The 72089-nt window shown below is 39.8% G+C and overlaps 1 protein-coding gene across 1 annotated transcript; it reads right to left on the bottom strand.

The window, feature by feature from the left end:
- Positions 1-48264: 48264 nt before the first annotated feature.
- Positions 48265-48705, bottom strand: LOC142168989 (uncharacterized). Its single transcript, XM_075230177.1, has one exon. It carries the CDS (start codon positions 48703-48705, stop codon positions 48265-48267), a length of 441 nt encoding a protein of 146 aa, XP_075086278.1.
- Positions 48706-72089: the final 23384 nt, after the last annotated feature.

Here is a 72089-nt window from a genome sequence, read left to right as displayed (position 1 = left end):
AAGCCTAACAAATTGCAAAAATATAACATAAACGAAAGTAAAACATGGGAACTAACAGCAGTGGATAACTAAATAACTAATAACAATGTCACTCGGCATGTGCGATAACCAATACTCTATAATACACAGTCTTCCCAAAACCCGGAACATCGTAAGTCACAAGCTACCGAAGGAAACTAGTATATCTATACACCAGAGTCTAAGAAAAGAAGTACGGAAGGTAAATGACATAGGAGAGAATAGAGGGGGACTCCGAGGTCTGTGGACGCGGCAGATGAACCTTAAAGTCTCTGTACATTAGCAAGCACTCTTAGCTAGTAGCGAGGCTGGTAAGGAGCACCTGGATCTGCACACAAAAACATGTGCAGAAGAGTAGCATGAGTACACCACAACGGTACCCAGTAAGTGCCAAGCCTAACCTCGGTAAAGTAGTGACGCGGTCAGGTCAGGACCACTGGTATATAAAAAATAAAGTAGGAAAATATATAAATATAATAAGAGACTGGAATTTAACAAAAAGAAAACACATAGATATAACAATGAAGCACACATGGATAAACATCAGGGGATCTCCCGAGATACCGTCTTGTAGTATCAAAAAATTTATGCAGGGAGAACTCTCGAGGTACTGCCTCGTAGTCTCAAAAGTAAATATACAGGGAGAACTCCCAAGGAACCGCCTCGTAGTCTCAAAAGTAAATGTGTAGGGAGAACTCCCAAGGAACCGTCTCGTAGTCTCAAAAGTAGACACACAGCTCAACCGATAAATACCATAGTTAACAACAAGAATTCTATAGTTAAGACTGATAAAGAACAAGGAAAAACATGAAATCAACTAGGCATGCTTCATAGAGTTCAAATAAGCAGTTAAAGCACGTAGACATGCGATATTAGGCTAATCAGGATAACTACGCATGTTGGAATAACTCAATTAAGAATGAAAACAGACTAATACTCATTTAAACGGTATAACTCAAATTAAAGGAAAAACATATTACTACTCAGTAAAATAAATCGTATTTTTCAACAAATAGCCCGTGTACGTACTCGTCACCTCACATACACGGTGCTCACATATCACGACAGTACCAAATCCTAAGGGGATTTACCCCACACAAGGTTAGGCAAGCCACTTACCTCGAACCAAGCTCAATCAATTGGTAACAATGCCTTTTCCACGAATATCCGACTCCGAATGGCCCAAATCTAGCCAAAAATAATTACATATAATAAATACAACTATAATAGACTAATCTAATTAATGAAATAAAGACTTTAACAAAAATTTTGAAATCCGTCCTAAAATGTCGACTCGGGCCCACGTCTCAGAATCGGGAAAAAATCATAAAATCCGAAAGCCCATTCACTCACGATTCCGACCATACTAGATTTATCAAAATCCGACCTTGAATGACCACTCAAAACCCAAAATCAAACTCTTCAAATCCCTAGCCTCAAACTCCTAAATTCAACCTTAAATACACACTAACTAGGTAGAAAAATAAATGGGGAAGCAAGATTATTGATCAAAAATAAGCACAAGGTACTTACCTCAAGATATCCCTCAAAAATGCTCTTAAGAATAAGCACCTTTGCATTTAAGTGTTATGTCCAGAAATTTTGCACCTGCGGACTTCTAGTCGCACCTGCGGCACCACACTTGCGAAATTTCCATCGCAGGTGCGGAAATGACTTAAAGGGACTGGGTCCGCATCTGCAGGCAATGGGCCGCACCTGCGCCCGCTCATGCGGAATGTTTCCGCTTCTGTGATCCCTCACGCAATGGCCCCTTCCACTTCTGCACTCCATCTTCCGCACCTGCGGATGCACAGATGTGGTTATACCTCTGCACCTGTGACCCCTGGCCTCTTCCTTCAAAACCGCACCTACATCCATTGGCTCGCTTCTGCGGGCTCACACCTGTGGTCAATGTTGCGCAGGTGCGATCACACCAGGTGCAGCAGTTTCAGCTATTCTTTCAAAACCAAATTTGATCTGTTAACCATCTAAAATCGACCCGAGGCACCCGAGACCTCAACCAAACATACAAACAACTCCTAAATCACCATACGTACTTAGTCGATCCCTCAAATAACATCAAATAACGTTAAAACATGAATCACTATCCAATTCAAACTTAATGAACTTTGAAACTTCAAACTTCTACAACCGACGCTGAAACCTATCAAATCATGTCCGATTGACTCCAAATTTTGTACACAAGTCATATTCGACATTACGGACCTACTCCAACTTCCAGAATTGGATTCCATCCCCGATTTCAAAAAGTCCACTATCGGTCAAAATCTCCAAAAATTCAACTTTCGCCATTTCAAGCCTAAATCAGGTACCGACCTCCAAAAGACAATCCGGACACACCCCTAAGTCCAAAATCACCCAATGGAACTAACAGAACCGACGGAACTCCATTCCGGAGTCGTCTTCACATGGTTTCGATTATGGTCAAAATCCTAAGATTTAAGCTTCCGTTTTAGGGACTAAGTGTCCCAACTTACTCCGAAACCAAAAACAAGACCTCCCGGCAAGTCACATAAGCAGAAATGATACGGGGAAAGCGGTTAATAGAGGATCAGGGCTATTACTTTCAAAATGACTGACCGGGTCATTACAGAGCTGTTGTTCCACTTGGCAGCTTATGGATTCACCTTTTTATCTAATTGTAATGACCAAATTGATCATTTTGAGTTATAGAACCTTGTTTTTCCATTGGAGATTTCTGTAGGTGCATGTTGAAAGTTGGCAATTTGAAAAACTTAAGAGTTCAAAGTTTGACAAAGAGTTTGACTTTGATGTTATTGGACTCCAATTGGTGTTCAAAGACTTTGAATGAGTCCATATAGTTGAAATGAACTTTTGTGCAAATTTTATTTGCTATCCAAAGTGTCTAAGTATGACTCGGATGCGATTGATGGAAGTTGGAAGTTTCAAAGTTAAGAAAGTTAAAGAAATTTGGTTTGATATTTAGTTCTTGGTTTCGATGTCGTAATTATTGTTCCAAACCTTTAGACAAGTTTGTTAGGGTATATGAACTTGTTAGATTGATTGAACGGGGTCCCTCGGACATTGATTGAGTTTTGAGGTGCTTTCGGACAACATTTAGGCCTTTCTGAGATGCTGACAACTGACTACATGATTGTACATCGCAGTCGTGAAGATATGGCCCGCGTTCCCAAAAAGCAAAGTGTATTTTGGGGCTTGTGAATCGCGATCGCGTGTCACAAACCAAAATCTCACCTTAGGTCGTGATGGCACCTAGCCGTACTTGCTAAGCAAGCCAACTCACATTCAACAATATGTAGCAAGATTTCCTTTAATTAACATAGTCATATTATAAATAAAGACAGAAATAGCTCCAAAACAGTAAAAATATCTGATTTAGACATAATACGACATAAACGTGGCCAATACAGTACAACCCCCAAGACTAGGTGGCACAAGTACACGAGCAACTACCGAATAAATACAAGTCTAAATACATGAACTATGCTGTCTAAAATAATAAAATAGATGGGAACTGCAAAATAAACCCATGGAGTCTAGCTTACCCTAAGTCTTCGTGCAAATGCCTAGGCTCAATTAATAGGCTCTTCTAGGACCCTCATGAGGATCTGCACAAAAGATGTGCAAAGACATAGTATTAGTACACTATAATCGGTACCCAATAAGTATCAAGTCTAAGCCCGAAAAAGTAGTGGCGAGGCTATACGCAATCATGATACTTACAACAAGGATATAAATAATAGAGCTTAGAACTAAAACAATAAAGAATCTCATGAAGAACAAGTAACAAAGATATCAACAATCGAAAAGTATAAGGCATGATTTTTCAAATCAAAAGGACCCCACGTCCGGGGAAGGGTCGGACATGTAACGTAGCATATATAGATAACATGTAACAATTAGCATCTAAATGAATGCTTCCAAATCAGTCAAGAATATCTTTGCATGCTTAAAGTCAATCTCATACCAAAACCAGTACAAGACCACGTACCAAGACAGAAAATTCATGTATCACCATAACACAATATAAAATTAATGTATCAACCCGATCCAAAATCCATGTATCGACCATGCTACAGGGCCCAAAGTAACATGGGTAATCACCTGACTCTAGAGGGATAGATCCTTATCCAAACGAAAAAAAGGAGCTTGATAGATCACATATAATCAAATATCCGCTCATCATATCACGTGTGCCATAAATGTATTTCATCTGCCTGCCTTACCCTTTGTGCTGAAATCTATAGTACAAATCAAGTATCCATATATAAAATGTATGCATATGCTTGTGATGACCTGATAGGTCATTTTGAGTTCTAACCTTTATTTTGTGTTTCGAGACCTCGATTAGCTCCGTTTAGTATTTCTCAATTTACATGCACAGTTCGTGTCTTTTTCTGGACAGATTTTCTGTGAATAAATTGAAGAAAACATGAATTTTAGTTTTAAAAATGACTTGAGTTGACTACGGTCAATATTTTATATAAACAACCCCGGATCGGTATTTTGACGATTTCGGTGGGTCCGTATCGTGATTTTAGACTTGGGCGTATTCACAGAATCTAATTCAGAAGTCCCTAACTTAAGTTGGCGCGATTTCTTGAAAACTAGTAATTTGAAGGTTTAAAGATTTCCTTGGTTTGACCGTAGGTTGACTTTATTGCTACCGGGTTCGGATTTTAGTTTTAGAACTTGGTATAGGTTGAACATTTCATGCATTTTAAAGTCCGATTCATAGTTCTAGGTGTTATTTTGGTATTTTGACTGAGCGAGCGAGTTCGTGTAATATTATTACACGTGTGTGCATATTTTGTTTAGAGCACGAGGGGCTCGGGCGAGTTTCAGACGTATTTCAGATGAGTTTGCATGATTTGAGTTGCTGGTTTATGGTGTTCAGTGCAGGTCTCGCATTTGTGAGGTTTGGATCGCTTTTACAAAGAATTTTTCGCATTTACGAGCATGGGCTGGGGTGGGTGAATCTCGCATTTGCGTGGATTTTGTTCACTTTTACGAACTTTGGCCATTTGCTTTTGTGAAGGAAGTGGTCACATTTGTGATCACATGACACTTGAGTCTGCTTCGCATATGTGAAGCTTCTGGCACATTTGCAAAGGTGGAGTTTTTGCATTTGCGATCTAAATGTCACATTTGCAATATCTGGGGTTCTGAGATAGGGTTCGCATTTGCGACCTTTGTCTCGCATTTGCAAACATTTATTCGCAACTGCGACACCTGCAGTTGGGTAAAAGAGGAGAAAATCGGGACATAGCTCATTTAACACTATTTCTCAACCCTAAACACCCTAAAGGCAATTTTTCAAGTGACATTTCTTTCCAAAATCATTGGTAAGCAACTTTAATCCACTTCATTTCATGTGTTTTCAACATCAAATCTAGGATTTCTATAGTAGAAATTAAAGATTTTGTAAAATTGAGTTTTAGACCTCAAATTGAAGTCGAAGTTCGAAACAAATAACATAACCAGGCTCAGGGTGAATGGGTACTTGGGGTTTTGTCCGAACCTCGGGTTTTGACCAAGCGGGTCCGGGGTTGACTTTTGTTGACTTTCTTAAAAAGGATTAAAACTGAACCTCTTTTATTGATGGGTAGTTTCTAAAGCATATTTTTAACTGTTTTATCGATAATTTGCTTGATTTGGTTGGTTTGGAGGCATGTTCAAAAGGCAAAGCCACGGTTGATTGATTTCTTTTATTGAAGAGCGAGGTAAGTGTCGTGGTTAACCTTGACTTGAGGGATTAGGACTTGTTGGTCTATTTGCTACATGTTTTATGTGCGGGGACAACATATATGTGAGGTGACGAGTATCTATGCGTTGTCATTGGGTTAAGTCATGCAGTTGGAAATTGTTTCTTTGCATTAAATTATTTTGTTAATAATGTTATCCATGCTTAGTTTAGTTTATTATTTCTTTAAATAATTTGTTTCGTATTTATTGTTTATTTCAAAGATGTTGTATATTTTGAAAGTTAAGTTTGATATCGTGGAATCATATTTGAAGTGAAATTGTTTCCCGACTTGATTTCTATTATTCTGATTTGTATTGTTCCTTGGTGAGGAATATGGAGAAGCACGAAGGGTGTTGTCGTGACTTATTTGCAATTATTATCATATATTGAGAGATATGAGAGTAAAAGCACGAAGGGTGATGGCGTGCTGGCGAGTAAAATAATTCAGGGTGATGTCGTGCCATTATAGTCATGATATTACATGGTAAGAATGAGAGTAAAAGCATGAAGGGTGATACCGTGCCATTCATTTTCATATCATTGCTTTATCTGATTTTCGGTTTTGGTGATTACTTGGTTATATTGTTGCTTAATTCGGAAGATGTTATTTAGGGATATCATACTTGCCATTTTTTATGATATTCTCCCCTTTCGCATGTCCCCTCCCAGTTAATATTGTATCATATTTTTTGTTATTTTGCTTCTTTATATATATTTGTACATGGTTTTTATGTAGGTGTCATGTCGAAGCCTCGTCACTATCTTGTTGAGGTTGGCCTCGATAGTTATGGAGTATATTGGGTCGGTTTTACTCATACTATACTATTGTACTTCTTGTACAGATACTGGTATCGGTTCCAGTGGTATATAGAGGTGCGTCAGCTTAGATCACTTTCATACGGAGACACGAGGTAGATCTGCTGGCGTTCACAGACCTTGAAGTCCCCTTCCATTTCCTACCTTTACTGTTTATCTCTTCCGAAGGTAGAGGTCGAGGTCGATGTCGAGCTAGAGGTCGAGGCCGAGGTAGATCTTAGCCTAGAGCTCGAGCAGCAGCACATACAGTGGAGCCTCAAATTGATCATGAGGAGGAGATCCTAACTCAGACTGTACCACTTGGACCCCCTCAGGTCCCGAATGATTTATAGCCACTCCCATGCTTCAGAACGCTCTAGTCCATTTTGTTGGCCTGATGGAGAGTGTGGCACAGACCGGCACATTTCCGGTGGCACCAACCATCTCTCAGTCTAGGGGAGGACCACAAACTTCTGCTACTCACTCTTCGGAGTAGATGGCTCCCGTATATCAGACACCAGTAGTCCAGCCAGTTGGGGTAGTTTAACTTGTTGTTGCTGCACAGACCAGGGAGAGGCCTGCGATGTCTTTTAAGGGATTGATGAGACTGTATAAGTTCAAAAATCTCTTCCTATTCACTTCAGTGGTGCACCTTCAAAGAACCCACATGATTACTTGGACTGTTTCCACGAGGTGTTGCGCAATATGGGTATTGTCGAGACCAATGGGGTCAATTTTGCAGTGTTCTAGATGACCGGTTCTGCCAAGAGATGGTGAAAGGATTATGTGCTGACCAGACCAGCTGGTTCACCTTCACTTACCTAGTATCTGTTTTTGCAACTATTTTTGGAAAATCTTATTCCTTTCACTCTGAGAGAGGAGTACCGAGGGCAGTTTGAGTACCTTCAGCATGGTAACATGAATTGTAAGACCCCGTAAAATTTTGCAAAAGAAAATAATGTTTCGTGGTGCCGAATTGGTTTTACGTGTACCGGCTCAGACTTTTTTTGAGTTGAACAATGCACCGAAAAGTAAAGGAAAATTTTTGGCGGAAAAGTACGTTTATATGGTCCATTATGCGACCGCATAATCACTCTGTGGGCCGCATAATGGCCGTAGAAGTGATACAGGAGAGGGCCAGATTGAAGGCAATACTGCGGTCGATATGAATTCTGCATATCAGTTATGGGATCACAGACCTTGTTCTGGAGCTCCAGTTTTGGGTTTTAAAACCCGACCCTATTTCGTTAAATACACTCTTTGGGCCATTTTTGAGCTATAATCTGATATTTTAGAGTGAGAGAGAGTGCCCTAGAGTGAGAAGGTGTTCTTCAATAATTGTTTTTCAATTCTTGCCCATGTTTTGGAAGATTAAGAAGGGAAACTCCCTAGGTCTTCATCCTATAGGTAAGATTCTACGCCCTAACCCCTAATTTTGAAATTATCTAAAAATGGGTAATTAGCAAAATAATTGTTGGGCACGAGAGTTGTTTATTTTACATGTATGTGATATCAAGGGGTGTAGGAAGATTGTTGAACTAAGCTTGGTAATGATTGGGTTGTGGGATGATGCAATTCTCCATAAAAGGACCTTGAAACCTTATGCATACCTAGTGTTTGATAAAATGCTCAAATGAGCTAGAACTATGATCATCTTCCTAATTTTGATTCAATTTATTATATTTCTACAATAGATTGAAGTTGCTAAGAATTATGGAACATTTAGAGTGTAAGGAAGCTCAAGTGAGGTATGTTGGCTAAACTCTTCTCTTAGAATTGGATCCCACGATAGTCATGTGAATTATGTAAGTCCCGAGTGGATCATTATAAAATTGGTTGTTCCGAGTAAGATTGGGTTGAAAGATATATGTTCAACAAATATTCCAAATGCTTTATTTATGTTATGTTATCAATTGAGGATGTGTTAAAAATATGGGTTGTGCATTAGAAATGGTCGACTTCAAATTAAATTCAAACGAAGGCTATTATGCCAAATTTTGTGTAATATCTCTATGTGCCTTAGACTCTTAATTGCTCACATGTTTACTACATGCCTTGATTTGAACTGTTGTTGTTGATGATGTTGGTGTTAGAAATTAAAAAGGTTGATGTCTCGAATAAGACAGCCTAGCCGGTCGGGTCGTGATTGGACACCATGTCGCACACAAGGTGGTGATTGTGCTGGAAATTGTAATTTGTGATTGTGGTCGATGTCCCTAATGGATAGCCTGGCCGATCGGGTCCTGATCAGACTCCGTGTTAAATATAGTGGTATTGATATTGAGAGTAATTGTGGTTGATGTCTCTAATGAGACAACCCAGCCGATCGGGTCGTGAACCTATTCCGGAGCTCATTTTGGAGTTTTTAAAACCCGACCCTATTTCATTAAATACACTCTTTGGTCTATTTTTGAGACATAATATGATATTTTAGAGTGAAAGAGAGTGCCCTAGAGTGAGAAGGTGTTCTTCAATAGATTTTCTTCAATTCTTGCTCAAGTTTTGGAAGATTAAGAAGGGAAGCTCACTAGGTCTTCATCCTAGAGGTAAGATTCTACACCCTAAACCCTAATTTCGAAATCATCTGAAACATGGGTAATTAGCAAGATAATGTTTGGTCATGAGAGTTGATTATTTTACATGCATATGATATCAAGGCGTGTAGGAAGATTGTTGAAATAAGCATGGTAAAGACTGGGTTGTGGGATGATGGAATCCTCCATAAAAAGGACCGTTAAACCCTATGCACACCTTGTGTTTGATAAAATGGTCAAATGAGCTAGAAACATGATCATCTTCCTAATTATGTCTCAATTTGTTATATTTCTAAAATAGATTGAAGTTGCTAAGAATTCCGGAACGTTTTAAAGTTTAAGAAAGCTCAATTGAGGTATATTGGCTAAACTCTTCTCTTAGAATTGAATCCCACGATATTCATGTAAATTATGTAAGTCTCGAGTGATTCATTATGAAATTGGCTATTCCGAGTAAGATCGGGTTGAAAGATATATGTTCAACAAGCATCCCAAATGCTCTATTCATGTTATGTTACCAATTGAGGATGTGTTAAAACATGGGATGTGCATTAATAATGTTTCGACTTTAAGTCAAGTTCAAATGAAGGCTATTATGCCAAATTTTGTGAAATATCTATATGTGCATTAGACTCTAAATTGCTCACATGTGTACTACACACTTTGATTTGAATTGTGTTTGTTGTTGATGATGAGGATGATATTTGAAATTGATAATGTGAGCATAAAATACTTAATATGACCAACGTGCAAAGAATGAACTTATAATTATGGCCACTAGTGCCAATGAAATGAAGAGATGTGAAAGTATTATGAAATGCGATGATTGATATAAAAAGGTTGATGTCTCAAATAAGACAGCCTAGCTGGTCGGGTCGTGATCGGACACCAGGCCGCACACATGGTGGTGATTGTGATGGAAATTGTAATTGAAATTGTGATTGTGGTCGATGTCCCTAATGGATAACCTAGCCGATCGGGTCGTGATCGGACTCCGTGTTAAAGATGGTAGTATTGATATTAAGAGAAATTGTGGTTGATGTCTCTACTGAGATAGCCTAGCCGATCGGGTCGTGATCATACTCTGTGCTAAGAGTGCGATGATGCTGGTTATGTGAATAATGGTATTGTGAATAGTGGTATTGGTATGGTGAATAATGGTACTGGTATTGTGGACAATGGTATATCGATACTAAAAATCTCCCAATGTGAGATATGGAAATTAATTTGAACACTGTCTTGATCCTAAATTGAGGTTTGATGTTAATTAAGGCTTTCATTGATATTATGATAATCTTATTTGTATTATTTGTCAATCTATTGAGAGGGTGTTTAGTTATACATACTAGTGCTATTCGACAGTACTAATGTCTCTTTTGCCGAGGGCGCTGCATCTTTCAATGGATGCAGGTGGTTCTACAGCAGAAGATATTGGTCAGTGATAGCATCGCACCTTCTTTCCAGCTGACTTGGTGAGCCCCACTTCATTCCGGGGTCATGAATCTTTTGTACTTTGTGTATTCTGTTTCAGGTATAGCCGGAGCCTTGTTGCCGGCATTATCATTGTACTCTTCTTTATCTATAGAGGCTCTGTAGACATAGTGTGGGTTGTGTATTATTGCTGGGAAAGACAAACTATGCTATGTTGTGGTTGTATTACTTGTCCATTTGAGACTTTAAAAATGGTGAAACTTATGGAAAGAAATTGGTAACGGTAGACATGACCATTTTATTATTTAATTAAGGATAACATATATTCTCTTTATTCATAAATGAGTTTGGGTTGAAGTAATCTAACAGGCTTGCTCAGTCGGGTTCACTTGGTTGAGCGCCAGTCATGCTCTTTGGTTTTGGGGCATGACAATATCGATTATGCGATCGCATATGCAATCGCAGACCTTGTTCCGAAGCTCCATTTTTGGGTTTTAAAACTCGACCTTGTTTTGTTAAATACACTCTTTGGGCAATTTTCTAGCTATAATCTGACATTTTAAGAAGGGAAATTCTTGCCCATGTTTTGGAAGATTAAGAAGGGAAACTCACTAGGTCTTCATCCTAGAGGTAAGATTCTACGCCCTAACCCCTAATTTTGAAATTATCTAAAAATGGGTAATTAGCAAAATAATTATTGGGCCCGAGAGTTGTTTATTTTACATGTATGTGATATCAAGGGGTGTAGGAAGATTGTTGAACTAAGCTTGGTAAAGATTGGGTTATGGGATGATGGAATTCTCCATAAAAGGACCTTGAAACATTATGCACACCTAGTGTTTGATAAAATACTCAAATGAACTAGAACTATGATCATCTTCCTAATTTTGATTAAATTTGTTATATTTCTACACTAGATTGAAGTTGCTAAGAATTCCAAAACATTTGGCAAAACGCTTCTCTTAGAATTGGATCCCACGATATTCATGTGAATTATGTAAGTCCCGAGTGGATCATTATAAAATTGGTTGTTCCGAGTAAGATTGGGTTGAAAGATATATGTTCAACAAGTATTCCAAGTGCTTTATTTATGTTATATTATCAATTGAGGATGTGTTAAAAATATGGGCTATGCATTAGAAATGTTCGACTTCAATTTAAATTCAAACAAAGGCTATTATGCCAAATTTTATGAAATATCTCTATGTGTCGTAGACTCTTAATTGCTCACATGTGTACTACATGGCTTCATTTGAATTGTTGTTGTTGTTATTGTTGTTGATGATGTTGATGTTAGAAAGTGAAAAGGTGAGCATGAAATACAAAATATGGCCAAAGGTGCCAAGAATAATCTTATAATAATGGCCATTAGTACCAAGGAATGAAAAGATGTGAAAGTAATATGAAATGCGATGATTGATATTAAAAGGTTAATGTCTAGAATAAGAAAGCCTAGACGGTCAGGTCGTGATCGGACACCATGCCGCACACATGGTGGTGACTGTGCTGGAAATTGTAATTTAAATTGTGATTGTGGTCGATGTCCCTAATGGACAGCCTAGCTGATCGGGTCATGATCGGACTCTGTGTTAAAGGCGGTGGTATTGATATTGAGAGTAATTGTGGTTGATGTCTCTAATGAGATAGCCTAGCCGATCAGGTCGTGATCGGACTTCGTATTAAGAATACGGTGGTACTGGTATTGTGAATAATGCTATTGTGGACAATGGTATATCGATACTAAAAGTCTCCCAATGTGAGATATGGAAATTAATTTGAACACTGTCTTGATCCTAAATTGAGGTTTATGTTAATTAAGGCTTTCATTGATATTATGATAATCTTATTTGTATTATTTGTCAATCTATTGAGAGGGTGTTTAGTTATACATACTAGTGCTATTCGACAGTACTAATGTCTCTTTTGCCGGGGGCGCTGCATCTTTCAATGGATGCAGGTGGTTCCACAGTAGGAGATATTGGTCAGTGATAGCAGTGCACCTTCTTCCCAGCTGACTTGGTGAGCCCCACTTCATTCCGGGGTCATGAATCTTTTGTACTTTGTGTATTCTGTTTGAGGTATAGCTGGGGCCTTGTTGCCGGCATTATCATTGTACACTTCCTTATCTATAGAGGCTCCGTAGACATAGTGTGGGTTGTGTATTGGTGCTGGGAAAGACAAACTCGTTATGTTGTATTTGAATTAATATTTCCATTTCTGATTATGAAAAATGCGTGGAATGGAGACTTTAAAAAAAATAAAGTAACTATTTGTTATGAATTAGTATTGTAGACATGATCATGTTTGTGTCTAATTAATGAAATTATGTATTACCTTTATTCGTGGATGAGTTTGGGTTGAATGAAATCTAACAAGGTTGCTCGATCAGATTCACTCGGTTGAGCGTCGGTCGCGCTCCTCGGTTTTGGGGTGTGACATGAATGTTACCCAGTAAGAGACCCGATTTGGGAACATATCTCGCCATGCAGTTATCTTACTCCCTACTGAGGGAAAGAGAGTGAGGAAATTCAAAGATGGACTTCTTTTTTTGGGCATGTTATATATGCTGGGGGCCTTAAAGTGGATCCTAAGAAGATTGAGGCAGTTCAAAACTAGTCTAGACCTACTTCAGCTACAGAGATTCGGAGCTTCCTAGGTTTGGTGGGTTATTATCATCGGTTGGTGGAGGGGTTTTCATCAATTGCGTCCCCATTGACTAGATTGACTAGAAGGGTACCCCATTCAGGTGGTACGATGAGTGTGAGTTGAGCTTTCAGAAGCTCATGACTGCTTGGACTACAGCCCCGCTGATGGTATTACCTACAGGTTCAGGATCCTACATTGTGTATTGTGATGGGTCGCGTGTTGGCCTTGGTACGGTATTGATGCAGAATGGCAGGGTGATTGCTTATGCGTCTCGGCAGTTGAAGGTTCATGAGAATAATTACCTTGTTCATGACTTAAATTTGGCAGCTATTGTTCATGCATTGAACATTTGGAGGAATTACCTCTATGATGTGTCGTGTGAGGTGTTCACAAATCACCAGAGTCTATAGTATTTGTTTAAGCAAAAGGATCTCAATTTGAGGAAGCGGAGGTTGTTAGAGCTGTTAAAAGACTATGATATCACCATTTTGTGCCATCCCCGGAAGGCCAATATGGTGGCCAATTCCTTGAGTAGAAAGGCTATGAGTATGGGTAGACTTGCATATATTCAACTTCATGAGAGACTACTCGCATCAGATGTTCAGGACTTGGCCAACCATTTCGTGAGGTTAGATGTTTCGTAGCCTAGTCGGGTTCTTTCTTGCACGGTCTCTCCATCTTCTTTGTATGAGCACATCAGATTGTGTTAGTATGACGTCCCCAATTTTCTTGTCCTCAAGGACACGCTCTTGCACGGTAATGCCAAAAATATTTATATTGGAGATGATGGGATGTTGCGGATGTAGGGTCAGATTTGTGTGACCAGTGTGGATGGGCTTCATGAGTTGATTCTTGAGGAGGACCACAATTCACACTGTTCAATTCAACCAGGTGCCATCAAGATGCATCCGGATTTGAGTATGTGGCTATGTGTTTGAATTGCCAGCAGGTGAAATACGAGCATCAGAGACCTGGCGGTTTGCTTCAAAGGCTTGAGATTCCCTAGTGGAAGTGGGAGCGTATTAGAATTGAATCCCACGATATTCATGTAAATTATGTAAGTGTCGAGTGATTCATTATGAAATTGGTTATTCCGAGTAAGATTGGGTTGAAAGATATATGTTCAACAAGCATCCCAAATGCTCTATTCATGTTATGTTACCAATTGAGGATGTGTTAAAACATGGGCTGTGCATTAATAATATTTTGACTTTAAGTCAAGTTCAAATGAAGGCTATTATGCCAAATTTTGTGAAATATCTCTATGTGCATTAGACTCTAAATTGCTCACATATGTACTACACACTTTGATTTGAATTGTGTTTTTTGTTGATGATGAGGATGATATTTGAAACTGATAATGTGAGCATGAAATATTGAATATGGCCAACGTGCAAAGAATGATCTTATAATTATGGCCACTAGTGCCAATGAAATGAAGAGATGTGAAAGTATTATGAAATGCGATGATTGATATAAAAAGGTTGATGTCTCAAATAAGACAGCCTAGCCGGTCGGGTCATGATCGGACACCATGCCCCACACATGGTGGTGATTGAGCTGGAAATTGTGATTGTGGTCGATGTCCTAATGGATAGCCTAGCCGATCGGGTCGTGATCGGACTCCGTGTTAAAGATGGTGGTATTGATATTGTGAGAAATTGTGGTTGCTGTCTCTACTGAGATAGCCTAGCCGATCGGGTCGTGATCGGACTCCGTGCTAAGAGTGTGGTGATGCTGGTTTTGTGAATAATGGTATTGTGAATAGTGGTATTGGTATGGTGAATAATGGTACTGGTATTATGGACAATGGTATATCGATACTAAAAATCTCCCAATGTGAGATATGAAAATTAATTTGAACACTGTCTTGATCCTAAATTTAGGTTTGATGTTAATTAAGGCTTTCATTGATATTATGATAATCTTATTTGTATTATTTGTCAATCTATTGAGAGAGTGTTTAGTTATACATACTAGTGCTATTCGACAGTACTAACGTCCCTTTTGCCGGGGGCGCTGCATCTTTCAATGGATGCAGGTGGTTCCACAGCAGGTGATATTGGTTAGTGATAGCAGTGCACCTTCTTCCCAGCTAACTTGGTAAGCCCCACTTCATTCCGGGGTCATGAATCTTTTGTACTTTGTGTATTCTGTTTGAGGTATAGTCGGGGCCTTGTTGCAGACATTATCATTGTACTCTTCTTTATCTATAGAGGCTCTGTAGACATAGTGTGGGTTGTGTATTGGTGTTGGGAAAGACAAACTATGCTATATTGTGGTTGTATTACTTGTCCATTTGAGACTTTAAAAATGGTGGAACTTATGGTAAGAAATTGGTAATTGCAGACATGACCACTTTATTATTTAATTAAGGAAAACATATATTCTCTTTATTCATGAATGAGTTTGGGTTGAAGGAATCTAACAGGATTGCTCAGTCGGGTTCACTCGGTTGAGCGTCGGTCGCGCTCCTCGGTTTTGGAGTGTGACAATATCGATTATGCGATCGCATATGCAATCGCAGACCTTATTCCGGTGCTCCATCGTTGGGTTTTAAAACCTGACCCTATTTCGTTAAATACACACTTTTGGCAATTTTTTAGCTATAATCTGACATTTTAAAGTGAGAGAGAGTGCCCTAGAGTGAGAAGGTGTTCTTCAATAATTGGTCTTCAATTCTTGCCCATCTTTGGGAAGATTAAGAAGGGAAACTCACTAGGTATTCATCCTAGAGGTCAGATTCTACACCCTAACCCCTAATTGCGAAATTATCTTAAAATGGGTAATTAGCAAGATAATTGTTGGGCATGAGAGTTTTTTATTTTACATGCACGTGATATCAAAGGGTGTAGGAAGATTGTTGAACTAAGCTTGGTAAAGAATGGGTTGTGGGATGATGGAATTCTCCATAAAAGGACCTTGAAACATTATGCACACCTAGTGTTTGACAAAATGCTCAAATGAACTAGAACTATGATCATCTTCCTAATTTTGATTAAATTTGTTATATTTCTACAATAGATTGAAGTTGCTAAGAATTCCAGAACATTTGGCAAAATGCTTCTCTTATAATTGGATCCCACGATATTCATGTGAATTATGTAAGTCCCGAGTGGATCATTATAAAATTCGTTGTTCCGAGTAAGATTGGGTTGAAAGATATATGTTCAACAAGTATTCCAAGTGCTTTATTTATGTTGTATTATCAATTAAGGATGTGTTAAAAATAAGGGCAGTGCATTAGAAATGTTCGACTTCAAGTTAAATTCAAACAAAGGCTATTATGCCAAATTTTATGAAATATTTCTATGTGCCTTAGACTCATAATTGCACACATGTGTACTACATGCCTTGATTTGAATTGTTGTTGTTGTTATTGTTGTTGAGGATGTTGATGTTAGAAAGTGAAAAGGTGAGCATGAAATACTAAATATGGCCAACGTGCCAAGAATGATCTTATAATAATGGCCATTAGTGCCTAGGAAATGAAAAGATGTGAAAGTAATATGAAATGCGATGATTGATATAAAAAGGTTAATGTCTCAAATAAGAAAGCCTAGCCGGTCAGGTCGTGATCGGACACCATGCCGCACACATGGTGGTGACTGTGCTAGAAATTTTAATTTAAATTGTGATTGTGGTCGATGTCCCTAATGGATAGCCTAGCTGATTGGGTCATGATCAGACTCCATGTTAAAGACGGTGGTATTGTTATTGAGAGTAATTGTGGTTGATGTCTCTAATGAGAAAGCCTAGCCGATCGGGTCGTGATCGGACTTCGTACTGAGAATACGGTGGTACTGGTATTGTGAATAATGTTATTATGGACAATGGTATATCGATACTAAAAGTCTCCCAATGTGAGATATGGAAATTAATTTGAACACTGTCTTGATCCTAAATTGAGGTTTTATGTTGATTAAGGCTTTCATTGATATTATGATAATCTTGTTTCTATTATTTGTCATTCTATTGAGAGGGTGTTTAGTTATACATACTAGTGCTTTTCAACGGTACTAACGTCCTTTTGCCGGGGGCGCTGCATCTTTAAATGGATGTAGGTGGTTCCACAGCAGGAGATATTGATCAGTGATAGCAGTACACCTTCTTTCCAACTGACTTGGTGAGCCCCACTTTATCCCGGGGTCATGAATCTTTTGTACGTTGTGTATTCTGTTTGAGGTATAGCCAGGGCCTTGTTACCGGCTTTATCATTGTACTCTTCCTTATCTATAGAGGTTCCGTAGACATAGTGTGGGTTGTGTATTGGTGCTAGGAAAGACAAACTCGTTTTGTTGTATTTGAATTAATATTTCCATTTCTGATTATGAAAAATGTGTGGAACGGAGACTTTAAAAAAAATGAAGTAACTTTTTATAATGAATTGGTATTGTAGACATGATCACGTTTGTGCCTAATTAATGAAATTATGTATTACCTTTATTCGTGGATGAGTTTGGGTAGAATAAAATCTAACAGGGTTGCTCGGTCGGATTCACTCGGTTGAGCGTCGGTCGCGCTCCTCAGTTTTGGGGCGTGACAAGAATGTTACCCAGTATGAGACCCGATTTGGGAACATATCTCGCCATGCAGTTATCTTAGTCACTACTGAGGGGAATAGAGTGAGGAAATTCAAAGATGGACTTCCTTTTTTGGGCATGTTATATTTGCTGAGGGCCTTAAAGTGGATCCTAAGAAGATTGAGGTAGTTCAGAACTGGCCTAGACCTACTTCAGCTATAGAGATCTGGAGTTTTTCTAGGTTTGGTGGGTTATTATCGTCGGTTCGTGGAGGGGTTTTCATCTATAGCAGGCTCATTGAGCAGTATGACCAAGAAGGGTGCCCCATTCAAGTGGTACGATGAGTGTGAGTTGAGATTTCAGAAGCTCATGACTTCTTTGACTACAGCCCCACTGTTGGTGTTGCCTACAGGTTCAGGATCCTACATTGTGTATTGTGATGGGTCGCGTGTTGGGCTTGGTACAGTATTGATGCAGAATGGCAGGGTGATTGCATATGCGTCTCGGCAGTTGAAGGTTAATGAGAAGAATTACCCTGTTCATGACTTAAATTTGGCAGCTATTGTTCATGCGTTGAACATTTGGAGGCATTACCTCTACAATGTGTCGTGTGAGGTGTTAACAAATCACCAGAGTCTATAGTATTTTTTTAAGCAAAAAGGATCTCAATTTGAGGCAGCGGGGGTGGTTAGAGCTGTTAAAAGACTATGATATCACCATTTTGTACCATCCCCGGAAGGCCAATATGGTGGCTGATTCCTTGAGTAGAAAGGTTGTGAGTATGGGTAGCCTTGCATATATTCAACTTCATGAGAGACTACTCGCATCAGATGTTCAGGCCTTGGCCAACCATTTCTTGAGGTTAGATGTTTCGGAGCCTAGTCGGGTTCTTACTTGCACGGTCTCTCCATATTCTTTGTATGAGCACATCATAGAGTGTTAGTATGACGTCCCCCATTTGTTTGTCCTCAAGGACACGCTCTTTAACGGTAATGGCAAAAATATTTATATTGGAGATGATGGGATATTGCGGATGTAGGGTCAGATTTATGTGCCTAATGTGGATGGGCTTCGTGAGTTGATTCTTTTGGAGGACCACAATTCGCGCTATTCAATTCATCCAGGTGCCATCAAGATGCATCAGGATTTGAGGCAGCATTATTAGTAGAGAAGAATGAAGAATGAAGAATGATATAGTTGAGTATGTGGCTATGTGTTTGAATTGCCAGCAGGTAAAATATGAGCATCAGAGACCTGGTGGTTTGCTTCAGAGGCTTGAGATTCCCTAGTGGAAATGGGAGTTCATTAGCATGGATTTTGTTGTTAGGCTCCCACGGACTTTGATGAAATTTGGTGCAGTATGGGTCATTATGGATAGGTTGACCAAGTCGACGCATTTCATTCCTGTGGAAGTTACTTTTTCTTCAGAGTTATTGGTTGAGATCTATATTTGCGAGATTGTTCATTTCCACGGTGTGCCGGTGTTCATTATTTTTTATCGGGGCACGCAGTTCACATCGCACTTCTGTAGGGCCTTACAGCTTAAGTTAGGCACACGAGTTGAGTTGAGTACAGCATTTCACCCCCAAACGGATGGGCAGTCTGAGCGCACCATTCAGATATTGGAGGATATGCTTCGCGCTTGTGTCATGGATTTCGGGGGTTCTTGGGATCAGTTCTTGCCTCTTGCAGAGTTTGCCTAGAACAACAACTACCAATCGAGTATAGAGATGGCTCCTTATGATGACTTATATGGGAGGCGGTGTCGTTCTCCAGTAGGTTGGTTTGAGCCTGGAGAGGCTCGGTTGTTGGGTACTAATTTGGTTCAGGATGCCTTGGAAAAGGTCAAGATGATTCAGGATCGTCTTCGCACAGCACAACCTAAGAATAAAAGTTATGCCGATCGGAGAGTTCATGATGTTGCATTCATGGTTAGAGAGAGGGCTTTGCTCCGGGTTTCACCCATGAAGGGTGTAATGAGGTTCGGGAAGAAGGGAAAGTTGAGCCCTAGATATATCGGACCCTTTGAGAACCTTGAGAGAGTTGGTGAGGTAGCCTACAAGCTTGCATTACCACCTAGCTTATCTGCAGTTCACCCGGTGTTCCATGTTTCCATGCTCCGAAAGTATCACAGTGATCCGTCCCATGTATTAGATTTCAGCTCATTCTAATTGGACAAGGATTTGACTTACGAGGAGGAGCCTGTGGCTATACTAACACGACAGGTCCAAAAGTTGAGGTCTAAGAGTTATCCTTCTATTATCATGTAGTGGAAAGGTTACCCAATCTTTGAAGCTACGTGGGAGTCCGAGTCCGATATGCGGAGTAGATACCCCCACTTTTTCACCATTCCACGTACCTTTCTATGTCCGTTCGAGAACAAACTTTTGTTTTAGAGGTGGAGAATGTGATGAGCCAATTGGTATTTTTGAGTTCTAGCCCTTATTTCTGTGTTCTGAGACCTCGATTAGCTGTGCTTAGTGCTTCTCGATTTGCATGTGCAGTCCTGTCTTTTTCGGAAAGATTTTATGTTAAAAAATTGAAGAAAACATAAATTTTAACTTTAAAAATGACTTGAGTTGACTACGGTAAAAATTTTGTGTAAACGACCCGAGATCGGTATTTTGACGATCCCGGTAGGTACGTACCGTGATTTTGGAGTTGGGTGTATGCCTAGAATTGAATTTGGAAGTTGCTAACTTAAGTTGACATAATTTGTTGAAAACTAGTAATTTGAAGGTTTAAAGATTTCTTAGGTTTGACCGTAGGTTCACTTTATTGTTACCGGGTTCGGATTTAGATTTCGAAACTTGGTATAGGTTCATTTTACTATTTAAAACTTGTCTGCAAAATTTGGTGCAAAATGAAGTTAATTTGATAGGATTCAGATGCTCGGTTGTGAATTTGGAAGTTCTTCAGTTTCTTTGAAAATTTCATGCATTTTGATGTTCGATTCGTAGTTCTACACAATAATTTCATGCATTTTTATGTTATTACACTTGTGTGCATATTCGGTTTTGAGTTGGAGGGGCTCGGGTGAGTTTCAGATATGTTTCGGATAAGTTTGAATGATTTGAGTTCCTGGTTTCTGGTGTTCAGTGCAGGTTTCGCATTTGCAAGGTCTGGCTTGCAATTGCGAGCCTTGGTTTTTCGAAGAATTGTTCGCATTTTGTGATCATGGGCTGGGCTGGGCTGGGTGAATATCGCATTTGGAAGGATTTTGTTCGCTTTTGCGAAGGAAGTAGTCGCATTTGCGATCACAGGCCACTTGATTCAGCTTCGCATTTGCAAAGCTTCTGGCCGCATTTGCAAAGGTAGAGTTTACGCAATTGCGATATCTGGGCTTCTAAGACAGGATTTGCATTTGCGACCTTTGTCTTGCATTTGCGAACATTTCTTCGTAAATGCGACACCTGCAGGTGGGTAAAAGAGGGTAAAATCAGGGCTTAGCTCATTTTACACCATTTCTCAACCCTAAACACTCTAGAGGCAATTTTTCAAGAGAATGCTCCTCCTAAAATCATTGGTAAGCAAATTTAGTCCACTTCTTTTAAATTACCCATTACTTTTCATGTGTTTTCAACATCAAATCTAGGATTTTCATGGTAGAAATTAGGGATTTTGGTAGAAATTGGTGATTTTGTAAAATTGAAATCTAGACCTCAAATTGAGGTCAGATTTTGAAACAAATCACATAACTGGGCTCGGCGGTGAATGGGCAATCGGGTTTTAGTCTGAACCTCTGGTTTTGACCAAGCAAGGCCAGGGTTGACTTTTGTTGACTTTTTTAAAAATGATCAAAATTTAACCTCATTCATTTATGTGTAGTTTCTAAAGCTTATTTTGAGTTTGATTGATAATTTGCTAGATTTGATTGGTTTGGATTCATGTTCAAAAGGAAAAGCCGTGGTTGATTGATTTCTTTGATTGCGGAGCAAGGTAAGTGTCGTGGATAACCTTGACTTGAGAGATTAGGACTTGTTGGTCTATTTACTATGTGTTTTATGTGTGGGGTCAACGTATATGTGAGGTGACGAGTATCTATGCATTGTCATTGGGTTAAAGCATGCAACTGTAAATTGTTTCTTTGTATTAAATTGTTTTGTTAATCATGTTATCCATGCTTAGTATAGATTATTATTTCTTTAAATTATTCGTTTCGTATTTATTGTTTATTTCAAAGATGTTGCATATTTTGAACGTTGAGTTTGATATCGTGGCACCGTATTTGAAGTGAAATTGTTTCCCGCCTTGATTTCTATTATTTAGATTTGTATTGTTGCTTGGTGAGGAAGGTAGAGAAGCACGAAGGGTGTCGTCGTACCTTATTTGCATTTATTATCATATATTGAGAGATTTGAGAGTAAAAGCACGAAGGGTGAGGTCGTTTCGGTGAGTAAAAGCACGAAGGGTAATGTCGTGCCATTATATTCATGATATTACATGGTGAGGACGAGTTTAAAAGCATGAAGGGTAATGTCATGCCATTCATTTTTATATCATTACTTTATCAGATTTTCGGTTTTGGTGATTACTTTGTTATATTCTTGCTTAATTCGGAAGATGTTATTTCAGAATATCGTACTTGCCATTTTTTATGATATTCTCCCCTTTCGCATGTCCTCTCCTAGTTAATATTTTATCGTTCTTCTTGTTATTTTGCTCATTTATATATATTTGTACAGGATGTTTACGTAAGTGTCTTGTCATAGCCTCGTCACTACCTCGTTGAGGTTAGGCTCGACACTTATGAAGTATATTGGGTCGGTTGTACTCATATTACACTTCTGCACTTCTTGTGCAGATACGGGTATCGGTGCCAATGATTCTTAGAGGTGCGTCGGCTCAGATCACTTTGATATGGAGACTCGAGGTAGATCTTTTGGCGTTCGCAAAACTTGAAGTCCCCTTCCATTTCCTACCTTTACTGTTTATCTCTTTCGATTGGTTGTATTTATTTCAGACTATGTTTATAGACTTGCAGTTGCTCATGTACTTGTGACTCCAGATTTCTGGGAGTAGTTAGTATCACGTTGTTTATATTAGCACTGCGTTAGATTTGGAGTTTATTTCTCATTTATTGTCATTACTTGAGTTTAGCAGGGAAGAAATAAAAGAAAGTGCATATAATAATGAGTATTCAAGATGTAACGACCCGACCGATCGTTTTATGTATTTGCGCCCTGTTTCCCCTTTTGATGCTCCACACATGTACATATTTGGTTTTATGAATTACATGGTAGATTGATTTCGTTTTGGGAAGGTTTTGGGTGGATTTGGACCCTTTGTTCTTGGCTTAGAAGCCTAAGTTAAAAATGTTGAACAAACATTGAGTTTTATGAAAACGATCCCGGAAAGGAGTTTTGATGGCTCCGATAGGTTTGTATCATGATATTTGACCTAGGCATATACCTAGAATGGAATTCGAAGGCCTGTAGGTTGATGTGAGTTGCTTTGCTATAAATTGACAATTTGAGGTTTAGAAGTTTGACCATCGGTTGACTTTTGGCTATTAGGTGCGGAATTTTATTTTGAGACTTGGAATAGGTCTATTATTCTATTTAGAAATTGTCTACAAAATTTGGTATCATTTGGAGTTAATTTGATATCAGTCGGATGCTTGGTTGCCATTCTAGAGGTTCTTGAACTTTACTTTGAAATTCATGCATTTTGGTGTCTGATTCGTAGTTCTATATATTATTTTTGTGTTTTGATCATGCGAGTGAGTTTGTATGAAATTTTTAGACTTGTGTGGATGTTTAGTTTGGAGCCCCAAGGGCTCGGATGAGTTTTAGACGAGATTCAGAATGTTTTGGACTGAAACTGAACTTGCTGGTGTGCTGGTGCTTTGATATCACAAATTGTGAGCACCAGCCTCGCAATTGCGAACTTGGCAGGGGAGGGTCAAGTATCACAATTGCAAAGTATGGGCTTGGGTAGGACAGTCCGTATTTGCGAAGTTTTTTTCGCATTTGCGAGGAGGACAGACTTCACATTTGTGAAGTCTGAGTCGCAATTGCGACATTTCCTCAGTGTATCAGTGGCCGTAATTGCGAGCCTTTCCTCAAAATTGCTAACCCAGTGTCGCAAATACGACACCTACAGCTGATCAAAAGGGCTAGAAGTCGGGATTTTACCTCATTTTCTCACATCTTAGAATCCTAGACTCGACAGGAGGCGATTTGGAGAGGGGATTTTCATCTACAAACATTGGGTAAGTGATTCTAATTAATTTCCAACAATATCTCATGTTTATATCTTAGATTTAACATCAAATTTATGAGATTCAAAGATGAAAATTGGGAAATTTTGTCAAGTTTTTGAAAAATAAAGGATTGAGTTTTGAGAGTAGATTTGGACTCAGATTTTAAAACAAAACACAAATATGGACTCGTGGGGTTTTGGGTAGTCTGAATCTACCCTTGGACCTGGATTCTGACCGGACGGACTTGGGGTTGACGTTTGCTAACTTTTTGGGAATTTTTTAAAGATCAATATTTATCTATTGTAATTGTTTTTCCTTGCATTTTTTGATGATAATAAGTCACTTTTGGTTAGATTTGGGCCGTGTGGAGGCAAATTTTAGGGGAAAGCTATTTTCGAGGGTTGAGTTGGCCTAGTTAAGGTAAGTATCTTTTCTAACTTTGTGTGGGGGAAACAACCCCTAAAGATTTTGATTGATTGTGCTATTTGTGTTATGAGAAAGCCGTGTACGTAAGGTAACCAGTGGATACACAGGCTTAATGTGGTATTTGATCGATTTAGGTTATTTACACTCTTTCCATGCCTTTAATTAAATTTCCATAATATGCTATATCTCTCATTGTAACTCAACTCTTACATGTGTTAATCTACTCTTATATGCTTTATTTGACATTGTTAACACTTGTTATGCCTCTTACTTGTTATTTTTCTCTTAAATGCTTTGGTTGAGGTTCTTGCCTTTCTTATTGTCTTATTACCTCTTTAATTATTGAATTAATTTTACTTGAAGTTGTTATTTCGTGGAATATCTTCTTGTTGAGTTATTGGTGGTGAAGTTGTAAAAACCGTTATCACATTGAGGTGAAGTTGTTAATTGTTGAGATATCTTTCTTGTTTAGCAACTCACGTTCATTTTTTTATTATTGAGATTCTTGTACACATTGTGGTTGAGCAATGGGCTAATTATTGTGGAAACATTGCTATGTTTGATTCTTTTGGTAGTTGTGGCATATGGGCACTTGTGATGCAAGTTGTGATTATGTTGTGATATTGATACACATGCGGTAGTATAGGGCAAGGGGTTGATACGCATGCGGTGAGATAAGATGAGCTTCATACGCATGTTGCTAGTAGAGGAACTACTTGAAGCCACACGATGAGATAAGGTGGGCTAAAACGCGTGTAGCTATTTCGGAAAAAATGATTTTTAAAACTAAATGTAAGGCTCACGCGGTGATATATGGAAAGATTGTCATTGAAATTGTGAAATATGAATACGAGACGGTACCTTGGTTGTGATTCTTGTTGTGCATTTCATATTGAAAATATTTATTGGTTGAACAGTTCTTGTTGCTTTTACTCTTCCTTGTCTTATCAGTTTTGTACGTATTTGATTATTTGTGGTTCTCATTATGTGTTTCCTTCTTTTTGCCCTTTTTCTTAAAATTTGGTCATTAGTTTACTTTACTAAACTGCTTTGTTATCTTTCATTTCTCCGCTTTTCATTACTTCCCGTTATTATATTTTGTTTCGTTTATCTTGTCCTAGTAGGTGTCTTGACCTGGCCTCGTTTTTCCATCCTATTTTGCACGAGTCAAAACAAGATTTAACTAGTGGTTTCCCCCTTGATGATAAAAGAGGGTCGCCACCTAATATTTAAAGGTATACTAGGGTACCTATTTAGTTATTAAGTTCATTATCTTATTAGTCTTCTAATCCGTGAGACTCCGAGTAAGGGTTCTTGTTCTTCTAAGGGGAAGGTATTATGCACCCCCTAGAATCTTCCTAAGGTAGCTCCATAGAATTTAGACTTGGTTCGGGAATTTAGATGTCTATGTCTGACTTAACCAGTGTTTGAATATGTGGCTTACCTTATTCAATGTCTTAAAAGTTCATCAATTTTAAAAGAGGAATGATTTATAGGCTTTGAAAAAGGTGTAGGTTTTATTTGTGAAAAAGTCTTTGAAAAATGTCTACTAAATGGTGTTTAGAAAAGTAGGTTTATAATACCTACTTTACTAATAAATTGAGGTTATGTTTAAAACATTTGACTTTGAAACTAAGTGGCTATTCATATAATGTAAGAACCATTTGAGAAAAATGGAGTTTAGATATACCTTGGAAATTTAATTTCAAATATCATATTCAAGTTCAAACCATTTGAAAGATCCTTAATTGCAACAATATTTATTTTTATGGCCCACTTCTGGAAATCATTTTTTGGTTTTTGGTTACTTCTTGTTTTAAAAAAGAGAATGTTGTATACTTTGTAAATCTGTCTTAGTTCCAAACTTCATGAAAACTGTTAGTGACAAAATAATAACGGAAGTTAAATAATAGAAGTGATTAATAATTAGAGTTAATTACTACTAAGATGCAGTACTGCTCCTCTCTTTTACCTACGTCCTTCTACCCAAACCCATCCACGAATGAAGATAATACATATTTTCCTTAATTAGAAAAAAACGTAACCATGTCTACAATACGAATTCATTACCAATAGTTACTTCATTTTTAAAGTCTTCGTTCCACACATTTTTCATAATCTGAAATGGAAATAGTAATTCAAATACAACATAACGAGTTTGTCTTTCCCAGCACCAACACACAACCCACACTATGTCTACGTAGCCTCTATAGATAAAGAAGAGTACAACGATAATGCCGGCAACAAGGCCCCGACTATACCTCAAACAGAATACACAAAGAACAAAAGATACATGACCCCGGGATGAAGTGGGGCTCACTAAGTCAGCTGGGAAGAAGGTGTACTGCTATCACTGATCAATACCTACTGCTATGGAACCACCTGCATTCGTTTAAAGATGCAGCGCCCCCGACAAAAAGGACATTAGTACCGTCGAATAGTACTAGTATGAAAACCAAACACCAATTTAAGAATTTAGAAATACAATATGAATATGATGAATTAGGGCGACAATAACATGATATGGCCAACCGTTTATACCATATCAAGCTTATTAAGAGCTATCAACAACATTTATAGGATTTGAGATGAGATCCGTTGTTACCATCTTCATACACAAAGCGACCCTGCTGCCTCACCCCAATGTATGCGGGTGGATGTATAACCACAGTACCTAGAACCTATACAAAGCGGCTATGCCACCTCACCCCAATGTATGCGGGTGGAAATGCATCAACGATACCACTACCAACACAAAGCGGCTATGCTGCCTCACCCCAATGTATGCGGGTGGAAATGTATCAACAATACCAATACCAACACCAAGCGGCTATTCTGCTTCACCCTAATATATGCAGGTGGAAATGCATCAACGATACCAATACCAACACAAAGCGGCTATGCCGCCTCACCCCAATATATTTATGTGGGTGTTGGTGCCACAACAATACCAAAACTATACAAAAAGCAGTTGTACCGCCTCACCCCAATGTATGCTGGTGGAGGTGCAGTCCCACAATACCATAATCCCCACACAAAGCGGTCATGCCGCCTCACCCCAATATATGCGGGTGGAAGTGTATCACAATCATAATCTCTACACAACTTGGTATAATAACCTTCACATAAATCATGACTTGAAATTATAACATGTGGATACACAATCCATAGTTTGGGACACATCCTCAATTTATAATGCAATATGATAAGAGCATTTGAAATACGAATTGAACATATATCTTCATCACAAAACTTATCGGAATACTCGATTTGTAATCAACATCTCGGAACTTACAAGGAAAATAAGAATTCCAATTCTTAAAGAAGGGTTTAGCCACATACCTCACTTGAGCTTCCTTACACCCTAAAATATTCCGGAATTCTTAGCAACTTCAATCTATTTTAGAAATATAATAAATTGAACTAAAATTAGGAAGATGATCATGGTTCTACCTCATTTGAGCATTTTATCAAACACTAGGTGTGCATTAAGGTTTCAAGGTCCTTTTATGGATAATTCCATCATCTCACAACCCAATCTCTACCATGCCTAGTTCAACAATCTTCCTACACCCCTTGATATCACATGCATGTAAAATAAACAACTCTCATGCCCAAAATTTATCTTGCCAATTACCCATTTTCAGAAAATTTCGAAATTAGGGGTTAGGCTGTAGAATCTTACCTCTAGGATGAAGACCTAGTGAATTTCCCTTCTTAATCTTCCAAAACTTGCTCAAGAATTCAAGAAGAATTATTGAAGAATACCTTCTCACTCTAGGGCAGTCTATCTCACTCTAAAATATCAGATTATAGCTCAAAAATGGCCCAAAGAGTGTATTTAACGAAATAGGGTCGGGTTTTAAAAACCCAAAAACGAAGCTCCGGAACAGGTTCTGCGATCGCATAATTAATATGCGGACCGCATATCGGTCGCATAATTGCTGACCAAAACGACCAAAAATCTACCTATGTTTTCGGACCAAAAGAACAGTTATGCGGTCGCATAGTCGTCCGCATAATTGCATCCAAGCTGACCCTCTTCTGCCTCACTTCTGCGGCCATTATGTGGCCCGCAGAGTGATTATGTGGTCGCATAATGTACCGCATAAACGCGCTTTTCCGCCAAAAATTTTCCTTTACTTTCTGGTGCATTGTTCAACCAAAAAGTCTGAGCCGTAATACTCAACACATAAAACCAATTTGGCACCATAAAATATTATTTTCTTTTGCAAAATATTTACGGGGCCTTACAATATTGTCAGTGTTGATACCTATATAAACAACAATAGACTTATAAAAGCAACAGAGAAAGAGAAATGAGCTCATAGTTTGGGCCTGAGAGGGATTAGGCCCAGCAGACAATGGGCGAACAACGACAGCTTCAAGTTACTCGAAGTTCAGGCTAAAATTTGGGCCTAAGTTCTTTGAGAACTCGGCAGGCCCAACTCAGAAACGTGCATGAAAAAAAGAAAGAAGGTTATTAGATACAAGGCCCAATGCACTATTTAAACATACGTAACACTAATGTAGGCCCAAATCAAAACTGTAACAATCATTAATAATGAGGATTGCAAATTAAGGTAAAATCACATAGAGTAAAGCAATTTACAATGAAGCCTTGGTTTCCATTTAACACTAATCCTAAAGAGATTAGCCAATGTCAATGGATTAAGGGCTTAAGGTAAAATTTTGTTCATGGCCAAGATACCCTTTAGATCCCTGGCGCTTCAAAATTCACAAGAGTCTCAAGGACCCGGAGAAGTGCTTATGTCATGGAGAGTATCTCAACCATGAAATAAATTCTACTCCTAAATACCCTCAACCACTCACACTTACTCTTTCGTACAATTCTAAGTGCTAATGAGGCACTTAATGTAAATTCCAATTTGACAGTAATGACAATATACAAGGAGATGTATACTTCTTGTAAATAACTGTTTAGAATACTACAGATAATACCATAAGAGATCATAGTTCACATATGAGCATGTAACATACTGTCATGTATTTTTTTTATGGCATGAGAGTATTCAAAAGAATCAATTACAGGTGCTGGCAAGAAATGAGAACACCAACATGCTAATACAAGAACGCAGAACATGTAAGTCTGGTAGTTCAAAGGAGCATAGGAGATATCATGTGTATTAACCTTACTAATCGTACTGGCAGATTCACACTTATGAGAATCATTAGTTTTAATCATGTACTTAATCACGTATACACTTAATGGAAATGTACACACACACTAGCACTCCACTTCTTACTAACTGTAAGGGTTAACAGTCCAATTCAGGGTTCTTAAAAGACATGGATAGGTAAATATATTTACTTCACAAGTGACATGACCTCTAATGAGATATTTTATTCCCTCTAGGTTGATTAGAAGTTAAATATACAGTTCTACACTTAAACAGGGCAGATAAACATTAAAGGGCCTCTCCTAAGTCCATCGGTAAACTACAGTAAACTTAGTAGGTTTCAATGATATGGAAGTACAGTGACAAACATGATGTACAAGAAGCAGTCCCCTTCTGAGACATGGATGAATATAGAACTTCCAATAGATGGCATTGAAATTTGTACATGTTACATTCTAACCAGACTAAAACATTACAACATGACTGAGTACCAAACAACATGGGATTAAACTAACATTGTCATTATAGTGATCCACAATAATGAAAGTTTTATACTAAGTAAGCATGGTTCAGTTATAAGTTAAGTATATTATTCTGCCATGATGAAGTTTAGCAATACCTAATTCGACAGATGGCACTCAACCATAGCAGGTGCAACTTCAATCAGGTTTCTAGGCATGACTTAAGCTAAGTAGATAGCAGTAGACAAAAACATGAATGCATAGATTCATTAGAACTTAATCTAGTTAATTTAAGGCATTATCTCATGCAATGAGACTTACAGATGTGATCAAACAATTATGGGAGCTGACAGAAGACTTTTACACTGATCTCTTTAGAGTTACAGAATCACAGAAGAAATATTAGGGAAGAATACAACTCAAGCATTATAAACTGCTATACTTGAATTAAAGTGACAACACTATATTTAACCTTAGGTGTTCATATCCACTTAGGCTTGTTATTAAGTGAATCATGCAAATAACACTAAGGCAAACTATTACGGCACACATGAGAATCACAGTAAAGCATCAGAAGGTCTAATAATAAAGATAACCATATGAAATTGTCACGTCCCAAACCGGGGGAGGCGTGGCTGGCACCCGGGCCGTACTGGCCTGAGCGAACCACTCTGTAACCAATGATTGTTCGACCAAAACTAGAACATACGTAGGTCGAGTTGGATAAACTCATTCCTTTTTGTAAATATCATGGGTCAACATGGCCATAACTCATAATGTATAATTGTAAGTGAGCAAACACTGTGTCAGTGATCCATCGTACTTAAAATATGAATATACACAAGCCGCCAACGCCTCTGACATACTGTACTTAATGTACCCATGTATACAAAGCCTCTAATAGTATTCGACATCCAACGGGATAGGGCCTCGGCCTACCCATAAGTGTTTAGCAAAACTCGAACACGATGACTTATAGACTCGGCTGCACTCCGTATGAAATTGAGTCTTACCGATCATTCGCAGAATGCTAACCTCGTCTACTATAAGGGCTTGTCAAACTGATTACCTACACCTGCATGCATGAATGCAGAATCCACAATAAAAAGGACGTCAGTACGAATAATGTACCGAGTATGTAAGGCAAAGCTGAAACATAATAATAAGTCAACATTAATGAGAGAGATATAAGAATCAACATGGACCTCTAATTGCCCAGCTAATCAGTGGTAACTACCCGACCGGCCATCGCACGATGGTAAAGGCATGACTGCCCGACCGGTCGTAGCACGATGGTAAATGCATGATTGCCCGACCGGCCATAGCACAGTGTTAAACGCATGACTGCCTGACCGGCCGTAGCACAATGGTAAATGCATGACTGCCCAACCGGCCGTAGCATGGTGGTAAATGCATGACTGCCCGACCGGTTGTAGCACATTGGAAAATAAAGATGCATGACTACCCAACCGACTATAGCATGGTGGTAACTGAAGATTCATGACTGCCCAACCGGCCATAGCACGGTAGTAAATGCATGACTTCCCAACCGGTCGTAGCATGGATGGTAAATGAAGATGCATGACTACCCAACCGGCCGTAACTCGGTGGTAAATAAAGATGCATATAACACTACATTATGAATATTAATCTTTATCGTATGCCTCAATAGGGACTTAGGAACATACTTAGACATGCTTGTATATCATTTTACAAGAATGAATAGCTTAGACATCCTTAACTACTAAGAGTAGAAGCACTTATGGAATAATATTAAGTTTACTTTTTGTTACTTGGATCATGCCAAAAGAAGGAAGGATTAGCCTTAACATACTTGGTCTTAACCAAATTGCTCAAGATCTCAACTCGTATCCGCTTTACGATCTATACGATAACAAGAATAATATTATTGTCAACCATACGTACAATTCTCTTAATTGCATAACGGAAGATAACCTATCATATAATGAAATGGACAATATTTCCCCTATTCTTAACATTCACTCAAGCCTACCATTGGCAAGGTGATATAATAGCACAACTAGCAATTCCTATAACAAGTTTTACAACCCATACAACGATACAACGAGCGGAAAGCTCGGCTACGATTATCAACCATACTTCTCCAATCTTGTCTTTCCTTCAAAACACATATCAATGACTAAACCAACTGTATACTCAAGTTACTCCAACAATTTCCAGCCACAACAATACTTAGAAAATTACCGAATAGCCGATATAACAACAACAATATCAAAATACGATTTTCCACTATTAAGTCCATAATTCTCATCCCACGATTTAGCCATGACGTAGACGAATTTAAATATACCAAGGAGAGGAAAAATATTACCTTATTTTCCAAGAAATACTCTTATTCCACCTTACTTCACATCGAAGAAACCCGGATTAAGAAACACGCCAAAACGGAACAACGAGATCGAGGTGGTGCGCAAAACCCTTATATTGTCTTTGAAAAAGATTATAGTTTGCTTTCATGAAATTTTGAGCTCATGTTACTGAAAATCAAGTCAAACTAACGTTCCTTGCTGCTACACTATGTTGAACCTATCTATTCTTCAATTTCATTCTCAAATCAAGTGAAACAATAGACATAATTGTAACCTTTTTCCATTTACACATGTCCTCCTGAGGTTCTCTCTTGAGACATTGAGTTTAATAATGCAACCGCCACTTATGGGTGTAGATTAGTCACTAATGTTTCTGCCACTATGTGACATGTGGAATGTTATCCACTACACTATTTATTCAATAATTCAATTTAATTTGTCTTCCACTATAATTTCCCATTTAGCCAATTATACACAAAATTAATTTCAAGATCTCATTTCACTTAAATGCTAATATACTTCATATACCTTACTATCATGGTCATGTGGTATAGCATTGTTGGCTTCACTATAACAATTTCACAAAGGCAATCTCTTTGTTGCTCAACTTTCGAACTTGCCTATCAAGAATGGCAACTGGAATTTCTTCAGAAGTCAATTCTTCATTAACCTCAATAGTCTCAACCGGAACAATAAGCGACAGATCTCCAACCACCTTCTTCAACATGGATGCATGAAACACCGGGTGCACTAAAGACATCTCTGGTGGTAGTTCTATTCTGTAAGCCAACTGACCAATCCTCTGAATGATTATGTACGGTCTGACATACCTCGGACTTAGTTTCCCTTTCTTACCAAACCGCATTATACCCTTCATAGGGGAAACCTTCAAAAATACCCAATCATCTTCTTTGAACTCCAAATCTCTATGACGAACATCTGAATAGGACTTCTGATGACTCTGAGTAGTTTTCAACTGCTCCTTAATGATATTAACCTTCTCCATAGCCTGATGCATAAGGTCTGGCCCTATCAACTCCGCTTCCCCAATCTCGAACCACCCAATGGGGGATCTACATCTCGTGCCTTTAAGAGCCTCGAACAGTGCCATCTAAATGCTAGCATGGTAATTGTTGTTGTTGGGAAATTCTATGAGTGGAAAATGATCATCCCAGCTACCCTTAAAGTCGAGAACACAAGCTTCAAGCATCTGAATGGTCCGCTCTGCTTGCTTGTCATTCTGTGGATGGAAGGTTGTACTAAGATTTACCTGAGTACCCAAACCTTGCTGAAATTTATTCCAAACATTAGCCGTGAACTGTGCCCCTCGATCTGAGATAATAGAAACTAGAGTGCCATGCAACCTGACTATTTCCTTGATATACAACTGAGCATACTGTTCTGCCGTGTCGGTAGCCTTAACAGGTAAGAAGTGAGCTAATTTCGTGAGTCGATCCATAATCACCCAAATTGAGTCGAACTTGCGAGGTGTGCGAGGTAGTCCCAACACAAAGTCCATATTGATCATTTCCCACTTCCACATCGGAATTTCTATGTTTTGTGCCAACCCACCGGGCCTTTGATGTTCGGCCTTTACTTGCCGATAATTTGGACATCTTTCCACAAATCTCGCTACATATCTCTTCATATCACTCCACTAGTAGACTTCCTTAAGATCATTGTACATCTTTGTAGAGCCTCGGTGCACGGAATACCTAAAAGTGTGAGCCTCAGCCATGATTCTTTCCCGGAGACCATCTACATTAGGATCACATAATCGACCTTGGTATCTTAGTGTACCATCATCCATGCCAAGTGAAAAAGTCATGGTCTTATGTATATGAATCCCCTCCTTAAATTGTACAAATAATGGATCGTTGTATTGCTTCTCCTTGACTTCCACCACAAGCAACAATTCAACCCTATTTTGCACAACCACTGCTCCTTCACTAGAGTCCACAAGATGAACTCCCAAACTAGCCAACCGATGAACCTCCTTGGCTAACAGCCTTTGATATGCCTCCAAGTGAGCCAAACTACCCGTAGATTCCCGGCAAAGAGCATTTGCCACAACATTAGCCTTCCCCGGATGATATAGGATATCAATGTCATAATCCTTGAGCAACTCAAGCCATCTTCTCTACCTCAGATTGAATTGCTTCTATTTGAAAATATATTGAAGGCTCTTATGGTCCGTGAATATATCCACATGGACCCCATAAAAATAATGACTCCAAATCTTCAATGCAAATACCACCGCTTCAAGCTCTAAGTCATGTGTTGGATAATTCTTTTCATGATTCTTGAGTTGCCTAGAAGTATAAGATATCAACTTTCCATGTTGCATTAATACATACCCAAGTCTGATTCTTGAAGCATCACAATATACCACAAACCAATATGTACCCTCTGGTAGAGTCAACACGGTGTCATAGTCAATCTTGATTTCAACTCTTGGAAGCTCCTTTCACAAGCATCTGACCATTGGAACTTAACCGCCTTCTGTGTCAATTTATTCAATGGAGAGGCAAGATTAGAGAACCCCTCCACAAATTTCGTGTAATATCTAGCTAAGCCCAAGAAACTGCGAATCTCTATTGGGGTTATTGGTCTAGGCCAATTCTTCACAGCTGCAATCTTCAGAGGGTAAACCTTAATTCCTACTCTAGAGACAACATGACCACATAATGTGACAGGTTCAAGCAAAAATTCACATTTCTAAAACTTTGCATACAATTGGTGCTAATACAGAGTCTGCAGAACCGCCTTGAGATGATCGACTTGGTCCTCTCAACTTCGTGAGTATACCAGAATATCGTCAATGAACACTATCACAAAGGAGTCAAGAAAAGGCTTGAAGACTCGATTCATAAGATCCATGAAAGCTGCAAGGGTATTTGTTAGACCAAACGACATTACCAGGAATTCAAAGTGCCCATACTAGGTCCTGAAAGCCATTTTCGAAATATCCTGCTCCCTGATCTTCAGTTGATGATACCCGGATCTTAAATCAATTTTGAAGAAGTACTTAGCACCCTGCAATTGGTCAAACAAGTCATCTATCCATGGCAATGGGTAGTTATTCTTGATCGTGACCTTGTTGAGCTGCCGATAGTCGATACACATTCTCAGTGACCCATCCTTATTCCTTACAAAGAGGACCGGTGCGCCCCAAGGCGACACACTTGGCCGGATGAAACATTTCTCTAACAAATCCTTCAATTGTTCCTTTAGCTCCTTCAATTATGATGGTGCCATTCTGTAGGGTGGAATGGATATAGGCTGCATGCCTGGCACCACATCAATCCCAAAATAATCTCCATGTCTGGTGGGATCCCAGGGAGCTCATCCGGAAAGACCTCCATAAATTCATTCACAACTGGTATAGACTCAAGTGTAGATGCCCCAGCGTCGGTGTCCCTAACCCGGACCAAATGGTAAATACACCCCTTGTTGATCGTCTTCGTGGCCTTAAGATAAGAAATAATCCTACCCTTCGGCACCACATCATCCCCCTTCCATTCAATAACTGGCTCATTTGGAAATTCAAACCTAACGGATCTGGATCGACAATCAAGCTTAGCAAAACATGTATTAAGCCAGTCCATACCCATGAGTCAACCATCCCCAATTCAATGAGATCGGCCATGGTGTCCCGACCACGCACTGTAGCAAGACAATCCCTATAAACACACGCGGCCATAGTAGACTCACCAACCGGAGTAGATACATAGAATGACTCATGAAGCTGTTCCGGTTCTATCCCAAATACCATATCAACATAAGGAGTGACATAGGACAAAGTTGAACTGGAATCAATAAGAGCAAATACATCATGAGATTGGACAGTCAGTATACATGTGACAACGTCTGGAGAAGCCTCTGCACTCTGGCGACCACTCATAGCATAGAAACAGCTGGGTCCTCCCGTACTCAGTGCACCACCCCTAGCTGAACCACGCTCTGCGAGTGATGGAGTGCCTCGAACTGGAGGAGGTGATGTGGCTGTAGTAGCTGTAGAACTGACAGGTTGTGTCGTACCCCTGCCCATACTCTGGCGGGACGAACGACAATCTCTCTGGATGTGACCCCTCAATCCGCACTCGTAGAATATGGGTAGGTCCATATAGCAGACTCCTAAGTGCATCTTCCCGCACCTTGGGCATGGGGACCACCTCTGCTGCTGGAATTTCCCACCAGGCCGACCCTGCTGATAGGATCCCCTTTTGCCCTGACCTGGCCTAAAATGACTCCACTGCTGCTGACTAGGCCCTAACGGCAGTGCACTGACTAAAGACCGAGCAAAAGACTGGGATGGCCCTGATAACCCTCCCCTAAATGCTGACCTACCAACACCATCACCAAAAGAACCTCCAAAGTTGCCCGCGGACCGGGCCTTGCTACTACTCTCTCGCTCTATTCTATTGTTCAATTTACGGTTCTCTGTAGCTTGAGAAAATGCCACCATCTTCCCATAGTTCATATCAAAATTCAAGGTAGTTGTAGCGGCCTCATTAATAACTAAGGGGCTAAGACCCTGCACAAACAGAAGCTGTCACAACCAAAAATCCATTAAAGGTCGTGATGGCGCCGGACCCCACCGTTAGGCAAGCCAAAAATAAATACTTAATTTGGTTCTCATTTTAATATTTTTGAAATCATATTACCTTTAATTAAATAGTAAAAGATAGAATTTACAGAGTAAATAATAATATTTTTAACAATTTCAATACAAGACAACAAATAATCACCCCAAAACCCGGTGTCACAAGTGCATGAGCCTCAACTAGGACTGTAAAACAAAATACAACATCTGTCTGGAATATAAATTTGGAGAGAAAAAAATATAAATACTCTGAAGGAGACTCTGCTGGCTGTGGATCGTAGTATAGAATGCAGCTCACCTAAATCCCCGCCATAACCGCGCCTCTGCGCCTACAAGGTCACTAGACATATATGTTGTGCAGCAAGTGTAGTATGAGTACGTAAATCAACGCGTACCAAGTATGTATCCCGCGTAACCTCGAAGAAGTAGAGACGAGGGGTCGACTCCGACACTTACGAAGGGCTAATAATAAAATATCGATATTATAATTAAGTGTGGATCGTATAGAATGGCTGTAAACTCAATAACATGAAGTAAGTAAACAATTCTTTTGTTAATAGGAACTTTCCAAATTTATTTTCGTCATTTAACATTTTTGTATCTCGGGCCAATGAAAGCAATATCAATTATTATCAATTCCAAAGATATATCATGCGCAAATCGTGCCGAGGTCGTACGGCCCGATCCAACATAAATATTTAAACTGTGCACTGCTGAGGGTCGAACGACGCGAACCATAGACATATCTATCTACTACCGAGGCATTCGACCCGCTCCACAAAAGAGAAAACACATTAAACAACCAATTCAAGATTTATTAAGGGGAAAATATTCCAAGACTTTCAAATTTTCATTTAACGGTCAAGTAAATGATGTTTAATATTTTTACAATTCCTTTATCGAGTTTCTAAATGTTTTAAACAATTAAATTAACAAGTAGGGCGCAAACATCGCAAGTACAACATGATATGGGTCCTAGACTACCCGGACATAAGCATAATAGTAGCTACGCACGGACTCTCGTCACCTCGTGCATACGTAGCCCCCACAAATAGAAACACATAATGATTTGGTTGACCTATGGGGTTAATTCCCTCTTACAAGGTAAAAAAGGAGACTTACCTCGCTTCGAAATTCCATAACCGGCTCCAAAGACTTTCCAACAACTCAAAGCAATGCCCATCGCTCCAAAACTAGCCAATAAAGGTGCAAATCCATAAATATATACTCTAATACTCATAATAATTCAATTTACGAAAATTTCCAACTCCACTCGAAAAGTCGATAAAAATCACCCTCGGGCCCACGTGCCCGGATTCCGAAAATTTTTAAGATAAACTTTACCCATAACACTACAAACTCAAATATATAATTTATTCCAAATTCCATGTCCAATTTCGTGGTCAAAATTAAAAAATAACAATCTCTAGGTTTTTCTTCAAAATCCAAAATTTTCCACAAATCTTCAAGTCTAAATCGTTATATAATCCAAGTATTTAACTTGCAATAAGTGGGAATTACTTACCTTGACATAGATGACGAAAATCTCCCTTCCAAGAGCTCCAAAAATTGCCCAACCAAATGTAAAATGGAGGAAAATGGCCAAATCCCGTCCTTTAAAAAAAACCTCACTGCCCAGGCCAAATCCCTTCTTCACGAATGCGGCACATCCCTAGCGTTCGCGAGGCTCAACAACCTCACGCCCAGAATTCTCTCTTCGCGTTCGCGATACTCTGATCGTGTTCGCGAAGGCCAGCTGCCCAGACCCCTCGCGTTCGTGTTCCCTTCTACGCGTTTGCGGAGGCCAAATGGCCATAGGCCCATCTCCCCCTTTCTTCTTCGCGTTCGCATTGCCTTGGCCGCATTCGCGAAGGCTTGCCCAATTACTACCTCACATTCGCGTCCACTCCCTCACATTTGCGAAGGCCGAATCCCAGCAGCCTCAAAGTTCCTCTTTGCGAACGCGGGACTCCCGTAGCGTTCGCGAAGAAGGAAACCAGATACCAGCAACAGCAGTTCCAAAATAGTTCAAATTGATCTAAAACCACCCCCGAAACACATCCGAGGTCCCCGAGACCCTGTCAAATCACACCAACCAGTCCCATAACATATCACGAACTTGCTCGAGGCCTCCAATCACATCAAACATCACCAAAATCATGAATCTCACCCCAATTCAAGCTTAATGATCATTAGAACTTCAAACTTCTACATTCGATGTCGTAACCTATCAAATCACGTCATAATTGATATTACAGACCTACTCCAACTTCCAGAATCTGAATCTGACCCGATATCAAAATGTCCACTCTCGGTCAAACTTTCCAAAAACCTTTAAAATTCCATTTTTTGCCAACTGGCCCCGAAACGACCTACGAACCTTCAAATCCACTTACGGACGCACCCCTAAGTCCAGAATCACCACACGGAGCTATTACCAGGCTCGAAATCCCAATCGGACATCGATAACATTTAAATGCACTTCAACCCAAATTTATGAAATCCTTCTAAAATGCCAACTTTCCACAATAGGCGTTGAAACGCTCTCGGGTCATCCAAAACCCGATCTGGACATACGCCCAAGTCCAAAATCATCATACGAACCTGTTGGAACCTTCAAATCCCAATTCCGAGGACGTTTACTCAAAATCACACCTTAGTAAATTCTTCCAACTTAAAGCTTCCGAAATGAGAATTTTCTCTCTAAATCAACTCCGAATTTCCCGAAATTCAATTCCAACCACACGTACAAGTCATAATACCTGAAGTGAAACTACTCAAGGACTCAAACCGCCGAACGACATGCTAGAGCTCAAAACAACCGGTCGGATCGTTACAGATGCACTCCCGCCTCCATAGTTAAAATCATGTATACAACATACTTGGACATGCGCGTGAATCTCATATGTTACTCCCACACACTCAGGCTACCTTGCCTTAAGGTTTCAAACTCAGTGGCATGGGCTGCCTTAGTCTCGGCAGGAAAGAAATGATCAATGAAAGCATCGGCAAACTCATTCCACATCGCCGGAGGACTCCCCTCCTCCCGGAACTCCTCCCACAATTCAAACAAAGAATATGCCACCTCTTTCTGGTAGTAGAAAGCCAACTCCACTGCTTCCGTCTCACTAGCATACATAAATCGGAGAGTCTTGTGCATCTCATCAATGAAGTCCTGAGGGTCCTCCTTGGGATTAGTATCCGTGAACACTGGAGGATCTAACTGAAGGAACTTGTTCACCCTTGAACTAACAGAATCCCCTGGCTAACTGGAAGAAGTAGGCGCCACATTCGATCTCTAGGCTTGAGAAGCCACTATCTGAGCCAACATCTATATGGCTCCCGTAAGATCCCCCTCAGAAATATCGGGATAGGAAGCTGGGGCTGGAGGTGGAACTGGAATATTAGTTGGAGGGATCATTGCACCCTCAGTAGGTGCAGGAACTAGTGCGGTCTGATGAGGAGTTGGGGGAATATCATCACCCCTCGGGTGCTCACCCACATCATCGGGTATAGAATCAACGGCCACTCCTTGGGTGGTATTGGCTCCTTGGCTAGTTCTTGCTTTCTTACTAGGCGCCATATACTTAAAATTAGAGCAATGCATGAGTTAGAGGAGGAACAGTCTTACAATCAGGTCAATCGCACGATCTAGAACACCAAAGAAAGGTATTATTCCTAAATGCCCAAGTAGACTCTTAATTATAGATGTGGTCGACAACACACCACTAAGAAGGACTCTACTAGACACGGCTCCAAGACATCCTAGGAGACTTTAAAACTTTACACTCTGATACCAAGTTTGTCACACCCCGACCTCGTGGAGACTGACCGGCGCTCAACCGAGATACCTCGGCCGAGCAAGCATGTAAACACTTTCTACCCGAACTTACTCATGAATAAAGAGGAGATATATTTTGTTAATTAGACAACGAGGAGGATCATGTGAGCAACACCAATTCATTATCCTTAGTTACTTCATTTTATAGTTTCAAAATACATGCATTTTCATAGTTGAAGTGAAACAAGTGGTACAAATACAACATTACTAGTTTGACTTTCCCAACATTAATATACAACCCACACTGTGTATATGGAACCTCTAATAGATACGAAGGAGTACTATGATAGTGCCGGCAACAAGGCCCCGGCTATACCTCAAAGACAATACACGAGGAACAAAAGACGGAAGACCCCGAAATGAAGTGGGGCTCACCACATCTGCTTGGAAGAGGGTGTACTACTATCACTGATCAACGCCACCTGATGTGGAAGCACCTGCATCCATTAAATATGCAGCGCCCCCGGTAAAAGGAACGTTAGTACATATGGAATAGTACTAGTATGTATGACCAAACACCCCCTAATTATAACAGGTAACAATACAAGAAAGAACAGTCATAAAATTAATGGAAGCCTCAAGCAATACTAAAACATCAAGTTAGGAGCAAGAATTATTTTCAAGTAACTTTCTATTATTTCCGATTGGGAGATCTTAGCACCGATATACCACCGTGATATTAGCACGAAGTTTGATCACGACCTGATCGGCTGGGCCGTCTCATCCAAAGACATCAACCATAATCACAATCACTATCACGATTTCAATCATTATCTCAATCAAAATTTCAAGCACAATCACCATCATGTGTGCGGTATAGCGTCTGATCATGAACCGACCGGCTAGGCCGTCTCACCACAATTTCGTGTGGATCGACATCACCCTTTTCTAGCAATCATCTCATCCCAGTAAAGGGGAACATTCTCATCACATCAATCACATCCCAAATAAGGGGAATAATCACAATTCACTCCTACATCGGAACGTGTTATTTTGGGGTTAGGCTATTTCAACCTACCCTTCCTTGGTCACTAACGATACTCCCAAAGTGTTTATTATTTAAAGGATTTACAACTCATTTCAACATCTTATACACGTTTCTCAGTTTTATTGGCACTAGTGGCCCACATGTAATATCATTCTTGGCACGTTGGCCGTATTTCATATTTCATGCTCACCTCTTTCACTTTCAAACATCATCACAGATCATCAACCACAAGGCATTTATATTCAAGACTTTGAGTACACATGAGTCTTAAGCACAATGAGATTTCAACACAATTTGGCAAAATAGCTTTCATTTAAAACACGACTTGAAGTCATAACTTTTAGATATGTAACCCATACTTTGAACACATTCTCAAATAGCAACATAACATGACAAGAGCATTTGGAATACATAATGAACATATATCTTTTGATGCAAATCTTACTCGAAATAGTCAATTTACAATGAACAACTCAGAACTTACAAGGACATCGTGGGATTCAATTCTAAGAGAGAAGTTTAGCCAAGATACCTCGCTTTGAGCTTCCTTAAATTAATACAATGTTCGAAAATCTTAGCCACTTCGATCTATTTAGAAATATAACAAAATTAAAAATAAATTAGGAAAAAGTTCATGGTTCAAGCTCATTTGAGCATTTTATCAAACACTTGATGAGCATTATGATTTCAAGCTTCTCCTATGGTGGATTTCCTTCACCCCACAACCCAAGGTCTACCCATTTGAGCTAAACTACCTTCTCACAACTCATGAATGTACATGCATGCATAGATACACTCTCACACCCAAGAATCATAGTCCATATTAACCATCTTCTACCCCAAATTCGAAATTGAGACTAGGATGTGGAACCTTACCTCTTAGATGAAGAACTTGTGAGGTTCTCCTTGCAAATTTTCCAACTTTTGAGAAAGAATTGGTGAAAAATTAGCTTAGGATCTTTACCTCTCACTCTATGGCACTTCCTTACTCTCAAATATTAGATTATTTGTACAAAACTGGCCCTTTACATCTATATATAGAAATAGGCTCGGATTATAAAAACTAGAAAATAAACCCTCCGAACACAGCTCTGCGGTCGTAGAGTGGACCGCAGAATGGATATGCGGTTAGCAAAATGGGTTGCATAAGTGATGTTAAGAACTAGGTTGTTCGGGTCAGGTATGCGGCAGGTCTGTGGTCCGCAAACTAGTTCTGTGGTCGCATAATGCGCCGTAAAACTCCCCTCCAGAAATCTTCTTGTTGGGTCTGCGATGGATTGTGCGGCCCGCGAAATAGTTATGTGGCCACATAATGGACCGCAAAACAACCTCCAAAAATGGTCCATTTCTCTGCTTTACTCTGGGGTGGATATGGGGCCCGTAGAGTAGACCGCAGAAATGCCCTGCTCTACCAAAAGTTTTCTTCAACTCCCCAACACACTGTTCAACCCAAAAAGTTCGTACCCCAGGTTCTGGCAGGAAGAATCTGTATAATCATCAACACATAAGTCTATCTTGGCATCACGAAACCCCATGTTCTGGGTAAAATTTTATGGGGCCTTACATTATGTCAATTATCTTACGACAAATCCAATGCACAAAAGTATGGGATGTAACAAAAATCATTTGAAAGCTTATATGTTAATCTCATAAGCTTAACAATGTATAAGTTACACAATACATATTCATTAAGATTGCAAGAAGGTAATTAATTGGTACTTGATTCTGATTTGAGAATATTAAGAAGCTTATAACTCTAGAGTTTAATAATCAACCATGATCTAATGACAAAACACATAGAGATAATTAACTATAACATATCAAAAAAACAGAGTGACTTAACAAGTAAATAATAGAACAAACATGATTCTAATTAAATGATTGAGAGAGAAGAAAGGTTGAGGTTCATTGACCTTCTTTTGGGCAGCAAACCAAACTAGAGTCTTTCTCAACCGTTAAGAATTAAAAAACTCAAACTCCGACCAGTGCAGATCTCAAAATAGGAAAGAAATCAAAACTAATTAGAAACCCTAGCTTGGTTTGACTACTCAAGTCTAAAAATTGATAATTCTCTGCTTGTTAAGTGATTTTCGTGTGTATCTTCTGTTGTAAGGTGAGAGAATTAAAGCCCCTATTTATAGTGGCATTAAAATGCCTCTAGGGTTCAACAGAATTCAAATTAATAGTGGAGAGTGAAAGAGAGGTTGATGATGCAAGAAAACAAGTAAAAATCAAAGATATCAGAGTGAAAAATCGTAGACAGATTTATCTGAGGGGGAAATAGCTGTTGTAGGTGAGAAAACCATCGGACAAAGATCATAAACGTAGAGGTCATTGCATTTGACCTCTGGTCTTTGAATAAACATAATGAGATTCATGCATGCTCAGATTTGGTCACAGCATAAGGATATCTAAAGACTCAAAGTTTCATCTTTGAGTCTAGGTGTTCAAACAGATACTTTTGAACTCGTATGATGAAACGGGGAGAAACCGGCAAGATTCGTGGGGTCAGAAGACAGAAGAGATGATTTTGAGTCATGATTCGAGACTTTGGATGGATTTGTGCAAGTTTTTAGTTGATTCGGGTCTGTGGGAGTTGAGACAATGGAAGGGGAAGGGGAGCGGCGGGTCAATAGAAGAAATGATTAGGGTTTAGGGGAGATTGGGTTGATCTCTGAAGGTTAAAAATGAAGGGTGTAATATGTGCCATTGGCTCTTTAGATAAACGGCCCTGATAATTCAGTAGTTAAGTAATTAAAAAGAAATATTTAATATATTCAAGATAATTACGTATTTACAAAATACCGTCTCAATTGATATCAGATCCGAGATGTGATATGGTTCCGAAGGATGAACCGGATATGGACAGTTCCCATGGAGTCTTTTTATTTTGCATATTTCGAGTTTAGAATTCTCCTCACGCTTTTTCCACCATGATTTTCTCTTCAAGAACACTCTCCTGGTTGATTCTTCTTCTTGTTCCTTTTATCTAATAAAGAATTATGGAGTCGGTTGGATCTTTGGATTTGGACGGTGGAGATTAAATCTAATGGCGTATTAAAATTAAAGGGAAAAATAAGATAAACGTAGGTCGTTGATCTGAAGGATGGACGGCCTTGATTGATTGCGTTTCTTTTATGAGTATTGTGGAGAGGTGATGTGGCACGAGCTCATTGGCTCAATGAGAGTGGCTTGTCTTGCAAGGTGGAAAGGGAGGAGTGTTTGGACTGGGCCAGATTTTGATTTGGGTTAGTTTTAATATATGGAATAGACATTTCGTATTAAATTATACAATTGTAAATGTAGTCATTTCAGTCTTTAACCTTACAAAATTTAATATAAATGAGCTTAAATAATTTTAATAAAATGTAATAGCAATTAAATTATCAAATACACTATTAATTTATGTAATTAGTTAATTAATTACTAAATATCTTATTTCCTATTTACTGCACTAATTTTCGGATTTATTTTGAAATAATGGGTTATGTTGCCAAAATTGAGAAATAACCTTATTAAATTGATTATAAAACTATGTGATGAATATAAGAGTTATTTTAATAGTTTCACAAATAGTAAAGATAATATGTTTGTAATTATATAATTACTAATTAACACCATTAATTACTTTAAAATAGGTATTATCAATTAGAAAATATCTTAACATATTTATTGAAAATTAATAAGTATAAATAAATTATTTTTTTAAAAGGACAATCAAAATTGGTCGTCAACGGCTGCCCCTCTTTGACCGGAGTCGATGAAAGAGTTTTCGAGCAAAGAAATCAAACGAAGGCCAATTTTATCCCGACCTTAGGAATATATTGCAGGAATGGCATATAGATTTAAGGAAGATTATTAGTTGTAGAATTAAGGAAGGAGTTAAGAAAGACTCCGAGAGAATTTTGGAGAGTTGGAATTCTGGCTTTGAAATGCTTACATAACTCGAGCTTAATGAGGATCAGGCCTCATGTAGTTCCGGTGTGATGATTTGGAGAAGGGTGTGCTCGTAGGAATTGCCCCAGTATCGTGTTATGACGATACTGCGAGACAGAAGAATTTGGTACCCATGATAGCTCTGAATTGCGGCTTGATTTGAAATATTTGAAGAATTAGAGTTCCACTAATCGAATTTGAGTTTTAGTTTTGATCTTTGGCCCGTTTATGAGTTTGTTGTCCCTCATAGCATTGTAAAGTGGTTTGCTACTTAGAAGAAGTTCCACGTCGTGATGTTTGGTCATGCAAAACAAAACATATACATACCCATATATCATATTGCAGATATGTTAAGATGTAATGTAAATAATGTATGAATGATGATGCATGGCTACCGACTAGTCGTTATTTGGGGATTGGGACGATGGGATACTTGAATTTGACTCGATTGTTAGCCGGGTTGTGTACCGTTCCGCGGCTGTCGGAGCATTAAGACTCCTCGCATTGGGAGTAATTGACTTGTAATGTAGATGTATCTCTGCGTGATGGGAGTATTTGACTTGAAATGTAAAGTATCTCCACGTGATGGGAGTATCTGACTTGAAATGTAAAGTATCTCCGCGTGATGGGAGTATCTGACTTGAAATGTAAAGTATCTCCGAGTGATGTGAGTTTCTGCCTTGAAAAATGTAATATGGCTGCTGTAAGCTACACAAGCAAAATGTCAAAGCATTCGAGATAAAATAAATAAATAAGGAGCATGCCAAAGAGGTACTCTTGGCTGCAATCTAACTGCGACCATCGTTTGGAAAAACATTGGCGAAAGGGTGTGTGACTATCTACTTGTAATCTCCGATACCGCGGAGTAGCAGTGCAAAACGCTCGCATTGGTGAAGCGAACAATTTTCTATATACAGGCTTTGATTCGCAAAGCCAACGCCTCGATTTGTACAGGACGCTCCGATTGATTGAGCTAACGGTTTGCTATATACATGGCCCCGGTTGGCGGGGCCAGCAACTCGCTATATACAAAGTGCTCCACTTGGTTGAGTAGACGATTTGCTATATACATGGCTCCAATTGGTAAGGCTAGCCGCTCGCTATATACAAAGTGCTCTGCTTGGTATAGCAGACTATTTGTTATTTGCAATATGCTCCGAGTGTATCATCGGCCTGGTTCCAGAATACCTGCAAAGGATTTGCGAGTTATTCCTAAGTCCTATGAGGAAATAATTTAAATCATGAAAAAGAGATGATAGTTATGAGAGAGTAGTGAATTCGTCATTGCCCCAACATTTCCTTATATCCTGTCAGTCCTTCGTTAAAAGTAAAAGTCTTAAGAGGGGGGGAGGGGCAGTTTGCATTGAACATAGTCCTGGATTTGCCTTATGCCATGAAGTTCAGTAGGTGGAATGATAGTTTTTTTTAAAAAATTGAAAATAATTCATTTTTACGGGAAACGCCATTGTTTCGGATTATGACCTGTTTAAAAATTCCCTTAGGTGCGAACATTATTTCTAGAAGACTCTATCTTGTTGACATTGATTATCGGATATGCCAGTGATGACATAGCTTCTTGCCTCTCTGATTGCATCCTAATCTAGATGAATGTATTACAAAGGTTTTCCTAGTGTTATGACCAAACCTTTTCAGGTTGCCTAAGTATCCAAAATGGAATTAGTCTGAACGTAGTTCGTGGGTAATGATAAAGAAATTATGATGATGACTGAGCCTGATTTAGGCAGCCTACATATCCAAATAGAATAAGGTCAAAACGTAGTTTGATTACAATAGATGCAAAATGATGAGATTGAAAATGAAGTGGCCGAGTCTAACTCAGACTACCTATGTATCCAAATGGAATCAGGCCAGAACATAGTTCAATTACAACAGATGACTGAATCCAACGAGGATTGCCTACGTATTCCTGCCAAAGGAAATCAAGTCGTGGCATAGTTGTGAATACATACAAAATGATGTTTTGTTTTTTTATTACAAAAGAAGAGGGGGAGAGAGACCGGACCCTATGTGGGTTGCCTATGTATCCCTCCGTGAGAAGTCAGGTCAGACGTAGTTCCGTTACAACCAAAACCTAACTCTACCATCTTCAAATGTAGTATCTCTTGATTATGTCTGAATTGATAGACTTCATGCTGACTTGTCCATCAATTTTTGCTAAGATCAGAGCTCCTCCCGACAATACTCAATGTACCATGTAAGGACCTTTCCAATTTGGCGCAAATTTTCCCTTTGCTTCTTCTTGATGAGGGAATATCTTCTTCAAAACCAACTATCCCGGTGTAAATTGATGAGGTTTCACCCTCTTGTTGAATGCACTGCCATCTTATTTTGATACATCTGACCATGACACACTGCGTCCATTCTCCTCTCATCAATGAGCATGAGTTTCTCCTGCCTGACCCGTATCCATTCTGCGTCATCCGGCTCTTAAAATCTACTTGGCTAAAGTGAAGTCGTTCATGTGAGGTCCACATGTCCCTGCATGCATTTCTTCTAGCAATGTGGTTTCTTCAGCAGCATATACACACCTTAACTGACCCAAGTCCGGGGTCCTCCTATACAGGACTTCCCCGTTGAGGAAAAAGTTATTTTCTAGCCTTCTGAGTGCTTCTGACCATTGGTAGAATTCTCTAGGTACTCTCTTGTTTCCAGAAACCACTTGATTTCGTAGTACCACGGCTTACCATCTGGCTCTTCATCTACAAGGAAACAATACGCATACTGATCCCAGACCTCTATCTCAATAGGATCGATGTAATTCTTATTTAGGTGATGGATCGTGGATGACAAGGTTGCAAGAGCGTCGGCAAACTTGTTCTGGATCCTGGAAATATGTTTGAACTCGATCTTTGTGAACATCTTGCATAACTGCTTTACGCAATGCAGGTACGAAAGGATCTTGACATTCTTGGTAGTCCATTCTCCTTGAACTTGATGTATCAACAGATCAGAATCTCCTATGTCCAGAAGCTTTTTGATGTTCATGTCGACTGTCATCCTAATCCCGAGGATGCATGCTTCATACTCGGCCATATTATTGGTGCAAGGGAACTTCATCTTTGTTGATGTCGGGTAATGATGTCCGAATTCTAAAATTAAGATTGTCCCAATTCCTACTCCTTTGAAATTTGCTGCTCCATCGAAGAACATTCTCCATCATGGGTATGACTCTGCGATGTCTTCTCCGGCGAACAACTTCTTCATCCGTAAAGTATTTAGTGAGTGTCTCATAATCCTTTTCCACTGGGTTCTTTACAAGGTGGTCAGCTAAAGCTTTTCCTTTGATGGCCTTTTGTGTTATGTACAGAATGTCAAACTCGCTGAGAAGAACCTGCCACTTGGTAATTTTTCCTGTAGGCATCGGCTACTGAAAGATGTACTTGAGCAGGTCGAGCCGAGATATCAGATGTGTGGTGTACGCCAACATGTAGTGCCTCAACTTCTAGGCGATGCAAGTCAAAGCACAACAGGTTCGGTCTATCAACGTGTATTTATCTTCACACGGTGTAAACTTCTTGATCAAGTAGTAAATGGCTTGTTCCTTCCTCCCGGTCTCATCGTGTTGTCCCAACACCCAACAAAATGCATTGTCCAAAACTGACAAGTATAATATTAGTGGCTTTCCGAGCACGGGAAGAACCAACAGCGACGGATTTGACAAGTACTCCTTGATCATGTTAAAAGCTCTGGCACTCTTCTGTCAATTTTGTAGCAACATCCTTTTTCAGCAACACAAACATGGGCTCGCAAATTACCGTAGACTGGGCTATGAATCTGCTGATGTAATTTAATATACCAAAGAAACTCATCACATCCTTCTTACTCTTAGGCGGCGATAAGTATTGAATGGCTTTGATCTTTGAAAGATCTAACTCTATCCCTTTCCTGCTTACGATGAAACCTAACAATTTTCCGGCAGGGACTCCGAATGCACACTTTGCGGGATTCTACTTCATACTATACCTCCGCAATCATTCGAAAAACCTTTACAGGTCCTCCAAATGTTCTGCACTCTTTCGAGATTTGATGATGATGTCATCCGCATACACCTCGATTTTCTTGTGGATCATATCGTGAAAGAGGGTAGTCATGGCCCTCATGTAAGTAGAACGGGCGTTCTTGAGGATGAATGTCATGACTCTGTAGTAATGAACTCCCCAAGGCGAAACAATCCATGAATGACTGCAGCTCGTGCTTTGCACAATTGTCTATGAGGATATGAATGTTTTGTAAAGGAAAATCGTCCTTTGGATTGGGCTTGTTATGATCTTGATAGTCCACACATAACCTGAACTTCCCATCCTTCTTTGGCATTGGTACAATATTTTCCAAGCATGTGGGATAATTGGTGACCCTCACAAGATTTTCCTCTCTTTGCTTTGTCACTTCTTCTTTTATCCTCCAATTCAAATCCGGCTTGAACTTTCTGGGTTTTTGTTTGACTAGCGATCTGGCAGGATCGGTAGGCAACTGATGTGAAATGTTATCGGTACTCAACCCAGGCATGCCGTCATATGACCATGCGATTATGTCGACGTATTATTAGAGGAGCTCGGCCAGTTCTTCTTTCTGCTCTACTTGTCAATAGATGCTGATTCGAGTTTCTTTCACATCTTCTTTGCTTCCCAGGTTTATAATTCTGTCTCTTCAAAGTTAGGCTTTTTATAGCTCTCCAACTGCTCGATCTCTTGTGAGAGGTTATATGGCATCATGCTTTCGTCGTACTCCTCATAGTTTTAATCACTTTGCTCGAGGGTTTCGTTATATGTTATAATCACGGAACGTAGCTTTTTATCGATTTAATTTTATTTTAAAAAACTAAGTAAAAACGAAGTGCAAAATAAGTTTGCAATAATTTTAAGAAAGTAATTCTTTTTATTTTATCAAAGGGAACATCTAAAAGCGTTGAAGGAGGCAATTGACAAAAGAGTACAGGCACGGGTCAAGCCATAATTGACCGTGCCTTTTTCAAAACTTTTTACAATTCCACACTAGCAAGACTCCCCGCGAACCAAAGACAGGCTGGTGGTCCAATTCTGCAAGTCCTCTCCTGGTTCGGCATCCCGAATGGTCGGTGTCTTGATATCAACTTTGTCATAGCATTCCTCGATCATGGTCACGAACAACCTTCCCATTCCATATACGATGTCCTCCTCTAGTGTTGAGCTCTGACCCGGGCCCGGAACATGCTTTGGCACAAAAGCCTTCTTCCCAAAGCCACCGTTGTAAGTGTTTCCACTAGGAGGATGATACCCTAAACTGGCTCTACTTTTCTGTCCTCTTGGCTTAATCGGCTCCATTATCCCATCTGATCTAGCTCCCAGCTCGGCCCTTGGTCGGTACCCGTACTTCATCATTTCTCTCATAGACATCTCTAATCTGTATGGTGGCTCCAAACCCAATTTTTTCTCAGTCTCCTCTACCTCCATAGTCTGCATGATCTAGACCGCATGAAAGGCGACCCCGTCCAATCCTTCTATGAATAAAACTGCATGTTCTAGATAAACTGACTGGCTTTATTCACTATGAACTAAAATCTCCTGACAATCCCACTCGAACTACATGCAATAATGGAAGGTGAATGGAACTTTCCCTACCATATATATCCAAGGTCTTTCCAACAACATGTTCTATGAGGATGAAATGTCCATTACTTGGAACAGTATTAGGAACTCAACCGGTCCAATTTGTAGAGCTAAGTAGATTTCCCCAATGACGTCTTTCTGTGACCCATTGAAATTTCTCACCCTCACATGACTTTCTTTAGCTTCTCTCAGATGAATACCCAACTCTCAAAGAGTAGAGATCGAGCAGATATTGATTTCGGATCCTCCATCGACAAGTACTCGGGACACCACTTTATCCCCATACTTGACGATAATATGTAAGGCCCTGTTGTGACCCACACCCTCTACTGGGAGTTCATCTCTTCGAAAGGTAATCATGTCCGCCTCAACCATCTTCCCGTAGGTTGTTGCCAATGCCTCACTGGTAGTGTTGCTCGGCACACTCACTACACTTAACACCTTCATCAAGTCATCTTTATGACTGTCAGAACTCATCAGCAGATCCATGATCAATATATGTGCAGAGGTTTTCTTTAATTGCTCACCTACAGAGTATTCTTTGGCTGACATCGTTTTCCAAACTATTGTTGCCTCAGCATCGGTTATATTCTTCCTTTGAATCTATTCACTTCCTAGATATCCTTGGTTTATCTCCTCCAGAGCATAACACCTCCCTGACCTGGTCATTCCATGGGCCACTACAGAATCCGCCATCTTGTCTTTCCCTTTCTGTTGATATGTCCATAGGAATGTCTTGTATTATCGATTCTCTTTATTCCTGATAACGGCGGTGGATTGTTTCTAGTATGTTCGGACCTTCTCTGGATGTTTTACCAGTACAGTGATCATCGAAGTCATTCAGGGTGTAACCCGTGTAGCCTTAGTGTTTCCTATTGAGCCATATGTATCAAGCCAACTCTCCTCAATCTTTCAAACAATTGGGCCAAAGGTTCAGCAGTCGGGGTGTAGTTTTTGGGACCTTTTTCTTCAAAATTTGGGCGAGGTCGGGGTGCGTAGGTGGGTCAATTTTGATGGGTAGTGGTCTAAACTAGAACATATGGTCGTGGTGGATTGGGATTTATATGGGTGAGAGATGGGTCATATTGAGGTTGGGGGTTATAGTATGGTTGTGTGTTGTGTATTGGAGCATAAGTAGGCAGGTGTGGAAGATGGGTGTTCGGAGAGTAAGAGTTGTTTCCATGGGGTAAATTGGGCTGGTAATAGGGAACGATTGTTGATACCTCTTCTTTCTTTTTCTTTCTGCTGCCTATCAAACTAGACTGAATTGCCTTGCTAGTTGTTGGTAACACAGCCATGGATTGTGTCATTCCTGACTTAATACCTTACTCCAAAAAGTCTCCCATTTTAACAAGTTTAGGGAACTTCTGCCCTATCATGCCCATCATCTTTTCAAAGTAGATTCCTTCTTGAGCCTTGATGAAGTATTTGGTCAGCTCATTTTCATCTAGCAGGGGCTGGGTCCTGGCAGCCTCTGACCTCCAACGACGGGCATACTCTTGAAATGATTCTAACAGTTTCTTCTTCAAATTTACTAGGGTAAACCTATATAGGGAAATTTCTGTATTAAACCGGAAATGGTTAATGAAGTCTTCTGCCATATACTGCCTATCTCTCCAGTTTCTAGGATCCCGGCGGGTGTACGATGTGAGTTCCTCACTTGTCAAACTTCTTATAAATAGCTTTATCCTTAACTTCTCATTTCTTCCTACTCCAACTAGCTTATCACAGTAGGCTCTCAAGTGTGCATGGGGGTCACCTATACCATCAAAGATGTCAATCTTCGGAGGCTTGTATCCTACCAGCATGTCCACATCAGAGGCTATACACAAATCCTCGTAATCTAGACTTTCGATCCCTCGAACGACCTAAAGGTTCTTCATTTGTTTCCTTAATGCTCACAATTATTCGGACATCGACTCTTCCTCTTTATACTTATCCTCCCTCTCTATTTCGGCATAATGATCATCTTCATAAGGCAACCTGACCGTGAGGGGTGCTGTTAAAGTGGGTTCTGAAGTGGTATATACAGGTAGAACATATCGCTTATGTGTAGCAGTATGTGCCGCAGGTATGTCCTAGTTTTGATTATTGTTGAAGGTTACCCCATCATGAGGACGGGTATGCACTGTGTTGGCGGTGGCTAGAGGGTATTGCGGTGCCTGAACATAATTTGGTATATAAAGGGTATGTATGGGAGGATTTGGTGGGTTTGCACGGGTTGCTGGGGGTACAATCTGGGTTGTAGTGACTGATGTCAGGGTATTGTTTTCTTGGTGATTAGTTGAAAGAAAATGATCGGGGATCGAATCTAGTGAAGGAAAATGGGGTGGTTATGGGAGCGTCGTCACGGCCAGATGCACCAATTTTTGAATGTGTTAAACTTCCTCTCTTAATGATTCCATCTCTTGTGTCATCCTAGCAACATGTTCATCATTTCGAGTATGATTCTTTTCTCCCGATTGCCCCGAGTTGTCGGCTATTACCAAAGCGTATCCGTTCGGGTCATCCATCGCAGACATCTTCCCTTTTGATATCAAGTAGTGTGGAGGTTAAGCCAATTTTTCGAGTCAACACAAACCAACCTCTGTTTCGGGGAATAAAGTAATGCGAGAAAGGAAAAGAAAAGAAGAGCAGAAGTCAGTTTCGGTGTTTGCACAAATATTAGCACATAGAGAAGTTAGTTCACGTATTCAAGTAAGTGTGTTTCCTAATGTGCGAGGGAACCTCTCTTTGCCATAGGTGGGCCTACGTTACAAATATTTGACGAAGTATTAGATTTGACACATTTAGATCCGAAGCAAACTTTGGGTTTTTTTAAATAATAATATTTGGATTGTAACAGGTGGGACCAGGGATTATAACATTATTTTTCCAACATCCATAAGATAACATGGGCTCAACAAGCTTTCCCTTAGGGTATTGAAAAGGATGGAGGATAAAGGGCAGATTCAACCAGCCACTAGTAGCCATCCCCGGAATCATCTCCCATATCTTCTTCCTCTTCCGGTTCCTCTTCTAGGTCTTCTTCAAATTCCTCTTCTTCTTCTTCAGCATTGTACTCGGGCTCCTCTTCAGGATCTTCTTCTGGTCCAGTCTTGGGTTCAATTTGTATACACTCGACTACTGGATCATCATCCTCTTGAGGTGGCAGCATATAATCAACTGTCCCTGGAACCACTTGACGGTGCATGGAGGTAGTCATAAGGTACTGAGGTAAAATCTCAAGATAGATTTGTAAGGTTTCCACTGCATCTCCCAGCCAGGCTATTTCTTCTTTGCTTGGTCGAGCCAACTCATCCTCCTCATCGATCCAGACATAGTATTCTGGAGGGCACCACGAATTCTAACCCATCGGCATGATAATAAAATCATTTCACGAATCCTAAAGTCTTCTTATCCTTGGGATCTGGATCTGTGCATTGTACTCATCTTCATACAGAGTTGTTCTCGTCCAAAGGGGTACATCCTGGATCAGACCAAACTACCTGAGAACTCATAGGGGTGCATATGGCAGAATGCTGTCATGCCCCAACCTCGAGGAGCGCGACCGGCGCTCAACCGAGTGGACCCGGTCGAGCAAGCCTGCTAGACTCTATCTACCTGACTCACCTATGATCCTGAGAAGGCATGATCTCATTAGTTAGGCAGAAGAAAGTTCATACATATATACATTACTAAGTCGTTTCATTTTATTACCTCATTGTTAAGTTTCAAAATACACACATCCTTATGACTGAGTGGAACAATAGTCCAAAATACAACATGATCCGCTGACCTTTCTAACACCCATATACAACCCACATAATGTCTACGGAGCCTCTAAAGATACAAAAGAGAGTAAAGATGGTGCCGTCAATAAGGCACTGGCTATACCTCAAAAAGTGACCACAATATAAACAAAAGGTACAATACATGACCCCGAAATGAAATGGGGCTCACTGAGTCCGCTGAGAAAAGGATGCAGCACTATATGTGATCAACATTGTCTGTTATGGAACCACTGGCATCCATTTAAAGATGCAGCGCCCCCAGCAAAATGGATGTTAGTACTGTCGAATAGTACTAGTATGTAAAACTAAAACACTGTCTCAATAGAATGAACAATAATACATGGGGAAACAGTTAAGAATGCAATACGGGCTTTGAATAACACTAAAACATCAAGTTAAGGATCACATAGATTTTTAAGTCAATTCCTGCATTATTAGGTTGGATGGTTTCTAGTGCCAATATGCCACAATCCACAATACCACCGTGTTCTTACACGGAGTCCGATCTCGACCCGATCGGCTAGGCCATCTCATTTGAGATATCAACCATATTCACAATTTCATCCACAATACCACCATGTTCTTACATAGAGTCCGATCTCGGGCCGATCGGCTAAGCCATCTCATTCGAGACATCACCCCTTTTCAATCAGTCATCTCACTTCATATTTCTTTCCGATCTTTTTAATACAATGGCACGAGTGGCCCCAATTGTAAAGTTATTCCTGACGCTTGGCCGAATTTCATGATTCAGGTTCTTTTTCACATTCCAACATTTTTATTATCATCAACAATAACACGATTTTTCATTCAAGACTTTTTGATTTCACATGTGAGCAATTTAGAATCTAAGGCACATAGAGGCTTTTCACACAATTTGGCATAACAATCTTTAGTCGAATTTGACTTAAAGGCTCGGCATTTGCACATATTATAAGTTTGAAAATTTCCTCAAACGACGAGATAACATGATGGAAGCATGGGAATACATATAACACATATATTTTCAAAACAAGCACATTTGGGATAGCGATTTCTAGGACGTTTATTTTAGGATTTGCATCGATTTCATGAATACCATGGGATTCAATTCTAAGAAGAGGGGGTTAACCCAACATACCTCAATTGAGCTTCTTAAATGTCACGCCTTAACCTCGAGGAGCGTGACCGGCGCTCAAACGAGCGAACCCGGTCGAGCAAGCCTATTAAACCTTTCCTACCCGACTCATTCATAATCCAAAAAAGGAACGCATCACCATTTATTAAACATGGGATATATCAGTTATATAAATATATAAACGTTGCTAGTTCATTATTTTTTCCTTATATACATTATATTATAGTTAAGTTTCCAAAAGAACATACGGTTTACAATTTAGTGGAAAAGAGTTTCAAAATACAACTTGATCCAATGACCACCCCGACATCCATACATAACCCACATAAACGTCTACAGAGCCTCTAAAGGTACAAAATACCAACATGACAATGCCGGCAACAAGGCCCCGGCTATACCTCAAAATGTAAAAACTTATACAGAAGAAGAACTACATGACCCCTGGAAGAAATGGGGCTAACCAAGACTGCTTTGAGGAGAGAAAGAGAGCACCACTATCTGCGATCGGCGCTATCTGCGATGGAACCAACTACATCCATTCAACGATGTAGTGCCCCCGGCAAAAATGGACGTTAGTACTGTCGAATTGTACTAGTATGTAAGGGCAAACACCAATCTTAGTAAAATGAACAGTGAAACAAAAAGAAGACAGTCAAAATAATCAAAAAGTGCTTCACAAAATACAAAGAAACACCAAGTAAGGATCACATACTTTGCGAGTTAATCTTTCCATCTTTTTAGATTAATAATCTTTAGTGACAAGTGCCACAACTCACAATGCCACCGTGTTTTTACACGGACTCCGGTCTCGGCCCGACAAGCTAAGCCATCTCAAGTGAGACATATCCATTTCCACAATGTAAATCAATAATTCCAATACAAATGTCACCATGTGTATAGCATGGCATCCGATCTCGGCCCGATCGGCTAAGCCATCTCACTTGAGACATAACCTCTTTCAATTGTTCACTCAATTCACATTTATTTCCCATCTTTCCTTACATGGCACAAACAGCCTCATTTATTAAGTAGTTCTTGGCACTTGGGCACATTTTACAATTCAAGTCCTTCCCTTTTTATTCGTTCAAATAACATCATCATTCATGTCGATAAGTACCATCACATAAGGCATTGCACACATAAGGGAAGGAGCTTGGAAAAGCATAATTACGTTCTCAAATAGCATGATGACATAGTAAAAATCTAGAACAATTAGGGAGCATGAATCTTTCAACCCAACACACTAAGGCAAACAATTCTAGTATGATCAAGTCGGAACTTACGCCAATTATTCGGACACCAGGAATTCGATTCTAAGAAGAAGAGAGTTAGCCATACATACGTCAATCGAGCTTCTTTGACTCTACAATTATCCGGAACTCTTAGCAACCTCAATCTATTTTTAGTAATATAACAAGTTGAACCAAAATTAGGAAGACATTTATGGTTTTAGCCCACTTGAACATTTTATCAAATACTAAGTATTAAGGTTTCAAGGTTCTTTTCATGGGAGGTTTCATCTTTCATAACCCATTCATCTCCATTCTTAGCTTACATTCTCCCTACACCCTTTTATCTTACATGCATGCAATGTAATCACCCCCATCCCCATGAAGTATCACACTAGTACCCCATTATAGCTATATTTGGAGTTGAGAGCTGGGGTGATGAAGTCTTACCTTTTAGGATGAATAATTTGGTGCCATACTTGAATATTTCCAAAGCTTTAAGTGATGTTTGAAGATCAATTTGATGAAAATTAGGCCCTCCCTCTAGAACTCTCTCTCTCTCTCACTTTAGAAAATATCAGAAAATGGGTTCAAACTGGTCTAAAGAGGTGTTTTAATGAAATGGGGGTCGGGTTTTAAATTAAGAAAATGGGTGCCCCGACACAGGTTTCCGGTCGCATATGCGACTGCATAATGGTTATGCGGTCCGCAAAGTGATCGCAGAAATAGCCCTCAGGGGCTTGAATTTTCTGACTGTGTATGCGACCAGTATGCGGTCCGCATACCTGTTCTGCGGCCGCATAATGCACCGCAGAACTCCCCTTCGCAAAAGTTCAAGGCAGATATGCGATCAGTATGCGGCCCGCAAAGCGATTATGCGATCGCATAATTGGGCCGCATAACTGGCCTCAAAATTGGCCATTTTTCTGCTTCACTCTGCGGCCATTATGCGGTACGCAGAGTGGTTATGCGGCCGCATAATGGGCTACAGAAACGTGTTCTTCTATGAAACATTTTTCTCTAAGCCCGTAGGGTACCGTTCAATCCAAAAAGTCCGAACCGCGGCGAGCTTGCGAGTTTTTGGCACCACGAAACCCCGAGTTTTTGGGTAATTTTTTTTTTTTATGGGTCCTTACATCCTCCCCCACTTAAGATAATTCGTCCTCGAATGATGATCAAGGTTTACTTAACATAGTTTCAGTTATACCACATACCATCAGCCCCAAATTTGCCTAACTTCCTAATTTTCTGAAAATGTTTGCCAGAGCTTCCTTTGTATCTAGTCCTATCCACCTGCCAGAGATCCCCCAAAACACACCTTAGCAACATATATAGGATTAAATGACACAGAAGAATGCAAAATAACACCAACCGAAGCCTCATGGGGGACATATAACTAGAAAGGAGTGTCTTTATATTAGCCGAACAAGTGATACAAAATTTTGGGGGGGCAACTTTGTAGAGCTATTACATGGCTATTTAAATAAATGAGGGTACTTATTTTCATTTCATTCTCGGCTTCCCAAGTAGATTCTTCGACTTGCTGGTTTCGCCATAATACCTTTACGGATGCAATTTCTTTGTTCCTCAACTTTCGAACATGCCTATCAAGGATAGCAACCGGAATCTCTTCATATGACAACTCTTCACTAACCTCGATGGTCTCAACCAGCACAATAGTAGACGGATCTCCAACTACCTTCTTCAACATGGCCACATGGAATACCGGGTGCACTAATGACATCTCAGGTGGTAGCTCAAGCTTGTACGCCACCTGACCTATTCTTTGAATGATTCTATATGGCCCGACATACCTCGGACTTAATTTCCCTTTCTTTCCAAATTGTATGATCCCCTTCATGGGAGATACCTTCAAGAACACCCAATCATCTTCCTTGAACTCTAAGTCTCTGCAACTAATTTCCCTTGAACGCTCTTTTATGATCTTAACCTTTTTCCACAGCATGATGCACAAGGTCTCGTCCTATTAGTTTAGCTTCTCCAACCTCGAACCACCCAATCGGCGATCTATATCTTCTACCATACAAGGCCTCAAACGGCGCCATTTGAATACTTGCATGGAAGCTATTTTTGTAAGAAAATTCTATGAGCAGCAAATGATCATCCCAGCAACCCTTCAAGTCAAGCACACAAGCATGCAACATGTCCTAAAGCATCTGAATAGTCCGCTCTGCTTGCCCGTCAGTCTGTGGATGGAAAGTCATGCTAAGATTTACCTGTGTACCCAAACCTTGCTGAAATGTCTTCCAGAAATTAGCTATGAACTGGGCCCCTTGATCTGAAATGATGGAAACTGGGGTGCCGTGAAGCCTGACTATCTCCTTGATATATAATTGAGCATATTGTTCCGCAGTGTCAGTGGATTTAACCAGCAAGAAGTGAGCTGATTTCGTGAGTCGATCCACGGTCACCCAAATTGAGTCAAACTTACGTAGAGTGCGCGGTAACCCTACCACAAAATCCATATTGATCATTTCGCATTTCCACATTGGAATTTCTATACTCTGTGCTAACCCACCGGGCCTTTGATGCTCGGCCTTCACCTGTTGACAGTTTGAACATTTTTCCATAAAGTCCGTCACACCCCTCTTCATGTCATTCCACCAATAAACTTCCTTGAGGTCATAATACATTTTCGTAGAACCTGGGTGTACGGAATATCTAGAAGTATGAGCTTCTGCAATGATTCTTTCCCGAAGACCATCTACGTTTGGAACACATAGTCATCCTTGGTACCGTAATGTACCATCATCCATGCCAAGAGAAAAAGTTGTAGTCTTATGTTTATGAATTACTTCCTTCAGCTGCACCAACACTGGATCATTGTATTGTTTCTCCTTGACTTCCACCACAAGCGATGATTCTGCCCTATTTCGCACAATCACTCCCCCTTCATTAGAGTCCGCAAGACAAACTCCCAAACTGGCCAACTGGTGAACCTCCTGGGCCAAGGGCCTTTGACATGCCTCCAAGTGAGCCAAACTACCCATAGATTTCCGACTAAGAGCATCCGCCACCATATTAGCTTTCCCCGGATGATACAAAATGTCGATGTCATAATTATTGAGCAACTCAAGCCACCTTCTCTGCCTTAAGTTCAATTCCTTCTGCTTGAAAATGTATTGAAGACTCTTGTGGTCAGCGAATACGTCTACATGGACTCCATACAAATAATGACGCCAAATTCTTAATGCAAAAACCACCGACGCAAGCTCTAAGACATGAGTTGGATAGTTCTTTTCATGATTGTCAAGTTGCCTTGAAGCATATGTTATAACCTTACCATGTTTCATTAGTACACACCTAAGACCGATCCTTGAAGCATCACAATACACCACAAACCCCTCGGTACCCTCAGACAGGGTCAATACCGGCGCCGAAGTCAATCTTGATTTCAATTCCTGGAAGCTCCTTTCACAAGCATCGGACCACTGGAACTTAACCAACTTCTGCGTCAATTTAGTCAATGGAGAGGCAAGAGTAGAGAACCCCTCCACGAACCTCCTAAAATACCCGGCCAAACCCAAGAAACTATGAATCTCTGTTGGAGTAGTAGGTCTAGGCCAATGCTTCACCGTTGTAATCTCTTGAGGATCAACCTTAATTCCTTCTCCAGAGATGACATGACCCAGGAATGTAACAGATTCAAGCCAAAATTCACATTTCGAGAACTTTGCATACAATTGGTGTTGATGAAGAGTCTGCAGAACTGCCCTGAGGTGGTCGGCGTGATCCTCTAGACTTCGTGAATATACAAGGATGTCTCAATGAATACTATCACAAAGAAGTCAAGAAATGGATTGTAGACTTGATTCATAAGATCCATGAAAGCTGTTGGGGCATTTGTTAGCCCCGAAGACATTACCAAAAATTCAAAGTGCCCATACTGGGTTCTGAAAGCTATTTTTGGAATATCCAGCTCCCTTACCTTTAAATGATGGTACCCAGACTGCAAATCAATTTTGGAGAAGAACTTAGCACCTTGTAATTGATCAAACTAATCATCTATTCTAGGCAATGGGTATTTGTTTTTGATGGTGACTTTGTTGAGTTGCTGGTAATCAATACACATCTACAGCGATCCATCTTTCTTTTTGACAAAGAGAACCGGTGTGCCCCAAGATGACACACTCGGTCGGATGAAACATTTCTCTAGCAAATCCAAATCCCTTAGTTGTTCATTTAGCTCTTTTAATTCTGTCAGCGCCATTCTATAAGGTGTAATGGATATAGGCTGCGTGCCTGGCATCACATCAATCCAAAAATCAATATCCCTGTCTGGAGGAATTCCAGGGAGCTCATCTGGAATGACATCGGGGAATTCATTCACAATTGGCACAGATTCAAGGGTAGGCACCTCAGCAGTGGTGTCCGTAACTCGGACCAAATGATAAATACACCCCTTCCTGATCATCTTCGTGGCCTTAAGGTAAGAAATAAACCTACTTTTTGGCATAACATTATTCCCCTCCTACTCAATAGCTGGATCATTAGGGAACTCAAGCCTCATAATTCACGTTCGGCAATCGAGTTTGGAAAAACATGAATAAAGCCAGTCCATTCCCATTATTACATCAAAATCAATCATCCCCAGTTCAATGAGATCAGCCATGGTATCCCGACCATGCACCGTGACAACACAATCTCTATAAACCCCCGCGGCCATAATAGACTCGTCAACCGGAGTAGATATAGAGAACGACTTATGAAGTTATTTCGGTTCTATCCCGAAGCCCGTAGCAACATAAGGAGTAACATAGGACAAAGAAGATTCAGTATCAATAAGGGCATACACATCATGATATTGAATAGTCAATATACTTGTGACGACATCTGGGGAAGCCTCTGCACTCTGTCGACCACTCATAGCATAGAATCGGCTGGGTCCTCCTGAACTATGTGGCAGCTGTAGGACGGGATGACTAAGCTGTGCCCCTCCCTGCACCCTGACGGGATGCACGACACTCCCTCTGAATATGGCCTCTCATTCTGCATCCGTAACATACTAGCATGTCCAGGTAGCAGACTCCCGAATGTATCCTCTCATACTTAGGGCATGGGGCCTTCTGCTGCTGCTAGAATCTCCCTTCTGATGGGCCCTGATGGTGGGACTCCCTGCTGCCCTGACCGGGCCTAAAGCGACTCCCATGCTACTGACTGTGCCCTGATGGCGGGGCACTAGCTGAAGACTGAGAATAAGACTGGGACGACCCTGATGATCCTCCCCAAAAAGCTGATATCCTACCTCCGAATGAATCCTCAAGGTTGACCGCTGATCGGGCTCTACTACTACTTTCCCGTTCCATCCTGAGCTTTATCTTTCAAGCTTCCGTAGCTTGGGAAAATGCCACCATCTTTCCATAGTTCATGTCAGAATTTAGATCAGTTTTCGCAGCCTCATTAATAACCAAAGGGCTAAGGCCCTGTACAAATCGACGCACCCTAGTCTCTATAGTCGGCATCATATGAACATCATACTTTGCCAAGCGCACGAACTCCATGTGATACTCCCACATACTCTTACTACCTTGTTTAAGGGTCTCCAACTCCATGGCATGAGCTGCCTTAGTCTCGGCAAGAAAGAAATGGTCTATGAAGGCATCCGCGAACTCTCTCCATCTCGCCGGAGGGCTCCCCTCCTCACAGGAATCCTCCCATATCTCAAACCAGGAATATGCCACCCCTTTTAGACTATTGGAGGCCAACTCTACTCCTTCTGTCTCCGTATCACGCATAACTCGGAGAGTCTTATGCATCTCATCAATGAAATCCTGAGGGTATGCCCCGGGATCAATACTTGTGAACACTGGAGGGTCTAACTGAAGGAACTTGTTTACCCTGGAATTGGAAGAATCTCCTTGCAAGCTAAATGAAGCGAGTGAAACATTCGACCTTTGACCCTGGGAAGCTACTAACTGAGCCAGCATCTGAATAGCTCCCCTAAGATCCCCATCAGCAATACCGAGACCAGGAGCTGGGGCTGGAGGTGGAACAGGTATATTGGTGGGAGGGATTGTGGCACCCTCCGCGGGTGTAGGAACTGGGGTAGTCTGTTCTGGAGTAGACGAATCAGGCAGTGTGATAGTAGGGGGATTATCCTCACCTGCATTATCAAGTAGGGGATCAACAGCCACTCCTGGGGTAGCATTGGCTTCTTTGCCAATTCTCGCTCTCTTGTTAGGTGCCATGTACTGAAAGTTAGAACAATGCACGAGTTAGAGAAAAACAACCTCACATTTCGCTCTATCGCACGATATAGAACAACAATGAAGGGTAACATTCCTAAATGTCCATGTAGCCTCCAACTTATAGATGTGGTCGACAACACACCGATAAGAAGGACTCTACTAGACATGGCTCCGAGACATCCTAGGACACTTTAAAACCTTAGGCTCTAATACCAAGTTTGTCACGCCCTAACCTCGGGGAGCGTGACCGGCGCTCAACTGAGTGAACGCGGTCGAGCAAGCCTATTAAACCTTTCCTACCCGACTCATTCATAATCCAAAAAGGGAACGCATCACCATTTGTTAAATAGGGGAGAGATCAGTTATATAAATATATAAACGTTGCTAGTTAATTTTTGTTTTCCTTATATACATTATATCATAGTTAAGTTTCCAAAAGCACATACGGTTTACAATTTAGTGGAATAGGGTTTCTAAATACAACTTGATCCAATGACCACCCCGAGGTTGGGGCGTGACAAACCATCTCAAGTGAGACATATCCATATCCACAATATAAATCAATAATTCCAACACAAATGCCACCATGTGTACAGCATGACATCCAATCTCGGCCCGATTGGCTAAGCCATCTCACTTGAGACATAACCTCTTTAAATTGTTCAGTCAATTCATATTTCTTTCCTATCTTTCATTACATGGCACAAACAGCCTCATTTATTAAGTAGTTCTTGGCACTTGGGCACATTTTACAATTCAAGTCTTTTCCTTTTTATTCGTTCAAATAACATCATCATTCATGTCGATAAGTACCATCACATAAGGCATTGCTCACATAAGGAAAGGAGCTTGGAAAATCATAATTACGTTCTCAAATAGCATGATGACATGGTAAAGATCTAGAACAATTAGGGAGCATGAATCTTTCAACCCAACACACTAAGGCAAACAATTATAGTATGATCAACTCAGAACTTACACCAATTATTCGGACACCGGGAGTTCGATTCTAAGAAGAAGAGAGTTAATCATACATACCTCAATCGAGCTTCTTTGACTCTACAATTATCCGGAACTCTTAGCAACCTCAATCTACTTTTAGCAATATAACAAGTTGAACCAAAATTAGGAAGATATTCATGGTTTTAGCCCACTTGAACATTTTATCAAATACTAAGTGTGTATTAAGGTTTCAAGGTTTTTTTCATGGGAGGTTTCATCTTTCATAACCCATTCATCTCCATTCTAAGCTTACATTCTCCCTACAGCCTTTTATCTTACATGCATGCAATATAATCACCCATATCCCCATGAAGTATCACACTAGTACCCCATTATAGCTATGTTTGGAATTAAGTGATGGGGTGATAAAGTCTTACCTTTTAGGATGATGAATTTGTTGTCTTACTTGAATATTTCCAAAGCTTTAAGTGATTAGGCCCTCACTCTAGAAAATATCAAAAAATGGGCTCAAACTGGTCTAAAGGGGTGTTTTAACAGAATGGGTGTCGGGTTTTAAATTAAGAAAATCGGTGCCCCGACACAGGTCTGCGGTCGCATATGCGACCGCATAATGGTTATGCGGTCCCAAAGTGACCACAGAAATAGCCCTCAGGGGCTTGAATTTTTTGACTGTGTATGCGACTAGTATGCGGTCCACATACCGGTTCTGCGGTCGCATAATGCACCACAGAACTCCCCTTCGCAAAAGTTCAAGGAAGATATGCGATCAGTATGCGGCCCGCAAAGCGATTATGCGATCTTGGCACCACGAAACCCCGAGTTTTTGGTTAAATTTTTTTTTTAATTGAGCTTCTTAAAACTCTAAGATGTTCCGGAATATTAGCAACTTCAATCTATTTTAGCAATATAGCAAACATTGAACCAAAAATTAGGAAAACGATCATGATTCTAGCTCACTTGAGCATTTTATCAAACACAATGTGTGTATTCAGGTTCCATGGATCTTTTATGAAAGACTTCACCATCCCACACCCCACTCTTTTCTATCTTTAACTCACAACCTCCCCACATACCTTAAGAATACATGCATGCAAGGTAAGCACTCACATCCCTATGAACTACCTTACTAATTGCCCATTCTAGTTATATTTCTAATTTAAGAGCTTGGTGATAGAATCTTACATCTTAGGATAAAGACCTAGGGTGCTTCTCTTGATAATCATCAAAGGTTTAAGCAAGAATTGAAGTGAAATTTTTGATGAGGATCACTTTCTCCCTCTATGACTCTCTCTCACTCCAAAGATATCAGAAATAAGCTCAAATGGTCTATGGGATGTGTTTTAACGGAATAGGGTCGGGTTTAAAAACCCCAAAAATGAAGCTCCGGAATAGGTTCTGCGGTCGCATATGCGACCGCATAATGATTATGGGGTCCGCAAAATAACCGCGAAAGGTGGCACTGGTAACTGGGCTGGCTTGCTTCACTATGCGGCCGTTATGCGGCCCTCATACCTGTTCTGCGGTCGCATAATGCACCGCAGAACCTCCCTCCACAAAATTCTAAGGATTACTATGCTACCAAAGTGCGGCCCGCGAAACGGTTATGCGGTCGCATAATTGGCCGCAAAAATTCTGCAGAAAACTGCCTTACTCTGCGACCATTCTGCGGTCCGCAGAGTGGCTCTGCAGCCGCAGAACGAGCCGAAGAAATGCCTACTTCTGCCAAATATTTTTCTTCTACTACTATTAACCTCTACACCTACTTTGGCATCACGGAATTCGGGTTTTTAGGAAAAAATTTACGGGGCCTTACATCCTCCCCCACTTAAGATCATTCGTCCTCGAATGAGGATCAGGATCCACTATTAGCACCTTATGCAACTCAGTTTTTCATTCCCCACACCAGTAGCCCCAAATTTAACTAACTCCCCAAATTTTCAAAAATTTTGCCAGAGTTTCTTTTGTAACTGGGCCTATCCACCTATCAGAGAGACCCAGAATAACATCCTAAAAATATGTACACAAACCAACGATGTAACATAACTCATAACAATACCAAATGTGGCCTCATGTAAATAACATATAATCAAAAGGAACACCTTTACATTAACTGAACAAGTGATACAAAATTCATAGGCGACAATTTCATAAAAATGATTACAAAATACAGTACTGTCTAAAATGCAATAACAGTAGAAGTGAAACAAGAGGGTGACGTTGAGGTATGCGCTCAGATAATGGAGGGATATCTTGAAGTCTTCGGTGTGTGCTAAGCCTCACTATCGATCAGTCTGGTCCGAGATACCTGGATTTGCATAAAAAGATGTGCAGAAGAGTACCATGAGTAAACCACAATCGGTACCTAGTAAGTAGAAAGACTAACCTCGGTGGAGTAGTGACGAGGTTCAAGTCGTGTGATAACTCACTAGACAAATATCCTGTGGGATAAATATATCAAAGAAAACTAATAACTGAAATATAACTGAAAACAGAAATCACAATCCCTTTAAAATATGTAATAACAACTCAGTGTAGAGAAACTCATTTTTGATCACGAAACATCAAATAGAGGTAAGACATGTGATAAAATGTCAAAAACTGCAGTTAACTCAGGTAATTGCAACACGTAAACTTTCAAAAAATAATTTTGAGAATGAAATATCAACCTTTTCTCAACACAATCACAACAACAAGAAGATACCCCAAAATATCACATAATATCATCAAATTCCACCCTTATTACGTCACATGTGCACATAAAGTGATATGCCACCCTTTATTTTTCCGCATGTGCTTATAGCCACCCTTATTACGCCACATGGGTAGCCTGAGATAACGCCACACTTATTTCGCCCCACGCGCACAACCATAGATAAAGAAATCGCACGGCAAAACCTCGTGCTAACACCCCAATCAATCCGCTCAACATGTCCACAAGTACCACGGTACCTCAAAGCAATAAAGGCCAAGTGCCACAATATCACAACAATAGTACTAAAGTGTCATCAATGTATAAGTTCACAACTTCCAACAACTATGCACGAGGACAAATAAATAATCATAGAAGGGGGGGGGATGTTCAATAAATAAGGCATGTCTATGGCTATGTCGATAAAATGAGCATGATCAAATGATCACGAAGTGATTTCGCAAGTTTCATATAAATTTCACTATCACATTAAGGCATATTAATAACCTACGGTCTATTCTGGTCAAAGCCAACACACATACACTCGTGTACACACTCGTTACCTTATGTACACGTCGCTCACATAGTACAAATAATGCAAACAGACCAAATCCTATGAGGAAGTTCACCCACAAAAGGTTAGGCAAGATAATTACCTCAAACAAGCTAAATCAATCCACTACCAAGCCCTTCCCATGCAAATTTAACTCCGGACGGCTCGAATCTAGACAAAATAACTTAATCTTAAATTAAAGCCATAGGAATCAATTTCGGATAAGAAAGATTCGATCTTTAAAATAAAAATTAAAAAGTCAACTCAAAATGTCAACCCTGGTCTCACACCTAGGAACCCGACCAAACATATAAATTCTGAACACGCATTCCGATACGAGTCCAACCATACCAAAATCATCAAATTCCGACCTCAAATCGGCCTTCAAATCATCAATTTATATTTTATAAAAGTTTTTTTTTTTTTACCAAAACCCCCAATTTCTTCAATTCAAATCACTAATCAAATACTAAAATCGAGGTTGGAATCATGAAATAATAACAAATCCGAGTAAAAAATACTTACCCGAATCCAAATCGTGAAAATCTCCTCCAAAATTGCCCAAAATTGAGCTCTCTAACTCAAAGTGTGATAAATGAAATAAAACCGTCGACAAAAATTATATTCTGCCCAGGCTTTTCGCTTCTTCGGCCCAACAATCGCATTTGCGACGCACATGCTGCCCAAACAAAGCAGGTGTGAAAGTACCAAAACTAATCAAACTCCGCAATACAACCAAGTCACAAAAAAGCGGAACCCAACCCTGAACACACCCGAGGCCCCCGGGACCCGTCCAAACATACTATCAAGTCCCAAAATATAACACGAACCTACTTGGGGCCCCAAATCAAACCAAACAACATCAAAACTAAGAATCACACCTCAATTCAAGACTAATGAAATAATGAACATTTTTAATTTCAAAACTTGCACTAAACAAGCGTAAACAACTTCGAATGACCCCAAATTTTACATGCGAATCCCAAATGACACAAAGAACCTTTACCAACTCCTGAAATCACAATCCGAGCCCAATATCACTAAAGTCAGCCTTCAATCAAACCTATCAACCTTTCAAATTTTGCCAATTCACGCCAAAAACAACCTACAGACCTCCAAATTCACATCAGACATACGCCTAAGTCCAAAATTATCATACGAAGATATTTAAACCATCAAAATACCATTTCAAAGTCATATGCACAACAGTCAAACTGCGGTAAACTCTTACAACTAAAGTCTACAATGAAAGGACCAAGTGTCCCAAACCACACCAAAATTCTCCCGAAATCACGCAAATCAACCTCGCAAGTCGCATAACCATAAATACCCATATGTAAAGCATCAAATAGGGGAATCGGGGCTAAGATACTCATAACGACAGGGTGGGTCATTACATGTTATGACACGGTCATGATGTTGAAGAGGCCACCTGGGTTCCAATAAGTTGAAAATTCAAAATATACACTTATTCGCGACTACAAGTATGACTATTTCCTAGAAACTTCAAGTTCGATAATTATCATGTTAAGTTTATTCCATGGAACAAGTGAGTAAATGTTTATCGTGCTTATGAGTTGAGATACAGCACATTTTATTGATGTAGTTGATTCATTATTACCTATGTAGCTAGACTTGCCTTATCGTAGTAGATTTTATTGTTGTGATACCGAAAGCGGCTATTTGGTGGTGTATTGAGGCATATAAGGCCGTTGTGTATTTAGTGATATAATTGTGATGAGAACAGCCGTGTGGTGCATTTTATATTGTATTCTTGTGGCTCACTGGTAGGTTAAAAGTTTTGGATAGGCCTAGAAATAAAGGAAACTCTGACGGAACTTTTGGAAATTAAGAGAGTTAGTCAAATTTTGAGGCCTTAAGGAGTTGTAAGTTAAAGAAGGCTTAATTGTTCAATGTTTGGACTCGTCAAAAACCAAGAAAACTCATTCAAGGAAGAATGATTTTAAGTGGGGGAGAATGTAGCACCCCGAAAAAATTTTAAATATTTAAGGCCTCATTAGAAGGTCATTAAGCGCTAAGTGTATCAGTAGTAAGCCAACAATAATTACAATTATGGATAAATACCTTTGGATATGTGGACATGTATTGTACATGGTTTGAAGGATTATAATAATGTTTAGAAGTACAGAGACGTAGCTTGGAACAAGTTAGAATTGTTGAAGAGAAAAAGACGCCTAAAGTCGCACATGACCTAATTTCAAACGATCTTATATCTCTGTGTATAGTGAGTTACGCTATGGATATGCTATCAATTGGCGTAATGACATATTCGGGCATGGACTCAGTTTCTTCAAACATTCTCAAAAATATATATATATATATATATATATATATATATATATATATATATATATATATATATATATACATATATATATGAACAAACTTATGAAAAGAGCAACAAAGTTGTATTTGTCAAAAGTATATTTGAGCATGGACTAAGGAGCATGATATTAGAAAGTCACAAGGATTGTACTGGTTCAAAAATAAAATGTGTTAATCATATCATGGTTGTAAGGGCAGAGAAACATGCCACTTGGCAACATAAGTTGCCGTTAGGGAACATCGTGGTACTTAAACAAGAAAGGAACTAAATGAGCTCAGATGAGCATGTCAATTTCATTCTATCATCAAAAATAGTGGGTAACACAAGTGTGATCAAGCTTTCTCAGAAGTGGAAATTATGAGATGATATTCTTGGTTGAGAAATAAATGACTCCTAATATTTGGGCGGACACGTAAGTGGTCAACATAAGTTTACTTGCATTATTAATACTTTGTAAAGTCTATAGACAATATGCAAAGGCTTGAGAATGGATTTACTCCTAAGTGGGGTAGAGTCGGGCATGAAATTTTACCATAAGGTGATAGGTGATAAAAGGATTGATCTTACCTACTGGAAGAGAAAGACAAGTTGAATTTATTAAATATTTTTCAAGAGAAGACAAAGTACAAGAAGTACAAAGGAGGTTGTACCAAGGCTACAAGTTTGTTGTAAGTACAAGAGGTACGGTAATTTTTCCATGGAAGTTAAAAAGGTAGATCGTCATTGTTTGTACAAGTTGTCAATGAACGAATGAATGATTTGAATAATGTCCTAGAAGCTTGGATAGGGTATGACCTGACTTGAGTTTGTAAATACTAGTTTCGAGAGTTAAACATGAAAGTGTTATGTGCGCACACTTAGTGCGAGATGAAATAGGAAAAGATGTTTTTCCCAAAGTATATTCCTAGACAAGGAATGAGTTATGTAAATTAAGACATGGTTACTAAGAAAAAAGAAGGGCACGATGCCGGAATGGAGTACAAATCCTTAAACGATGTAAATATAATCAGGATCACTTTAATGGCTAAGTGTCAAAGGTCTATAGGTGGTGTTATTATGATTATTATAAAAAATAAAAAATAAGATAATGGGAGCATGAACTTTAGCATTTAGAAATCGACAGCAACTTAGCAATAGTGGTGGATGGATATTGTTCCACGAAGTGACTTATTAGTTACGATGAGTTAGATGTTGAGTTTGAAGGCAATCCAATTGCAATTATTGTGAAGGCGGTGAGATAAACTGCGTGATATTGATGCGACCAAAATAAGACAATATCATGCTAGGCTCTAGAAAGAATAAAGGAATATTTTTGACAGATTTGGATGATTGTGAGTCACAAGAGTCTCGAATGGATGGAGGTGTCAGAGAATAGCATTTGTACTATGGGCATGATGATAAAATTTTACTTATGAGAATGAAAAAATGGGATCTTTAGCCATAACAGAAAAGTTTCACGTATGAATTTGGTCAAAAGCTAGAAAATAGATAATGGGCTATGTAATATCACTTTATGTGTTACAGTGAGTCCGAAGTTCAATATGGATGTAGAAAGGAAAATATATATGTAATATCTCAAGTATAAAAATTGTTATTTGGATGGACGTCACCTACAACGTGGGTGTAAGAGATATGACATGGTATCCTAAAACTTGAATGGTGAAAAAGATATAATGAGGCTCAGATGTTAAAGCATGCTCCTTTGAGGTTGTATGAGGTTTCTAGAAAGAGCGGGGGTCACAAATGAGTTGACATTGTCACTGGAACTACTATTAGTATATTTGATCCTCTATTTACCTAACTACGGAAATATGTTAATGGCAGGACAAGTGTGATTCTTGTTGAAAATGAGGTAATAATCTTAGAGATAATCTCATTTTCTATTCTTGGTATGCATGCTCATATATTGTAAATGATGGTTTGCCTTTCAAGAAGAACTGATTGAGATAATT

This window comes from Nicotiana tabacum, chromosome 14 (genome assembly GCF_000715075.1).
Source record: "Nicotiana tabacum cultivar K326 chromosome 14, ASM71507v2, whole genome shotgun sequence".
Taxonomy (NCBI): Eukaryota; Viridiplantae; Streptophyta; class Magnoliopsida; order Solanales; family Solanaceae; genus Nicotiana; species Nicotiana tabacum.
Note: the sequence above shows the minus strand (reverse complement) of the source record. Positions and strands in the feature narration are given on the sequence as shown.

Excerpts from the sequence above, each read along its gene's own strand:
- LOC142168989 (XM_075230177.1), bottom strand. The coding sequence starts at position 48,705 with ATGGCCGAGTATGAAGCATGCATCCTCGGGATTAGGATGACAGTCGAC.